The 64,256-nt window shown below is 46.4% G+C and overlaps 1 protein-coding gene, 1 long non-coding RNA gene and 1 other non-coding gene across 5 annotated transcripts; 2 read left to right on the top strand and 1 right to left on the bottom strand.

Moving 5' to 3' along the window:
• Positions 1-4,607: 4,607 nt before the first annotated feature.
• LOC123289765 (uncharacterized) lies at positions 4,608-25,159 on the bottom strand. Its single transcript, XR_011493004.1, has 3 exons — positions 25,037-25,159; positions 8,026-8,064; positions 4,608-6,967 (listed from the first exon to the last, which is right to left on the bottom strand). It is a non-coding gene; the product is annotated as an uncharacterized lncRNA (long non-coding RNA).
• LOC106839863 (protocadherin-8) lies at positions 23,723-28,693 on the top strand. Of its 3 annotated transcripts, XR_006533911.2 has the most exons (4): positions 23,734-26,271; positions 26,412-26,562; positions 26,732-26,939; positions 27,426-28,692. XR_006533911.2 is itself a non-coding variant. In XM_014854860.3 (3 exons), exons 1-3 carry the CDS (start codon positions 23,932-23,934, stop codon positions 27,797-27,799), a joined length of 2,922 nt encoding a protein of 973 aa, XP_014710346.1. In that variant the 5' UTR covers positions 23,723-23,931; the 3' UTR covers positions 27,800-28,693. The 3 variants fall into 3 exon arrangements, 2 of the variants coding, with proteins under 2 accessions (XP_014710346.1, XP_014710345.1); XM_014854860.3 differs by lacking the exon at positions 26,412-26,562 and having other exon boundaries at positions 23,723-26,271; positions 27,426-28,693; XM_014854859.3 differs by having other exon boundaries at positions 23,734-26,562; positions 27,426-28,691.
• Positions 28,694-47,958: 19,265 nt separating this feature from the next.
• On the top strand, positions 47,959-48,020 carry LOC123289986 (U7 small nuclear RNA). The gene has a single exon (XR_006534269.1). It is a non-coding gene; the product is annotated as a U7 small nuclear RNA (small nuclear RNA).
• The last annotated feature ends 16,236 nt before the right edge of the window (positions 48,021-64,256 follow it).

Genomic DNA, 64,256 nt, shown 5'->3' with positions numbered 1-64,256 from the left:
TGTCCTTTCTAATCTATGCCTCTTCTTATTTCTTTTCTGTGCAGTGTGTATACACCCACTCCTAACTCATTTTCAGCTTTTGGTCAATAATTCGCTCAAATATTTACGGAGTGTCTTCTATGCACAGGCACCAGGCAGCAGCAAATCAGAGCTTACAGTCAAACAGCCGGGGGCGGGGGAGCAGACATTAAACAACTATTTGTCCACTTAATGATTTAATTAAAATTTTCAGAAGTGATAGACGGGAAAGATGCTATGAGAACATGCAAGTGATGACCCTGCCCTGTCCAGAAGGTCGGGGAGGGCTTTCATGAAGAAGTAACCTTGAGTTGAGTAGAAATTAAGGAACAAAGTGGCTAGAGGAGGAGACAGGGAATCAGAGGGGCAGACCAAGAGGTGAAAAGGATGTGGCCATTGGAGGCCCTGAAATAAGGCTCTGGGTGTAGAGTGCAGAGAACAAGGGGCAAGTGCCACAAGATGATGATGGTGAGGTGGGCGGGGCTGGGTTTTGCACAGCCCAGCAGGCCATATTATGGATTTGGGGCTCTACCTGGAGTAATGAAATTTGAAAGATTCCCAGTCATCCATATCGCCAATTTCAAGGTCAGCTCTGTAACAGAAGAAAACACATCCACATATATTGAGACATAGCCCAAATCCTAACACCATTGACAATTTATAGGGAACTCCTCCAGCAGCTGCTGCTCTGAGGCTCTACTGTCCTGCCCAGGAATGTCCCCGGTTACATCATGTTAACTGAAACAGCGTTGCGGACAGCAGTCCTGCTAAACATGCTCAGTCTGGTCCCACCTTGGCCAGAGATGAGGCTCCTGCCTTCGTGCCAGCATCACCCCTCAGTGAGTCCAGACATCTGATGTACAGCATGATGATTATAGTGGATAATACTGTACTGAATACTGGAAATTTGCTAAGAGAGTAGATTTCAGGTGCTCTCATGACAAAAAAAAGTGGTAACTATGTGATGAGATGACAAGTTACTTAACTTCACTTAGTAATCATTTCACTGTGTATATGCATATCTAATCATCATGGTGTACACCTTAAATATATACAATTTTTGTTTTTTAACTAAATTTAGTGTTTTATAAAGAGGTTTAAGTCCTCTGCCTCCCATCTGTGGGCACATGCAAGGGCACTGGTGATGTTCATAAATGAGAGGCAGATGGGGCATTGGACAGAGTCTCACTGCGCAGACAATCATGGCTCCAAATGGAGCCTGCACTGGGCATCAGGCTGACAGCTGACAGTGGGCGGTCTTTCCGGGTACCAGTGAGATGACCTCAGGCTGCTTGGCTGCCAACCAGCAACCTGGAACAGGCCGCCTTGCTCGGGTGTTTTTTCAGTCTCACTTCTTTCCACTTGGTCCCATAGCCCCCTCTTCTCTCTAGCCCGTAGCATCCATGTCAGATGTCTTCCATTCACCCCTTCAGATCCACTCTCCATCCTCCTCCTGGCTCTGTGTTCCAGAAGTTTGACACATGTGGACTACATCAACGAGCTCCCTTGCCCTCCAGTTTCCAGTTGAAGTCAGCCCATGGGAAGCACTAGCAGGAGAGAAGAGAGTGAGTGGAGGCATTTATTACTTCCACCCTCTTGAGTGGGTCACCATTGACTGACCTTAACCTAAGGTCACGACTCTGCTAGGTGGACCTCTCCATACAGCTGCCCTCGCTGGTGCCAGTAACTGCTCCGTCCCCAGGTCCTCCAGGCCTGGAGTGGTATCTTCTCCTGGTGTTGCTAACCCCTTACACAGCACTATCCCTTCTTGCGCTCCCTATTCTCCACCCTCATCTTTGAAGGTAGTACCTTTATTAAACTCCCCAAGGGACGAATTTAAGGGTGTTAGGCTTCCTTCCCAGATCCTGACCCATACAGCACCTGACTCAGAGCGGAGAAATCTCAGCATTCTATGCCCATTTTTGCCCAATGACTGCTTTTTTCCTTTTTGGGCACATTTTGATTAGATTCCCTGGTGACTGACCTGTGCAGGCCTTCAAACGAGCTACAGGAATTTGGTAAGTGCAGAGTAAGGACAGAAACATGGACAAGGTTTTGCTCCTCCCCTATGTGATCTGCCTCCCCGCCCCTCCAGCCACCCTGGTCTCCTTGCTGTCCCCTGAACACACCAGGCACAACCCGCCACAGGCTCAATAATTCCTGTTCCTTCTGTCTGTGATAGTCTTCCCTGAGGAATCCATGCGGCTCACTCCCTCACCAGCTCCAGATCTTTTCCTCGAATATCACCTTTTCAATTAGACTTCCCTGCCCTCTCCATTTAAATTTGTCCCCACCCCAGCATTCCTGTCCCCCTTCCCTGCTTTATGCATCTCCATACCACTTGTCTCTTTCTAAGATACCCTCCAAGTATTTACTCTGTTTATTTCGCTCTCAAGTATATCCCCAGTGACCAGAACAGAACCTTTCATGCCGTCTGTTGAACAAATGAAATCCTGGTTCCAAAGGGAGTTACGTAGAAGGGACTCCAAACCAGTGACCATTTGGGTCCCCAAACTCCTGCTCAATCTCCAAGTGTAGCCACTTTCTGCCATCTCCCATCTGCAGTAAGTGTCCACGCCTCATCCACGACTTCCTGAAGAATGAAGATCGTAGGCTCTGCTAGGCGGCATGTCTAGTCACATCCCGTTTAGCTGCATTCATGGGGAACTGTTGTGCAGCACTTTCCTGTCTCCATTTCAGAAGTTGAATGATGCTCTGGAACAATAAAGCTTCCCTTCGTCCAGGAAGATGAGCCCATTGATCCCGGAGTAAGATATACACTTTGAGCAGATATGTCCATTCACATTCGATTCATTTTGAAAGCTCCTACTACATGCTCAATTCTGTGCCAGAAGCTGAGAAGGCCAAATGAATAAAATATAATCCTTTCCCTCCAGGTGCTCTGACATACCACGCTGGACTTCTACGAGCTGAAAAGATGAAAGACGTTCTCTTCTGTAGTGCAGAATCAACCCACTTGGCTTTGCCACCACCCGACAGTGAAATGTCATTAAACACATGAAAAAACTTCCCATACCCAGGAGAGCCAGGCCTTGACCCTGAATCTCCAGGCTCTGAGAAATCAGAGACATGGTCCATTCCAACGTCTGAGACCCCGAGAGAGAAAGCCCAAGGTCGAAGTGAGTTACTGCCACATCCTGGGACCTGCAACTACCGCAAACTCCTCAAGGCAGGAACAGAAACAAAAGCATTCTTCAAGCCCAGAGTCTGCAGAGTCCCTGGCAAGAAATATTTGTTAAGTGGATAAATGAATGAATGATAAAAAAATAAAGGAGCTAAAGATAATAGTGGATTAAAGTCACAGGTGGGTCCAATAGTATATACATATCGTCCATCTGCCCTAAAGTATAACATCTGCGGTCCCAGGGGCCCATGGATCTATTGAATGTCCCCTGAAACTGGTGGGCTGAAGGTCAGAGCCAAAGCTTCAACGTTAGGAGAAGCAGCCCAGCGGTAAAGATTAGGAACAGAGAACAGATCAGTGAATTTAGTTGAGGACTAGTGTTTGGGCCCTCAGGTGTCAGTTGAGCATTGATTATTCATTAGATAATGCAATTGCACTCAACAAAAGGCACAGCAAGAACCCTGGATGGTTTTAAATAGCAGAGTTGGCTATATGAACCCTTCGGGCTTGCATGCTCTGTGAGAAATTAAATGTCGTTTCCCAGGAATAATGCCCGGGCACAGCTTTTTAGGATAGCTATCAAATTGGCCCAAATACATCATTATTTTCACATGCTTTCTATTAAATTTCAGTAACTGTTTCCAAGAAGTTAGACGCCAAGAACCAGAATCAAGGATGCAGGCTCCAGGATGGCCAAGGGGTGAGATGCAGGTCGCCTGCAGGCCTTGTGCAGTGAATTAATTCTCTGAGTGCTGGGCCTGGAGGCCCCAGAGGACAGGGCCCCACTTAGGAACCTGCACAGGCCAGCTCCCAGCTGTTGCCTGATGTTTCTGCTGTTCAGATGCGCTGATGGATGCTCTTATTCCACTGCATCTCAAAAGTAGCACCTGGAACCTGGTTATAAAGCAACTTAATATGGAAATGACAATTTTATATGCAAAGCAGATGTGCGCTGCTTCTGCCATTTCTCGGGCATATGCAAAACGTACAGGGTGTCAAAACCTCAAAACCGCTCTTTAAAACACAGTACCTGTTCTAATTCTGTTCAAATTTCTAAAACGATGGTTGGCACAGTCTTCCTGCAATCGATCCCAGAGAGCTTCTATCAACCCCCTGATAGATGATTTCAGTCCTGAGTATTTCCAGAAAGAACGGTTCTTTTCTTTGAATAGTCTGCCAGCTGGTCTGAGAAAAGCAGGTGCAGATCTTTTAAAATACCATATGTACTCGTGTGCTTTCCCAGCTTCCCTCCCTCCCCCGGCCACAATTTTGAGAAGGGGTTGTTTTGGTGGTTTTATTTTTTTTCTTCTACACAAGTTTCCCCAAGACTACGATGGTCAAAAGCAACAGTCATAAAAACAATGAAAAGTGTTAATACTAGTGATTTTAATTTTAAAGGGGATCTTTAACACTTTCTATGTGAAGTGCTGCCCGTGTTTGAGGATATGTCTAACCCACGTGGACCCGCCAAGGCTGTTTTGGGGAAAGGAAGAGAAAACTTGACCTGTATTCACAGGAAGACTCGGCTGAGAAGGACACTGCTCAGTCAGCTTCCTGTGCTCCTCTGTTCTCCTTAGAATAACTGAGGCAAGGAGCTGGGTGGAGTATTTCTTTGTGGTCTCGCCAGCACCGCCATCCTGCCCTCACATTAGATTTTTCCATTTTGTGCCAGAATGAAAATAAAATCGCAAGCCCCTAGCTATCTTTGATACAAACCTAGAATAGCAACTAGAGGAATAAACAGCTCCAATGCCTCGCTCATTGCTCTTTCAGGTAGAATCCTATTACATTTAAAAGTATCCTTTGAAATTCTGATTAGCCCGAAGCCTTTGAAAGCAGATAGTTATGCAGCAGCCCATCTAACGCAAAATTCCCTAGCTATCTGACAGCTCCCCAGCCTTTTGACCCTACGTCCTCTGGAAGCCTCTGGCCTCCACAACCAGGTGGTTTGGCGTTCAGTGAGGTACAAGCCCCCCTGATGGGCACATGAAGTGGGGGCAAAGCGCAGAACCGGTCAGGTTAGGGGAATAATTATGCAAACTGATCTGAGAGAACAGAAAGCATCGATATAAATACAATCAGAGGGAGGGACACAGCCTTCATTTATTCACTCACCTTACAAACATTTACTGAGCATCTACTCTGCGCCAGGTATGCTGCTGGCTACTGAGAATGCAATGGTGAGAAAAGCAGACATAGCCCCTGCCCTCTGGAACTTAGAGTATGGTGGCGAGACAGATGTTAACAAATGATCTCAGAAACCACAAACAGCAGCTGCTGAGGCCAGGGTGACAAAGTGAGGTCCACAGGGTCCTGAGAGTGTGTGGCGAGGGCTTTGACTGGGCTGCGGAAGCCAGGGAAGGTTTCCAGAGGAAGCTTTGACCTGAGATGCAGAAGATGAAGACGTGAAGGAAGGGATCCAGAAGGGCCTTTGCAGTGGAAGTTGTCCTGGTCCTCAGTGCAATCCGACCTGCACAGACAGTGGGCACTGATTCAGCGGCCTCACTCAGGCAAATATCCGACCTGCGCAGGGCTGAGGGGCTCTCGTCTGTCATTTCAGATTTTCTGAGCATTTGCTCTGGGTAAGACACTGTGCTAGCCCTTTACGACCACTGCTACACCCATTCCTGACAGCCTCCCTGGCAAGTCGGCAGTGTTACCGTCTGCTGACCAAAACAGGTGGAAGACTGGATTTGGCTTGTGGACCTTCCTTTGCCAATTTCTGGTCCAGAATATGTTGACCTGAAACAAATTAACTGCCATTTATTCTACTAGCAAAACAGCAAAGAATTACATTTCGGGACATGCAGTCTACAGAGAGCCACAGGCAAGTCCCAGGAAACAAAGGAGAGAAACATTTCTTTAAGCAGTTGGGAGGGGCTGCTGTAAACCCAGAGTCCGCTGGAGGAGACTGGAAGTGCAGTGGCTTTTCCTTGGCTGAGTTACGGCAGTCTCTCATTGGGTGAGCTGTTGCTAGGCAAGAGGAATTTCTCCCTTCCTTCTTGCTGGGGCAGAAAGTAGTATCACTTCCTGTTGGAGATGCAGGTCCCTCTCTTCCTGTTGGGATCTGTCCTGTGTGCTTTACTGGCACACGCATGAGAGTTCTCTCTTCTGGCCTCCCAACTCCATTGTAAATGAGGTTTCTGGTTATTAGTTTTCACAAATGCATGTGTAGTGGCTGGAGTGAGAGCAGCCGTCTTGGACCACGAGGTGAAAGTATCTTCTGAGGATGGCCAAGAAACAAGCTAGAAGAAGCCTGAGTTCCTGTTGTCGCTAAGGTAGCTTAGTTGCCTAACTACCCAGTGAGCTAGGGAACTAAGGGTCAGAGAGGTTGAGCAACATGCCCAAGGCCAACCAGCAAGTGAGAGGCTGTACACCAGGATGTGAACTCAGATCCACGTGCTTCTAAGTCTGACTCATCATCCCGCCATGCATCAGCTCAGCTCAGGGATTTGGCATCCTCACCTCAGCTTCCCAGCGTGGTAGTTCATCACTCGAAGGCTAAGGCTTTCTTCTTTAGGTCTAATCAAAATCTCTCTTGTTTGAAAGTAGCCCATTCCTCTCCTCTTTCATGTAATACGGGCAACAGTTTGCCCACAACTGCCTCGTTAAACACACACACACACATACACCTTTAAATGCTTGAAGACAGAGTGTGGGCACAACACCACTCTGCTTTCTCTCCTCCAGGAGCGACAACCCCCGGCCTTCCATAAAGCAGCAGTCTGCCCCCAGAAACAAGCGCAGCATTGCCTGGAGCAGGAGAAGGGCGGCAAGGCTCCCAGCAAGCGGCCAGTCCAGCAGCTGCGGAGAAAGAGACATTTTTGGAGTCAGAGACAAGTTGCAGGGTTTGTCCATAGCCCTTTAATTTTCTATTACCCCGTGATTCTTTCCACTTCGGTGACACTCCCAGATGCTACGAACTGAGCTTTTGGATCTCCCCAAGGAATTCAGCAGTGTCAGATCCTTAGACACAAGACACTAAATCGTCGGAGGAATTACTAAAGGGCTCTCCCACCACTGGTTCCAGGGAGGGCTTCCCACTGACAGCCAAAAGAAAAAAAGAAAAAAGGTGCTAAAACTCAGCTCACTTGCATTTACACCTTGTAAACCTCATTTGCATGTGTCACAGCTAGGTTCCAGTGTGTGGAGCTGCAGAGACAGCCACCAAACGTTGCATCCTGCCAACCCCTGGGCCTGTCAGTCACACCGACCACAAGTCAGTTACACTGACTCTCCATGCCCCTCCCCACCTGCAGGGGACACAAAGATCAGTCGCAAAGTTTTATTTGTGGCCTCAGTTCATCGAGATGGGTGGAAAATTCCGGAGGTGTGCAGAATATAGGACACACCCCTGGAAAATGCGTGCTTCATTCCTTGCTAGAGCTTTAATCCTATGTTCTTCAACGGTCTCCTACTCTGGTGAGTTGGGCTTAACCACACATGAATGGTGTATTAGTCAGGATTAGGCTCCTTAGCAACTGACAGTAGCTTAAGCAAGGTAGAACTTTATTTTCCTCATGTAAATGAAATCCAGAGGACTCACAGGGCGGCTGTGTGAAAACTGGGAACTCAGGCTCTTAGCTTACTTCTCTGCCACTCTCAGTACATGACTTCTACCTCATGGTCCAATATGGCTGCTCTCACTCCAGCCACCACACATGCATCGTAGGCCAGGGCTGAGCAAAGTACTGCTCTCAAGCCAAATCCAGTCCTCCTCCTGTTTTGCTAAATAAGGTCTTATTTGGAACACAGCCATACCCATTTGTTTACATTTAGTCTGTAGCTGCTTTTGAAGTTCAGCAACAGAACTGGGTAGTCGTGACAGAGATCACATGGCCCACAGAGCTGAAAATACTTACTATCTGGTCCTTCACGGAAGAAGTTTGCCAACTCCTATTCTAGAAAGAAAAAGAAAGAAGGACAAATAAGGTCACAGCAATCCAGGCCATTTCCCAAAAATCACTCAGAACATTTCTGCTTCCGTCTCATTGCCAGAATTGAGCGTCATAGCCATATCCAGCTACAGGGAAGACTGAGAAATGTAGTCTTGATTCTAGACGGCCACGTGCCCAGCTAAAACTCCAGAGGTGTCTCACTAAGGAAGAAGACGAGAAGCGATTTGAGTCACCTTGCTGTCCAGGGACACTTTTGGTGCCTCAGACTCAGGGTCTGGACAGAGACAGGCTGACTGGCTTTCTCGGCCGCTACCCCAAGTCCACAGACTGCTTGGCCGCTGGGTGTTAGGTCCTAGACAAGGGGAGAAGGTGTGGAAAGAGGCCTGGGTGAAGCTGAGCCCCTCCCCCTACTGACTATGGCAGAGCCTGCCCCACAAGGACTCCTCGCCTCCTCTACTTTGAGCCACTGCTGGTTTCTGCTGGACGTTACACAGAGCCCCCCTCTGAGGCAGGCTCCCCGGACCAGTGCTATCACACCAGCCACAAGGGAGGAGCCAAAAGCAATAAAAAAGGGGATGAGTTGAGAGACAGAGGCAGAGACAAAGAGAGAGACGCAAGAAAGAGGCCTGAAGAAAGCTTTAAGGCAGGGATAAAACTTTCTTTACAAATATAGGTATGAAAGAACGATTCGTTGCTTTATTTTCCTCATTAAATCGAACTCTAAAACACCATCCTGCTGAACTGGTCAGAAATTCACTGTAGTCAGTATTGGGGTGCTCTCCCCAGATTCGAGCAAAGATCCCAGAGGCCTCTGCAGTGAATCCTCCCATCAATGAGCCACACCAGGCACCTGGGGACACCATACGGTCCCTTCAGGTGAGGCTGGGAGACCCGGAGAGTCGACTCCCTAGAAGCACACCCCCCCTCCTCCCAGCCTGGGCCCCTCCCCAGGGTATGGCCACCTGTTTCTTTCCTAACAGAGGGAAAGCTCCAACCACACCCCTGCTCACACCCCCAGACGTGTACCCCATTCTCTCCTCCTCTCTGGTTCTCAGAGTAGCTTTCATTTTTGGCCCAGAACAAACCTTGTAAGCAAGGAAACGCCAAGAGCCTGGCTACCTGTTGGAATGGGAAGTAGTAAGAAAAAGAGTAAAACTTCTATTTTATAGATAGAAATAGAGTTAGAGATGACCAGGCTTAACATCTGTGTTAATATCTGCCAAGTTAACCTCTGTGTATCTCCCCTACCCTGTATCCATTTGCATGTCTCTCTGAATCTTTTTAGGTCTTGACCCCAGGCTCATTTGCTCCTGTTGCAGGCGGCGGGGTAGGGTGAGCAGGTGGAATGATGACAGGTCTGAGAGAGAGGAGGACATCTTGAGCGCCCCCTGGAGGCAGGTCTGCAAAGAGCCTGAACTTGCTCTGATGATAAGCACACCTAAATTTCAGCCTATCCTAGAACAATCATTATGTCAAGGTCCTTGTTGTCAGCAGAAATTGATGATTGTTAAGTGGGAAATATCCAGATACTACTGATGAGTGGACTTGGACGGCAACCTGTGCAGAGTTCCTCAGAGCAGGATAAACAGAGCTAATATTCCGCCCATACGCACCAGGAAGGCTGTGCCCATTGTTAAAATACTGCCAAACTGGTTGGTAAAAATCCACTGCTGTGAACTCCCAAGTACCACCCTAGCCACTTGCCATGATCTCCTCAACTTCCCAAAATCCAGCAATTAAAGCGTCAATGCCTGGCTCAGTTGGAAGCCTTTAGATCCTGCTCCTCAGCTAAGGCCAATCCATTCTGACTGGTCAGGGCCCATGCCATACCTGTTGCTGAATATTTTGAAATCACCCTAGATGAGAATATTTTGAAGGAGGAGAAACGTGAGGCAAGGAGAGGGCTCACTTCTGGGGTCACCATGCACAGTTGTGCAGGCTGTTCACTGCACAAATTCTCCTAACTGAAGGAGCCAATGGGAACTGAATCCCAGCCTATGCTCTTGCCAAGCCATGTGCCCTGCCATGGGGCTGAATCTATCCAGAGGAAAGGCAGCCTTTTTCTAATGTACACAAAGGTGCCATGTGTTCTAGCAGGCAGCTCACTTCAGAAGCTTTATTTCAATCATCCAGGCCTGAGTGGAAGAGGCCTGACCTAGGATGGGGGCCATAGACTGAAAGTCAGAAATAGATACAAGAGACATTTTGGAGCATAACACATCTTACCAAAAAACCTGATTGGTTAGAGGTAATGAGGGAGAGTGAAAATATAAACTTGATTCCAATCTGGGAGACTGGAAGACAGTGTGCTACTGACAGAGAGAAGAAGGACCAGCTGGAGAAGTGATGGGAGGAATTTTGCTTCCTGCCCACTCTCTGGGAAATTATAGCTGGGTATCCAAACACAATGCCCAACCAAGAGACACAGAGAGGAGCTCAGGAAAGGGGTCATGGCTGGAGATGGGAGCTGGAGTCCCGCACATTTGAAACCCATCAGGGTCCTCTGAGAGAGGACAGAGGAGCTAAAAGAGCAGACGGCCCTCTGAGAGTGAGATGGTGGTGAAATCAGGGTGTAGCTCCGTATGATAGAAAACACACGGGGGTTTGCACCATCAGAATTGGATTTAAATTTTTCCTTGCCATTAACTGGCTAGGAGCCTTGGCAGACATTATTTAATTTCTCTGAGCCTCAGTTTCTTTGAAAATTGTGGTAGTAATACCTACTTTACAGAGCCATTGAGAGAATTAAATTAAGGACGTGAACTGCCTGCACAATGGCAAAGTGCTCAACGCCCGTGACCATTATTAGAAGTATTATTACTATTATTATCAGCAGAGGGTTGCGTTCTAAGTCTTAGGGAATACCAACAGAGCAAGACAGGACACATCCAGAACCAGCCAGGAGGTATCAGAAGGACATACGGTAAGCAACAAACTTCACAAGATGTGTCCTAGGGCTATGGTTTTTTCTCCTGGAGACAGAATTTAACATATGAATGTGATTTTGATAAATGACATATAATATGAGCTTGTCTACGAATGAACTAGAATCGCCTCTGAGCTGGGTTTGGCATCGGGAGAGCTGACGTCTGGGAAGGAGCGATGCCTTAAAGGCCCCAGTGAAGAAAGATTCAGTGAAACCCAGATGCTGAAGCTGCCTTGACCAGCCTGGAGTTGGGCAGGAGTGGTGGGAGGGGGCCAGCCCTTCCTCAGGGAGCTGGAATCAGGCTGGGGGCTCTCAGGGAAGAGGGACCAAATGTTGCCGGGTATGGAACCCAGAGCAGGCAGAACAGGCAGGATGGCATTCCAGTCTGGAACTGGCGCAACGCATCTAGGGCATCGCAACTTCCTAGAACTGCTGTCCAAGGTACAGGGCCTCCTGCCTTGGCCTGCCCAGTCTGGAACTGAATCTCCGACACTGGGTCTGCCCTGCTACCTCTCCTGACTCACATTTACTAAAATTAACCAGGAGTCTCCTGCTGTTGTGTGGGGGCAAGGAGTCAATATTGGGTCCCTGGTACAACTGAAGGAGATGCTATTTCATTCATTCGTTCATTCTACACATATTTATTGGTGGCTTCTCTATGCCAGGCACTAAGGAGAAAGCAGTGAATGACCTCCTCTCTAACCGATGTCCAGCCTCTAGCCCCTCCTGACCTCGGCTGAGCAGAGCTCTACTCTTCTCCCTTTACCACTGCCCCACCTCTTGGCTCAAAGATGCTGAAAACTTTCCCATGGACTTCAGATCTGGCCTCTCTTTTGCCTTCCAGCAGTTGCCCCAAGCCGCTTCCCTTCCCTCACTGTCCCCCCACCACCACCACACTTGTCTGTAAAACTCACTCCGTGTCCCTTTAGTTTAAGCCTCCCTGTCAGCTTACTGTATATAATGCTTTGCTGTTTGTAAAGGGCTTCTGCATTCTTTATGTCATGGAACCCTCACCTCAACTCTGAGATAGGTGGAGCCAGAATTATTCACTTCATTTAACAAATTTGGAAACAGAATGTTGAAACCAGGATACCAGCAAGACATCCTGTGTCTCTCCACATTCTCTAAATTCTCTCTTAAAATATCGTATTATTTTATGTATGACTTATACCTCGCCCACTTCAAGAAATGTGAATATTATATTGTATTCATCTCTAACAGGAGATATTTTAGTCTCTGGGTCTTTTGGATATTTGTGGTTATAAATGAGCTTGGGAAGTACACAATGGCCATTATTCCTGCCCTACACTTACTCTCAAGTCCAATGCTTGGCCTAAAATAGCCCTCTGCTTCTCACAGGAGTTCCCTGAGCCGTCTCCCCTTCTTAAGTGAGGTCCTAGAATCCAATCTCCTCTCCTGGGCATTTATCACTAAATTTATCACTAACCACATTACACTGAGGTTGTGCAATGGTGTGGCTGCCTTCCCCACTGACCATAATGTCCTAGAGGGCAGGAGCTTGTCCCCCAGTGCCCAGCACTGTGGATGGCACACACAATAAACTAAATTCTCCTCGTTAGATTCTTCCTCCATATTATACACGATCCCTTCTCTTCTGATTTCCCTGCAGAGGAACATTTATCCTCCAGGCCTCCCAGAGTGTCAATATTCATATTCAGGTTGTTCTCAGTATTTGTTCCACGGCCCTGAGTACTTCTGTCTCCGTGATTGATGCCCCTAAAAGGCAGATGGTTTAACCCAAGTGTGAAGCACTCAGCGGAGCGTAGTTCCACACTCTGAAAGTTGCTTGGTAAAATGTTTTTGATCCTGGGAGTTGGTTGATGGTGGTAAAAGTAAAAGCCATTAGGACTGTGATTAATGAAGATACTTTATGCAAGTTTTCCCCAAGCACGAGAGAGAGGACATGTAATCCCATTTCCAATACTCAATCTTTCACTCTTGGGGGATTTCCTCACTAATTAGTCTGGAGCTGTAATTTAGCCCATACTTTAAGGAATGTGTCACATGAGGACACTTCTAATTTATTTCTGACCTTCCCTGGATTTAGAGGCGGATATGCCTTTGACCAGCTTTTCTCCCAACTGCTATTTTCCTGCCGCAAAAAAAAAAAAGTAATAATTTGTCCAAGACCTGAGAAGAGGAAGCAAGCTCAGAGCCCATACCCTGGCTTTCAGCCTGTCTAACGGTTTTGTCCAGCTCTCCCACTGTTCCCTCAAGCCTGCCTTCTGATGACCCAGCAGAAGCAGCTTTACACTACATTACTAAGATTCTGAAATGGACAAAGAAATGTAAGCAGAAGTGAAGTGTGTCATATCTGGGTGGAAACTTGAAGAGCCAATGCACAATTGGCTGCATTTGCTCTTCCTTCTGCCACATCAAGGAGAAAGTCCCAGATGGTGGCTACTTCGTCAGTCTGGGTCCCCAGGTGAGGATAGCATACAGCACATCCCCCAGGCCAGCTGTGATGGGCAGGCAGAGTATGCAAAAAATATACTTGTTGTTTCAAGTCACTAAGATTTGGGGATTCTTTGTTACTGAAGCATAACCTGGCCCATCCTGACTGATACAATTCTCCTAAGTTGGAGAACTCCTACCGCAGACTTTGACGAGCTGCATTTTGCTGTTGCCCCCTGAATTTCCTCTTGGAGGCATACCTCCACAGTTGTCCTCAGTGAGCAGTTGTTCTGATCCTGGTAGATTCCATGGCTCCTTATCACTAGAATCATCCTCCAAAATATTCTACTTATGGCATTCCACTCCTGGAAAAAGCCACTCCACTTCTGCTTTTCCAGAAATCCAGCAAAAGCCTCTACTGGGGTTTGATGGAAAAGTGTGTAATCCATCACACATCCTATATTGTTCCCTCCTCCCAGCTCCCAGCCCTGAAGGATGCAGGGCCCGGCAGGGCCCCCTGGCCACTGAGGGAACAGGAGTCACCCAGTCGCCATGTTCTGGCAGCCTGTCACATTATTTTTCCCTGTGGGGGCTCTGATCCCTCCATCTAACCCTCTTCTCTGTCCTCTGAGACCATGGGCCTCTATACAAGGCTCCCCAGGCAAAGCAAAGCAAGATTAATGCCCTACAAATGGCCGGCCGTGCCCGAGAGGGCTCTCGGTTCAATGCGTGGAGCAGCCCATTCTTCCCCATCCCGGGTTCCCACACTGGACACCAAAGCGGGAGCTCGGAGCCAGGGCAGCAAGAATTCAACCTTCATTCATCCCCAAACACAAATGATCCGCCACACTCCCCTAATCTCCCTCTCGCCTAATCTCCCTGGCCCTCTCACCTCACCTCCTCAGCATCCTTCTGAAGGCACTCCAGGCCTTCTGGGACTGACAGGTGATTCACACTGCCCTTTGGACAGAGGAGCTGGAATCAAGAGAGGATTCAGAAAGTTTTGAGGGGGGAAATACTCATTTAAATATTGGCCACAGAGCCTCCTATCTCCTATTCTTGCTCCCACCGAGGGACCTCTTTCCCTGCTGGCCCTTATTAAAGCGCGATGTGTTGGAGCACTGCAGGCTGGATGATGGGCTAAAGCATCATAAATTAGCATTAATGCCGGTGGTTATTTGCATCCCAGTTCCCAGGACATCCAGGTAAAATCTTCCTAAGGGTTCGGCCTAAGAGCAAGACTTTGGGGACCTCCGGGGGCTGTCGAGAAATACATATAAGAATGATTCCATCTAAATTCCCTGAGAGGTTTCGTAGACCAAAGCACCTCTGAAGGACAAAAAGACAACTGTAAAATTACCTGAAAATAAATGCTTCTAAAGTGTTCAGAAATAATCCAGGGTGAGGGGAATGGGGAGGCCAATAACTAATCCATCAGCTCTTTTTTTGTTTTTATGCCACATCTAGACTTTTTTTTTTCCCAAGGCCTCAGCCTGTCACCATGCAGTTTATCAGCAGTCACTCCATCTCGATTCTGGGTGACGTGAGATCAATGGCCTAAAACTGCTCTCAGATCTACAGAGAAATTTATAACACCAGGCTCTGCCATGCCCTGGCTGGGCCGGGTCCCAGGCCTCTGAGGGTGAGGCTGCCATGCAGACTTCATTTCCATTTCAAAAGTGGATTGTGACCCACTTGGAGCAGGCGAGTTCAAGCCGTCTGATGCAAAGAATGGCCTGAGTCAGAAGTCTTCCGCACTTACAGAACAATGACTTTGAGGGAAGGAAAAAAAAAGACTGGTCAACGATTAAAATTCTTTCTGCCTTGAAAAGGCTCTAATTTCCTGCTTCAATTTCTTTTCAATCATGTGGGATTTATTAAAAACAAAACCCAAAATTTGCAGCAACATGTTTTAGGCTCTGAAAGCAATTCATCCATCGAATTTATCCAACTACAGAGTTCCTGCACATGGTTTAAGCAGACATTTGTGGTTCTTTTGCTCCTCACTGAAGGCTCCTTTGGTTATCTACACCTCTTTTTTCCACCACGTACTCGGTAATCAGTCCTAATTCTGCCTCAAAGTTCCCATGACCCATAAACAAGTTCCTAGGAGCCCAGGCCACATCCTACATCCCACACTTTCCAACCAAAGTGAAGTGGGCTCGGCGAGCCGAGGAGTTGAAAGACAGACTTCTTGGACTCTCAAGGTCTAGCAGTAGTGCTCCTTTATTCAGAGAATAGCATGGGGACAGGAGCCATGGGCAGTGAAGGGCTACAAGCATGGGGACAGGACCCATGGGCAGTGAAGGGCTGCAATGTGTTGAGGGTTGGGGCTAAATTTATAGGCATGGGTACATGACTTATTTTTACTAGACAAAGGAAAGATGATGTAAAAGTTAATTAAATGGTATGAGTGCAGGTGGGGTCTGGTTATGGCGTGGTTGTATAACTTTAGAGATGAATCACATAGATGGACAGGTAGGCCAGGACACATTGGGCTTCTCTCCCTGGGGCAGACTAGATCCACATCAAAAGGGCTCCAGGGAAATCCTTAATTCCTGCCCTCACATTGAATCTTCAGGCAATGAGGGGAGCACCGGCTCTCTGTCCACACCCCCAGGCCGTGGCCAGCTGCGGAACTGACGGCTTCCGCCCCACCACCGTTTCTCTTGGGCAGACGGCCAACGAAGACATACTGAAGTGACTCTAGACTTGCTCCTGGCTTTTCTGAACAAAAAGCCACCTGCTTTTTCTCCCCACCACTGCTGTGCTCCTGCACTGCCCTGGGAGCCAGACTTCAGAGAGAAGGCTCCCAAGAGGAACCGCGTTCTCCAGGGGACTGTGATGCCCAGGCTTCACCAAGCTGTTCCTTCCGCGCTGCTCACTTCAGCGCCCTCTGGCTAGAGGAGGAGACAGGACCGACACATCAGCAAACACAGTCCCTTGGCTGAACCCACAGACAGCAAGTGCTATCTCAACGCATGCCTCTCTGCCCGGAATCTCTTGGGATCCGGCCAGGTCACTAACTAGCTAGTCACTGTTCCCTAACCAGCCTCTTGAGAGAGTTGCCCTTCCCCTCTCTGCCAGATCAAAGTCCGCCAGTGTAAGCTTTTTGCTCCACTTCCCTTCCCGCCCTTCTTTCGCACTCCCTTTTCCCTGGTGAGTCTATTGATTTCAGGGGTGACATCCTCCAACAGCTCCCCATTGCCTTAAGAATAAAACTGGAACTCCTTAACATGGGGTATGAAGCACCTACCTGCTCGCCCTGGCTGTCTTCACCCCTATACCCCTACCCCAGCCCCTCATGGCGCCCTACACCCCAGCCCTCAGACCTTCATGGCCCTGAGCTTGCTGGTCGTCCTCCAGCAGGAAATGCCCTGTTCATCTCCACCCCTCCCTCTCTCCTTCTACTCCTAGCTTGTTTCTACTCATCTTTCAAAACTCAGCTCAGATGTCACCTCCCCCGGGTAGCTTTCCCTGAGCATGCCCACTCCCCAGCAAAATTGGGCCCCCTCCTCTGGGTTCATACAGGCATGCAGCACACACCTGCACCACCGCTCTTGACGTGTGGCACGGGTCCAGGTGTTCCACTCTCCCAAGGACTGTGGGCAGCAGCAGTGTGAGACTTCATCGCGGCACTCCTCACACACAAGGAGGATGCCGTCTCCTCTTCTACCTTCCCGGCCTCTGGGCTGGACGGAAGGCTCTATGATTCCTTTAATTCTTTCTTCTTAATAAACTTTTTATTTTAGAACAGTTTAAATTTACAAAAAGATTGCATGAAAGTACAGAGAGTTCCCATAAACTCCATACCCAGTGTCCCCTATTATTAACATCTTACATTATATGGCACATTTGTTACAATAAATGAACAATATTGACACATTGCTATTATCTAAAGTCCATTCTTCATTCAGATTTCCTTGGTTTTTCCCTAATGTCATTGTTTTTTTCTTGAGGAAGATTAGCCCTGAGCTAACATCTGTTGCCAGTCTTCCTCTTTTTGCTGAGGAAGACTGGCCCTGAGCTCACATCCATGTCCATCTTCCTCTACTTTATATGTGGGACGCCTGCCCCGCATGGCTTGACAAGCGGTGCACAGGTCTGCACCTGGGATCTGAACCAGCAAACCCTGGGCCAGGGAAGTGGAACATGCAAACTTAACCACTGCGTCACCAGGCAGATCCCCATAATGTCATTTTTTCTTCCAAGATACCACGTGACATTTAGTCATTGTGTCTCCTTAGGCTCCTCTTGACTGTGACAGTTTCTCAGACTTTCTTTGTTTCTGGTCACCTTGACGGTTTTGAGGAGTGCTGCTCAGGTATTTTGTAGATTCGAAGATTGTATTTGTATCTTGAAGATGGAAGATGTCTATCCTTCAATTTGCATTTGCTGTTTTTCTCATGATTAGACTGGGGTTTTGTGTTCTTGAGGTAAAGTGCCATTTTCATCACATCAAGGGTACACATTATCCACATGACCTGTCACTGTTGATGTTGACCTTGATCACCCGGCTGAGGTAGTGTCTGTCAGGTTTCTCCATGTAAAATTACTCTTTTCCCTCCTTTCCATACCATCCTCTTTGGAAGGAAGTCCCTATACACAACCCACACCAAGGGATGGGGAGTTATGCTCACCCTCCTAGAGGGGAGAATATGTACATAAATTGTTTGGTATTCTTCTTTTTTTTTTTTAAGTATACACTTTTTTTGGTGAGGAAGATTGGCCCTGAGCTAACATCTGTTGCCAATCTGCCTCCCTTTCTCCTCTCCAAAGCCCCAGCACATAGTTGTATATCCTAGCTATAGGTCATTCTAGTTCTTCTATATGGGACACTGCCACAGCATGGCTCGATGAGCGGTGCGTAGGTCAATGCCCAGGATCTGAACTGGGGAACCCCCAGCACCGCCAAAGCAGAGCGTGCAAACTTAAGCACTGGGCCTTGGGGCCAGCCCCTAGTATTCTTCTGATGGGGAGATTCGTCTCTTCTCTCCCATTTATTTATTCATTCCATCATACATTTATATCAGTATTGATCATTTGCTCTTTAATCTCTGTTCCCACAGCACCTACCACGTAATCTGGCACTTAGTGAGCTCTCAGCAGTGTTGGTTGAGAGACTGAGGGTGTACGGACTGACTTGTGTCCCCTCAAACTTCACAGGTTGAAGCCCTAAGACCTGGTACCACAGAATGTGAGTGTATTTCGAGACAGAGCCTTTGCGGAGGGAATGAAGGTTAAATGAGGTGATAAAGGTGGGGCCCTATTCCAATAAGACTGGTGTCCCTTTAAGAAGAGAAAGAGATGCCGGGGGCAAGCGCAGGGAGAGAGAGGGCGGCCATCAGCAGCCCAGGAGAGGGGCCTGAGGAGAGAGCAGCCCTCCCAGCACCTTGATCCTGGACCTCCGGTCCCCAGAGCTGCAAGAGAACACGTCGCCGCTGTTTAAAGCACGCAGTCTGCGGCATTTGGGGATGGTGGCCCTAGCAGACTAACAGAAAGCGGAAGCACAGGGGCCAACGTTTTTTACACACTGGTTCTGTGCGTAAGTCCCAGGAGGTCACTGGTGCTCCTAGGGTCCTAGGAGGGAAAGTCCTGTGGGACACTCCTGCTCCCCCAGAACCATGGGTTGCTGTCCATTAAATATTTGTTTCTGTGGTGGTTTCAGTCATGACACACGGCTTCTGCGGAAGTGGGTGGTAAAAATGTCTACTGAAAATTCTTCTTTGTCATCCTGTGATCTTAACCAGAGAGTAAAGAACCAAAAGATTTTGAAATGACATGAAGGTGGAAAGTTGCTTGAGCCTTCACACAGCCATTTTCTCCTTCCTTTGGGATCTATACACCTACCACCATATCTATTATTATTTCCAGGAGGAGAAAAAAAGGAATCAGAAGGATAATTGTAACTAAAGCAAAGAAGCAGATAGGAAAGGGAGAGGGTTTTTTCCTTTCTGAACAAATCACTCACCTATAAAATGAGAGGTTTAGATTATATGGCCTCTGATGTTTCTTCCCTGTGCTTTAAAAGGAAATGATAACTAATGTGTTCAGGGCTTCCTAAGCACTGGATAGGGTATCTTACGTGGTCCTCAAGACAACCTTACAAGGTACTATTTTTATCCCCATTCTGCAGATGAGGGAACTAAGATACAGAAAGACCAAGTAACTTGCCTAGGGTCACACAGCAAATCAGTGGTAATGTTCAGATTTGAACCCAAGCAGGATGATTGCAGAGCCTGTGTTCTGTTTCTTATCAGGTAAAGTGGGTATTCCAGGGTGAGCTGACGGACAGAACACACAAAAGGATGAGTGGCCCCAGATCTGGAAATGGTCCAGGGTTTGTGAACTTCTGGTACTGGGATCAATCTAAAATTAATGTTTAAATAACAATTCCCTTCACCCCCAAACTGTTTCATTGTCTGACTGCTGAGTTTGAATGAGAGCTATAGAAGATGCTGCTCTGTGGTTTGGTATTAAAGTTTAAAAGTCATTGTAGTGGTATTGACAGCCCAATAAGGGGGGCAGGGGCAGGGAACTTCTTAAAAAATAGAAAATAAGCATTTGGGTTATAGAAAAAACCTTGGTTGCATTTCTAGAGAGCAAACCCCAGTAAAACCCAGCAACTTAGGAATTCTAAGAGATTTCTCCAAAGTGTGCTTTCGTTAACAAGAATGAACTGGACGCCCCTGAAGAGCTGCCTCTGTTCTCTGCTTGGCCAAGCACTTGCTGCAAACTTCTCTGGAAGATTTATCAGATGGGGTGAGCCTGTAGGAGGAAAAACGATGGGCCCTGAGTTTTTGGCGTTTTTTTTTTTAAGTTAAAAGGTTAAAAAATAACCCCTCTCCTCATCCATCCTTAGAATTACACTTCCCAGCGAAGTCTAGTTCCCTTTCCTGGTAGATATAATCCTAATTAAAAATAAATTACATGCTGTATAGAACTTGAAATGGAAAAGATAATCCTATTACATATGAGAATATATCCTGATTTTCTTTCCCGCTAAACTGTGGGAGATATCAGATCAGGCTGAGCCCTCCATTGTCGCCGCTTTGAAAACTTTCCTAGGGCCCTAATCCGTCACGTGACGCCGGTGTCAATCTCGGGGTCTGCACGCGAGTTTCACAATGCGGGCATTAGGCTCGGTGACAGAAACCCAGCTTTGCGGAGCCCGCAACATTTGCATTCCGAGAAAACGCCGGCCATTGTGGGGCTGTGTTTGTTCTCAGAATTTCGAGACAGTTGCCGACGAAGTTGCTAAAACCGAGAGAAAGGGGCTCCTTTGAGCCTGCCCAGGCCTTTGGTATGATAACAAGTCGATTTGAGCAGCTTTTGTGGGGCCGGATCAGCGCCCGGGGAGGGCGAGCTCCCCTCCCTTCCTGCGGCCCCACCTCCCCGGATGGTCTGCCTCCCCGGGGAGTTGCTGTAGGCGCTGATGCGCTATTTTAAATCGTATTTCCATAATCTGGGGGCTGCAGGCGGCGGGGCCAGGAGCTCACTCTGCTCGCGTGCCTTCACACCTCTACGGCCGCCTCGGAAAGGCCTCGGCTCGCCCGCCGCGCAGCCGTGCTCGGCGCTCTGCTCCCCGGCTCTCCGCCCGGGCTCTGCGCTCCGCGCTCGGCACTTCCTGGCGCCGCCGCTGTCGTGGCCACTTCCGAGCGGTCGAGGAGCTGGCAGCGGACAAAACGCGTTGGACCTGCTGCTAGCCGCCCCACACCCCTCCCGCCTCTTGCCTTTTGCCAGCTCCCCTACTCTTCCCTTTGCCACCTCCGCAAGCACGTCTTCGTTTATTTCAGTCTTGAGAATGAGCATTGTGACGTGGAAGCGATTTGAGTAAAAACATTAGGTAGTTTCGATGTTCTGGCCTAACAAAAAAACCCAAATTTAAAAAACGCGCGGCTGGGCTCCCGCGGTCCAGCCTAGAACTGCGGGCGCGGGGGGCGCAGGCGTGGGGTCCGGCTCCCAGCCACTCACTCGCGCGTGGCCGGACTCTGGGCCAGTGTCTACTCACGGGAACAGCTGAAGACATCCTTTCTCTGCGACTCCGGACCCACTGCCCTCTCCCTCCTTGCCCTCTCCCCCGGTGCTCGGCTCAGCAGCAGCACCGCGGCGCGGACCTGACCTCCCCGGGTTGCGCGCGTGGCACCCGTGAGGCCGCTGTCCAACTACCGAGTTCTGAATCTGTTCGCGTCTGGGCCGACCAGGGAACAGGGGTGAGGAGGGAGGGCGGGACCACCGGAGCGCCAAAGGTCACCAGGAGGTCTCAGGCCGGAGTGGGTGTGTTGCAGGTCTCAGAAAGAAGACAGACAATTCTTTGGGCTGCACATACCCTCCAAGAAACGTCTCAGGCGGGAGCAGAGAGAGAGCAAGCTATTAAATGAAAGATGGGAGGGAGAAAAAAAGCGGAAGAGAAGCCTGAGAATTGGGCTCCTGTAGGGGGCGTAGCCTTTTCCACGTCCCAGCGCGGCTGCAGTTGCCCGGTCTCATCGCTTTTAGCACTCCCGGGGCTGCAAGGTGGAGGAGGCGGGAAAGGGAACCGAGAGGTACGACCGTTCTGAGAAAGCCCCCAACTACCCACCGCCCCACTCCCTCGATCTCATAAGAGCTTTTACTTATTGATGGCTGGAGCTGCATTTTTTGCTCTCTGGCAACTCTGAGCACCTCTTTCACCCTCGCTCACCCCCAGTACCCACTCAGCTCCCTTGCTCGTCTCCCTACTCTGGGGAGAACTCCTGCATCTCTTCTGTGAGGACCTCAGAACACATTCCCTCGGGTTTGAGGGAGAGGAAAACAAAGACAGCATGCTGACAGCAGGGCTAAAATCAGGATTCAGAATAATGTTTACTGAATGCAGTCTGCTTATCAAATCCATCACCTTTAAAAAAAAATCCTTCCATGTGTGACTTTTGTTGTTACCTCTCCTCCTTCCTTTGTATTTGCATAGCTTGCTCAATAAAGCTCTTCAGTAAGAATTCCTCTTGTTCCTCCTTGGAGCCCCGTCTCCCTGGTCTCCAGGGATGCTGAAGGGGGGATACCTGTGGGGACAGAGCGAAATGCCTGGCCAGCTCTGGGACCCACCCAGCCCAGAGTTTGGCAGTGCCGAAGCTCCACACTGTCGTAAGCAGATGGTTAAGTCCCCCCAAGTTCGTGCCAGGTTTCAACGTCATGCTGTGGTTTTGTTCTTCTGGGACGGGATGAGAGTAACTTCCCAGAGCGGCCCTATTAGAACAGAAAGAAAATCCTCTAAATAGGCGGAACAGGGCATCAGGAGGGGAAGTTCTCTAAACGCACTTTAATACGAGCAGGGTATTGTGTGGAATTCAGCGCCCATCACCGTTTAGCGGAGAGTTATGGCAGTGATTGGGGATGAATAGAGGAACATAATGGATACATGTGGCGTTTGCTCATTATATTCAAGTTAGCCCGACTCCTCTGTGGAAACTGTTCAACTTTCTCTCCCCTTAGCTTGTCACAGTGAAATAATACAGACATTGAGGCCTCCAATGGGATCGCCTGCCACGCCATTCTATTTCCACTGCTAACGAGGGCTTCATAAGCCTTTGATACAGTCTGATCTTTGAAACCTTTCCAAATCTCCTCAAGCCTAAGCTAAATCCTATTTGGAACTTTTTTTTTCTTTCCCTGCTAGCGCCCAGGGCTTAAGAAAGCCATTTGGACAGTGACATGCATACTAACACATCGCAGGGCTCTTTTCTGAAAGAGAAGTGGCAGCTCTGATCACTGGGGCTCACATGAGCAAAACACAATCGCGTACACAAATTTGAATAAAATCAATTTTCCTTTATCCTTCAGGTTCCTTAATCGAGAGGCTATCCGGGCGCCGTGGGAAGCAGGGAGAGAAGATGAACAGAGCAGAGTCTCCCTCGGCAGAGCAAGTCTGTGCAGAGAGGTCTGCGAGCGTTAAAAAGACTCCGAGATGCAAAACGCAGAGAGTGGGTGGGAGGTCCGGGCCGCTGGGGTGAACCCCCAGGGTGTTTGCTCTTAGTTCAAGCAACCGGTATGGGAGGGGCATAATTAACAAAACCATCCACTTCTTTTATTCCTGGCGACCTGTGCCAACTTCTCTACATGCAGGGCGCTGACAGGAAAAGGAAAAAAGCAAAAGGAGTTAAAGAAACAAAGGAGAGATTCCCTAATTTTCCTTCCTTGCTTTCCCCTCTAAGCCTTTCCACATTACAGGGATTGTTAGCGGCTGGTGTAGGAGCGGCGCAAGGGTGAGGGTGCCATTGGCTGCCCGGTTCGGGTGATTTGCATATCGGCGGCTATAAAGGAGGCGGCGGCGCGAGGCTGCGCAGCTCCAGCAAGGAGAAAGGAGAGAGAGTTGCCGTTTGAGGGCGGGTCCGCGCGTCCTTAGAGCCCGCCGGAGCCTCCGAGCTGCAGCCCCCAGATTTCTCCCTCACGGAGCTTGCAAAGATCGTGCTCCGAGGAGCCCGGGACTCTACGCCCGCACCAGCAAACCAGAGAGGAATCTTCCTCAGTCTTTTGGAACAGCACTTGGGGCTGGCGGCATGAGTCCAGCGAGGCGCGGGGGCAGCCCCTGCCTTTTCCCCTTGCAGCTCTTCAGCCTCTGCTGGGTGCTCTCAGTGGCCCAGTGCAAGACAGTGCGATACAGCACCTTTGAGGAGGACGCCCCTGGTACGGTCATCGGGACCCTGGCTGAGGACCTGCATATGAAAGTGTCCGGAGACACAAGCTTCCGCCTGATGAAGCAGTTCAACAGCTCGCTGCTCAGGGTACGCGAGGGCGATGGGCAGCTGACCGTCGGGGACGCGGGCCTGGACCGCGAGCGGCTGTGTGGCCAGGCCCCTCAGTGCGTGCTGGCCTTCGATGTGGTCAGCTTCTCGCAGGAGCAGTTCCGGCTCGTGCACGTGGAGGTGGAGGTGAGGGACGTCAATGACCACGCGCCGCGCTTTCCCCGGGCCCAGATCCCCGTGGAGGTGTCCGAGGGAGCAGCGGTGGGCACGCGCATTCCCCTGGAGGTGCCAGTGGACGAGGACGTGGGTGCCAACGGGCTGCAGAGCGTGCGCCTGTCCGAGCCACACAGCCCCTTCCGCGTGGAGCTGCAGACGCGCGCGGACGGCGCCCAGTGCGCTGACCTGGTGCTGCTGCAGGAGCTGGACCGCGAGAGCCAGGCCGCCTACAGCCTGGAGCTGGTGGCCCAGGACGGCGGCCGCCCGCCGCGCTCTGCTACAGCCGCCCTCAGCGTGCGCGTGCTGGACGCCAACGACCACAGCCCGGCATTCCCGCAGGGCGCTGTGGCCGAAGTGGAGCTGGCGGAGGACGCGCCCGTCGGCTCGCTACTGCTGGACCTGGACGCGGCCGACCCCGATGAGGGCCCCAACGGCGACGTAGTGTTCGCCTTCGGCGCCCGCACCCCGCCCGAGGCGCGCCGCCTCTTCCGCCTAGACCCGCGCTCGGGCCGCCTGACCCTGGCGGGACCCGTGGACTACGAGCGCCAGGACACCTACGAGCTGGACGTGCGGGCTCAGGACCGCGGCCCCGGGCCCCGCGCCGCCACCTGTAAGGTCATCGTGCGGATCCGCGACGTCAATGACAACGCGCCGGACATCTCCATCACCCCGCTGGCCGCCCCGGGTGCGCCTGCCACCTCACCTTTCGCAGCTGCTGCCGCCGCCGCTGCTCTCGGAGGGGCAGACGCGACCTCGACTACTGGGCCTGGGACACCAGAGGCCGGCGCCATCTCGCTGGTGCCAGAAGGGGCGGCGCGCGAGAGCCTGGTGGCGCTGGTCAGCACCTCGGACAGGGACTCGGGAGCCAACGGGCAGGTGCGCTGCGCCCTCTATGGGCACGAGCACTTCCGGCTGCAGCCGGCCTACGCGGGCAGCTACCTGGTTGTGACCGCGGCGTCCCTAGATCGCGAGCGCATCGCGGAGTACAACCTGACGCTGGTTGCTGAGGACCGCGGCGCGCCCCCGCTACGCACCGTGCGCCCCTACACAGTGCGCGTGAGCGACGAGAACGACAACGCGCCGATCTTCACGCGGCCGGTCTACGAAGTGTCTGTGCGTGAGAACAACCCCCCAGGCGCCTATTTGGCCACGGTGGCCGCCCGGGACCCGGACCTGGGCCGCAACGGCCAGGTCACCTACCAGCTGCTGGAGGCCGAGGTGGGCCGCGCAGGGGGTGCCGTGTCCACCTACGTGTCGGTGGACCCGGCTACTGGGGCCATCTACGCGCTGCGCAGCTTCGACTATGAGACGCTGCGCCAGCTTGACGTGCGCATCCAGGCAAGCGACGGCGGCTCCCCTCAGCTCTCCAGCAGCGCCCTGGTGCAAGTTCGGGTGCTGGACCAGAACGATCACTCACCGGTCCTGGTGCACCCAGCGCCAGCCAACGGCTCCCTAGAAGTGGCGGTCCCCGGGCGCACAGCAAGGGACACGGCCGTGGTGCGCGTGCAGGCGCGGGATGCGGACGAGGGGGCCAATGGGGAGCTGGCATTCGACCTGCTGCAGCAGGAGCCGCGAGAAGCCTTCGCCATCGGCCGCCGCACGGGGGAGATCGTGCTCACTGGCGACCTCTCGCAGGAGCCGCCGGGCCGCGTGTTCCGGGCGCTGCTGGTCATATCCGACGGCGGCCGGCCCCCGCTCTCCACCACCGCCACCGTCAGCTTCGTGGTGACAGCAGGCGGCGGGCACGGGCCGGTGGCGCCCGCCAGCGCGGGCAGCCCAGAGCGCTCTCGCCCGCCTGGCTCTCGGCTCGCGGCGTCCGGGCCGGCGCTACAATGGGACACGCCGCTGATCGTCATCATCGTGCTAGCAGGGAGCTGCACGCTGCTGCTGGCTGCCATCATCGCCATCGCCACCACCTGCAACCGCCGCAAGAAGGAGGTGCGCAAAGGGGGGGCCCGCCGGGAAGAGCGGCCCGGGGCGGCGGGCGGCGGAGCCTCGGCTCCCGGCTCCCCGGAGGAGGCCGCCCGGGGAGCCGGGCCCAGGCCCAACATGTTCGACGTGCTCACCTTCCCTGGCAGCGGCAAAGCGCCCTTTGGCAGCCCCGCGGCCGACGCGCCCCCGCCCGCGGTCGCCGCGGCCGAAGTCCCGGGCTCGGAGGGCGGCAGCGCCACCGGGGAAAGCTCCTGTCACTTCGAGGGGCAGCAGCGGCTCCGCGGCGCGCATGCCGAGGTGAGGCCTTCCTTCGGCAGGGCGCCCCCCTCCGTGCTCCGCGGACAGGCTGGGGGAAGAGACTGGAGGGGTCTGGGTGGGTGTGCGCGGGAGATGCCTAACCTGTGGCACTTTTTTTTGTTTGTCTCTCGTCCAACCCCCACCCTCCTCCCCCCATTCCCTGCTGCAGCCGTATGGTGCCTCCCCCGGCTTCGGAAAGGAGCCGGCGCCCCCCGTGGCGGTCTGGAAAGGACACTCTTTCAACACCATCTCCGGCCGAGAAGCGGAGAAGTTCAGCGGCAAAGACAGCGGCAAAGGGGACAGTGATTTCAACGACAGCGATTCGGACATTAGCGGGGACGCCCTGAAAAAGGATCTCATCAACCACATGCAGAGTGGTGAGGACTCTTTTTCCTGCCTAGTTCAGCATTCCTCCTCTCCCTCCCCTCATGCCTCTGCTTGCCCCATCTCCATCTCCGTTCCCAGACCCCTTCCTTCTTCCCCAACTCTTCTCAGTCCTGGAGGTCCGGATCCCAGCCCACCCGATAACAGTGAATTTCAAAATGCCAAGTCGAGGCTGCCACACCATTTGAGTAAAGCACACTTCCATCCTGTTGGGCAGAGGAAGGGGTGATGCTAAGTGAGGAGGGGAATTCTGCTTATCAAATTGTTTTGCTTCCAGCAAAAGAAGCTGAGCCCACTTGGTATTAAGTGGCTTTACAGGAAACAATGTCCCTTCAAATGGTTAATCACTGGCCTTCCTCTTCATGCACGCTTTCCTTTTCAGCCACCCTGACCCTGTCTGACATTGTGCAGATGGAGGCGGAGGTGTGTGGAATGTCAGTGATAATCATCATGCTCTCTCCCTTTCTCTTTAATGTCAGGACTGTGGGCGTGCACGGCTGAGTGTAAGATCCTGGGCCACTCCGACCGCTGCTGGAGCCCATCCTGCGGAGGGTCCAACACGCATCCCCCGCCTCACCCGCCAGCCCAGATGTCAACCTTCTGTAAGAGCACGTCCCTGCCTCGGGATCCTCTGCGCAGGGACAATTACTACCAGGCCCAGCTGCCCAAGACAGTGGGGCTGCAGAGCGTCTATGAGAAAGTGCTACACAGAGACTATGACAGGACAGTCACTCTGCTCTCCCCACCCCGTCCAGGGAGGCTCCCAGACTTACAGGAGATCGGGGTGCCCCTCTATCAGTCCCCCCCTGGCAGGTACCTGTCCCCAAAGAAGGAAGCCAATGAAAATGTGTAATCCCACGCTGCATGTCTTCACACATACACAGGTCACTCCGAGACGCCCCTAAGTTATTGACCGGTTTCAGTGTTGTATATATAAATATGCAAGATGTGCCTTAAAATGAAGTTGTTGGAAGCTATTTCCAATCACCTTGGTACTGTTTGGTATTTGCAAACAAAAATGTAGTTAATGTAATTTTTATGAAATGTGTGCAGTATTTAATTTTTCTTATCATGCTATTGACTTTAATTTCACTTGCAGCTTGCCATTTTCTTAGTGTTTTTAACCTGTACATTGTGTAATGTAATGTTTGTATATAATGAAATTTTGTTATATTTTTATATAATAAAAGCTAAAGTGGAAGTTGTTGCCAAAGGAACTGTCTGTAAGACAAAAAACAAAACGCGTTGGAATTACTTAACGGGAATTTATCTTTCACCTGAAACAACCTAGTGTTTGAGAAGTTTTGCCTTGCCAAGTATAACTTATATATCTTGAGTCTGTGGTAGGTTTCAAGTTCGATGTTATTTAATTACATTTGGTTTTCTGTAAACCATGTCACTTATAAGCACAGTAATAAAGGATTTGTCATGTGTTTGAAGAATCTGCTAATTGCTTTTCACGAAGTTGCAGTCAGACTTTCACAAATAATCTGAGTACCAGAATGAAACCTTGTTTCAAGTGCTAATTATTTGGGCATTATGAATGTTCACGGCAATATTAAACCTGTGGGATTTCAGGTGTTGAAAAGTCTCATCCAAGTATTAAAAATATTTGTTGATTTTGTAAAACATGCATCTCCGTATACATCAGGCACTCTGTAAAATTGCTGCCCTCGTTTATTCACTCAACAAATATCTATGGAGCATCTACCAAAAGGCGGAGGAACACTGTTTGGGCTGTTCATTCACTAATTGAACAAACATCTGTAAAGTTTTTACTAACTGCAGTAACTCCTCCGGGGGTCCTCCTGGGGTTCAAGGTTAAGATGACAGTCCCAAAGAACCCTTAGCATATTAGGGACATTAACATCAAAAAGAAGCTCTTGGCATATTAGGGATTTTAATATCAAAAAACCACTCAGATTTATGGGGGAAATGACGTGATGCTTGGGATTTACTTTAAAATATTCTAGAAGAAAACACAGGGGGGTACGTGAAACAAGACTGATGAAATATTGATCACTGTCAATGCTAGCATGGGTACGTATGTGTGTATGGGGGGGTAATGATACCAATTCATGTGTTTGTGCTTGAAAATCTATGTAATGGAAGGTTTTTTAAAAGACCTATGCCTATGTCTTATACGCTATGCATTCATTTCACTTGAAATTAAAATGGTAATAATAATGAGAACTAACATTTACAGAACAAGCTTTTACATGAGCAAAGCTCCTTACAAAGCACTCTGCGTGAATTAGCTCTTTTAATCCTCAAACTACCCCCATGAGATGGGAACTATGGTTATCTCCGTTTTACACATAAAGAAACTGGAGGACAGCGAGGTTAGGTAAAACACTCAAAGTCACACAGCTAATAAGTGGCCAGAATGAGATTCAAACCCAGATTATTCAAGGCAAGAAAATAAAACGAAGCAATGAAAGTCTTTTTTTTTTTTTTAACTTGAAAGAAACAAAGAGCTGAAAAAAAATCCCAATGCATTGCCTTTACTGCCTGATTATTGTTTAGCTCTTTACCTTTGTGAAGTACCTGTGTTCCTTTATTACTAATTACAGACTGTGAGGCACCGTAATGAATAGAGGAGCCCTCCAAGCTGCCTGTTGAAGTCATAATTGAAACCAGTGGTGGCTCCAAGCTGAACAGCAGGGTGGGCACACACAAGTGCTTCGCCACCCACGGCCTGTGCAAAGTGTGGCAGTTTCTGCAGGCAACTGAGCTGAACATACGCCTGACAAGCTCAGATGGCCCAGACCTCAGGTTCTGGAAGAAATAGTGGGATTTGGCCAGGTTACCAGACAGCTCCAGAACCCTGATGACCAGGCCACAGGAGAGAGACCCTGGGTAGAACCCCTTTCTAACATCTGAAGCTTTCTTGTCGAGCCAGTCCCATCAAATGCAGAGCAGAAGAATGAATAATTCCACACTGCAGTCCAAAAGCATCCAGTCTCTGAATGTGTTTGCCTGTTTTTGTCCTTCAAAAGTAAACATCTAGGGACCGGCCAGGTGGCATAGGGGTCAAGTTCATGCACTCTGCTTCGGTGGCCTGGGGTTGGCCAGCCCAGATGCTGGACATGGACCTCCACACCGTTTATCAAGCTGTGCTGTGGCAGGCATCCCACATGTAAAGTAGAAGAAGATGGGCATGGATGTTAGCTCAGGGCTAGTCTTCCTCAAAAAAAAAGAAAAGAAAAAGGAAAAAAATACCTTATTTTCACCCGTAACCTTTAAAAAAACCAAGCACATAATTCAGTCCTTAAAATTGTTTGTCTAAACAGAGAAAGGAAGGAGGCCCTTCTAAGGGCCAGCAGGAGGAACTCTCAGAAAAATAGGAGCTAGATGAAAGAGGCTTGCCACTTTTCTCAAAAAAAATGTTTATTCTCAAGCACATTTTTCAGAAAACATATTGTTTTGTTAAATTAAATGAGATAATATATATGCAGAATACTTAGCACAAGTCCTGTTTCTAGAAGTACCCACTACATTCTGTCCTACTTCCTCTTTCCTTTCCTTCCTCTGGAGCCAGCCTCCACTGGTAACTAGCAGGGCAGCTCCACCCACTAGGAAGACGAAACAGACTCTGGATGCTTGACCTTGTTCTGATGCCGGTTTGCTCTCTTCATTTCTGCCAGTACCACTCTGTAGACCAGAGCCTCATGTATAGTCAACACTCTACAAACAAGGATGGCTAATGCGAACACCATCAGCAAACTCACAGCCTGAGGTTTGTGATGGTACTACAAACACCTCTCTGGAGGCGGAGGCCAGCAAGCCCTGGGCACCTTGACAGCGAGCCCTGGCCATGGCAGGCCCTTGGGGAAGCAGGAGGTCACCTTGAAAGAGAAAGCTAAAGCCAGACTTTACCTATTTCACATTTTTATGTCTGGCCCCATTGACTCGAATGTCCTATGCTTCCTATAATAAAATATCCATCAAAGAAACCACTTCAGAAAATTAAAATGTAAGTGGTTTCAACATCTATTGAAAAATGCATTCTGAAATAGAGCAAAAACAGGATGCGTGTCTCCAAATACAAATATATATGCACATGAAGAGAAAAAATATATATATATATACAATCAGGATGAGTTCCATGCCATAATTAGCTAAGTATCTGGCTTATCTCACTTGGCAATATAAGTTTTTATCATCTAAAAATTCCAATTTAGAAAACCAGCATATTCACTTTAGTACTGAATTCAGTAACAACAGGATAATTGGGATGCTGTTAAGTTTTGAAAGCAAACTGAAGCAGTGAGACAATACTCGATGGGGCTCTGTGCTTCGCAACAACGCAGACGGGCTTTGAAAATGCTGTCTAGTTTTCAACAGCTATGCAAAAACTCAGGAGAGTATTTATTATTCCCTTTCTTCAGAGGGAAATAATCTGCAATGGACTTCACCAACAGGCTCAAAGTCACCTAATAAGAGAACAGCAGGTAGAAAGAGACACCAGGCTGTTTTAAAAGCCGTCACTTAAACCACCAGATTAAATGTGCTTTTTTAGCAGGGGGGAAAAATCTTCACTCATTATCAGAGTACAGAATTTCCTCCCACAAAACTTGTTAAAGAAATTTCAACATGTCAAAGTGAAGCCCTGCATCCTTTAATTCGGAATTAGGAAAATTCCGTTTGCCAACCCGGTATGACACTTGGCTATATCACAAACACCTTGTACTCGACATATCCAAATGAAAATCATACTCCCTTCTCTGCCACCACTACCCCCAAAACTACCCGTCTGGCAATTATTTTAAACTCAGTGAATGGGACTGAAGTTTTTAGACTAAATCCAAAATACAAAAGTCATTTTGAGACTCCACTATATTTCTTTGTTCTTTCTTTCTTTTTTGGTGAGGAAGACTGGCCCTGAGCTAATATCTATCGCCAATCTTCCTCTTTTTTTTTTTCTCCCTAAAGCCCCAGTACAGAGTTGTAAGTCCTTCCAGTTCCAGTAGGATGCCACAACAGCATGGCTTGACGAGCAGTGCATAGGTCCACGCCCAGGATCCAAACTGACAAGGACTGGGCCACCACAGCTGAGCACTATACCACAGGCCAGCCCCCTCCACCACATTTCTTACTTCCGCTCATCAAGGTCTGTTGATTCTACCTTCTAAATATCATTTAATTGTTCCTTCACTCCACTGTGACAGATATGATGCTCTGCCCACGTCCCCACTGATGACCTCTGAGCTCACCTCAGCTGCGGTGGACACTTCCAGTTTCACAATGACAGTCCCCATCTCAAGAACCTGTTTCTGCTGCTTGAGACTTGCCGAGGACTTGGGGCTCCACCAGCGTAGGGGCCACAGAAGCATGTTCAGCCTGTACACAGAGCGGTCTGGAAGTACTGGGGATTTAAGACCTGCAAAGGTAACTTCCAGCCAGCTAGGGACAGGCATTGATGGATAAACACCCCAGCTTTCCCGTTCCTTGGAGGCGCAATTTTGTCCTGTCTTCTAACGATTCCTCGGAAGGTCCAGTGAATTTGAGCTTCAGTCACCCACAGCAGCAACCCATTGGGTAACACCCCCTTCAGTGGCTTCCCTCCATCCCTGTCTCACTTTCTTCCCTCAGTCACCTGTGCTTCTTGGGATCATCTCTCAAACAAACTTCCGACACCCGAGTCCTTGTTTCAGCGCCTGTTTTTAGGGGGACTATCCAAATCAGGGTAGCTGCACAAGAACAGGAACAAGGTTGCCACGTTTTAGTGATGACTGCGTTCCAGGCACTGCACCAAGCACCTTACAGTTAATCCTCACAACCTAACGAGGTGAGTGTTCATTAAACCATCTTACCTACGCAGAAAGCGAGACTTGGAGAGGCAAGGCAAGTCGTCTTAGGCCACGCAGCTAAAATTAGGAAGAGCTGGGATTAAATTCAAGATCTGCCTGACACAGAAGAAGGCATACTGACTTGTTCAAACCCTCACTGCTCCTTTCCCGGTTCCAGCACAAATCTATCTGCTCTCCCTGGATTTACAACCTGTCCCGCTCCACTCTGTCCTCCACGCTGCAGCCGTGAAGACCTTTTCTAAAATCTAATCTTGTCACTCGTCTGATGAATGTCCTCCTGACTTCCCATGGCTGTTAGGATAAAGTCCGAAGTCCCTCTGTGGCTTCCCAGACCCTTCATGTTCTGGCCCCTGCCTCTCTCCCAAGACTCCATTCTGCAGCTGCCCTTCCTCCACCCCTCCCAACACACACGCACACCTGGCACTTCAGCCAAAAGGATCTACTCGTGTTTCCCCTCTCCATCCTGGTCCTCCTGCCTGGAATGACATTCTATTCCTCTCCCTCTTTCCCCACCCCACCCTTTCTCTTCTCTGGCCCTTTCTTCTTATCCTTCAAAATCGTTAAAGAATCACTCCTCCCCCGCCCACCCAGCCTCCAGCCAGACAGGGCAGGGCACCCCTCCTGTGTGCTCCCTCGGCACTTACCAAACAAAGTAATTCTTGCTGCACTTATCTATCTCCACACCCCGCCCATGAAATCAAGGACTGTCTACGCCTTTCATCTCTCTATCCCCAGCACCTGGTACACTGGCTGGTGCATAATAAAGTTTCCGTAGAAGCACTTGTTGAATGGAATGATTCACTGAGCCAAGCACAAAAGGTCATGGTTACCCTGCATAGCCAAGAGACTGCATCTACAAGTCACCTAGCTCCCCACAGCGGGGCTGTGCCAAATATGCCTCTGCATCAGACATGACCAATATGTTCAACATCTCATCCACCCCAGCTAGTCTAACAACTCCGGGAGTGCTCGGAGGAAGGAGAAGCAGCGTCAGCCCTGACCGCGTACAAGTCACCTTGCCTGTTGAAGGTCGAGCTCTCCCCATCTTCTAGTCTCAATGCACCAGCATCTCTTTAGACCCAACTCAAGAGATTCCCAAAAGTTTGTGCATACTCTATATCTAGAGATGTGACGTGGTCTAATCCATTTTGGTACCTGAAGTCACATGGCCCAAATAATCCAGATAGTTGTCAAATCTCCACTGTGTTCTAGGCAAAAACAGCAAACTATAAAGTTGATGAAAGCATCAAATCATTTCCAGTGCTAAATGTTGGTTATCAGTCTCTCATTTTACTGAGACTTTGTCTAGTTTGCCAAATTTTCCTCCTATTATTTCTAGGAAAGCAGCTGTTGAGGGATGAGGATTTGCTTCTAGTGAATGTCACTAGATCATCAGAGGAAGGCTGGACCATTGGAAGAGAAAGGTGGTGGGTGAGTGGGTGGGATGGAACCTCAATTTTATTCAGCAACTGACTTTCAGCCATCACTTAACCTCATTGTGATTCATTCTGCTTATCAGCCAAAAGGCTTTAATCATCGGCCTTACTGGAGGTCTGAGAAAAAACTAACAAAGATGCTGAAGTGCTGCAGGAATGCTAAGGACTGGGTCAGCCATCCTCCTGCACTAAAGAAATTCAATGTCACCACACTGTCCCTGGCATTCCTCCCTATGTATGTGGCGAAGCATCTCCCAGGCTATGTCTGGTAAAAATCACATTCCACATAATTATCTAGATATTTTCAGGTAGCCATATGGGACTCTTAAGTATCTTTATAAATCTTTCAATTCCTCACTTAATTCGGGCTGATTGTCTTAAGTCAAGTTTCTGAGAAGCGCAGCCTGAGATGGAGATTCTTGTGAAAATCGCTTATTGAGGAAGTGCTCCCAGGAGAAGGGGAGAGAAGCCAGCAGGAGAGGGCAGGGGAAGAAAGCTTAAGAAGGTGGTGATCTTATTTTCAACCTGGTCCCACTCGATCTGTGGAGCACAAATTGGTCCTCTCTTGAGGTAAGACCAGCCTTTTGTGCCCCATTGGTCATTGGCCTCTGGGTAGGAGAGAGTGTGCATTGCATTCCCTCCCGTAGCAAAGGGGCTTCTGTTAGGCTGAAGGTAACTCTCCTGGGAAGGGAGCCATCACCAGCCTTTCGCAGCCAGTCCTCAAAGCAGCTAGAAAGGAGCACCCAGGCTCAGTGGGTGCCCCTGAGTAGGGCACCAATAGCATCCACACTAGCTGTGAATCTCAAATCAGAATCACCTGGAGGTCTTGTCAAACCATAGAGTGCTGGGCCCAGCTTAGAAGTTTCTGATACAATAGGTTTGAGGTAGGTCCTGTAATTTGCATTTCTAACAAGTTCCCAGGTGATGCTAATGCTGCCGGTCCTACAACCGCCCTTTGAGAACCACTGCACTATAGAAATTATGGGCTGTTGAGCCGAGATATACCTTCTAACCTGCTGAGATTCTGTCAGGTTTTACCCAAGAGTATTTCCCGCTGTAGAATATAATCATCAACTAGTGTCTCCTTAATGTGTAAATCAATGCTTATCACAAAGAGCAGGAATAAAACCCCTGAGTAGAGAAGAAGCAAAATGGTGAATGCAAAGGTTAGAACTAAAAAGGCAGCCCTGTCTCATCTACCAAGACATCGTCTTCAACACCACGTTCCCTGCCTCCATTCCTCCCCACCCACCCTCTGCTACCACAGCACAGGGCGAGAGGTGCGGGAAGGGCTGAAGAGGGCATGGGGAGGTCGGCTGACAGCAGTCCCTTACTGCTCACAGATGGTTCTGCTCCCTCTAGAGGGCTATGCGCCGCTCTGAGTGCTACCGCTTGTCGGGGACCCGGCCCAACTGGGGCATGTCCAGAGAGGAAGGATTAGGAGATGAGAGAACTCAATGCAATAACGTTTCATGCAGGAGATTTGGTAAACAACGTATAACGTTGCAAGATACTCAAAACGGAGATGGGCTACCCTAAAAGGTGGTAAATCCTGGTCCCTGGAAACTTTCAAGCAAAGGTGTGACAATCAGCTGACAATGAGGGACGAGGGGATCTGGATTAGGGGTTGCTTCAGGCACCCATTAAGTTTCCTCCGAAGCCTTGTAGTTATTAGTTTACGCAAATTCCTGGCACACCTTTTCTTCCACTCTCCAGATGTTCTTAGCATTCTGTCCTGTTCTACCTGATTCTCAGATGATAGAAAGCTTAGCACTCTAGCTTGTGTTCCAGTTGACTTGGAAGAGCCCCTAAATTCCTTCCAGTTTTCTGAGAAGAGCTAGAATAATTCCTGCCTTCCTGGTTGGATGTTGAGCTGTTCTGAGAGACAAGATCTGTTATTTTCTCTTATTTTCTCCTTTTATGGTATAAAGCCCAACTCTTGCCCCTGTGAAATTGCCTTTGACTTGGTGTAAGGTATTTTCCAAGCCACTTTCTAAAATATACTGCTCACAGTGACAGCCCTCTGAGAGCAGATCGTGATGAGTGGCCCCATCTTACGGAGAGGGAAACTGACAGCAAAAGATGCTCAGAAGCAGGTGTCTTTCCAGTCCTTCCTTAGCCCTACCCCCTCACTCTTCTCTTTATTGCTTATGAAATAGAGATATTTATTCAACATAAGTCTCCAGACTTATGTTCATTTTAAATCATGTAAGAATTGAGTCACTGGGGTTGGTTTTGGCCGACCTCCCGCATTCACTCATCCCAGCTCCATGTTCTAGAATACAAAGGCACCGTGATTCATTCCTACTCTTCAGGTTCACTAATCAGAGAAGCCCATTGCTCTTGCCATGCGCTGAGTGATATAACGGAAATTTCTAGGTTGAGGGGCATTAGATTCAGATGCAGCTGAAAGAAAATTGTCAGGCAATCTGATTTACTATAGCTGTGGAGACGTGGGGAGAAAAAGAGCAAGACTGGGTTGTTTGTGCTCTCTCTTACTCCTGATGTGGACACAGACAACTGCCAATTTCCTTGACCAAGTCATCCGTGTGGGCATTGCTGGGCTCATGTAACTCCAGCCAGAGGAGGAGAAATGAACAGGCGGGAGCAGTGCACGGACAGCCAGTTTCTAAGGAGCATCAAAATTCCCATGAAATGCAACTAGACCCAGAAAATCATAGTTTCCAGAACTCCTCTCAGAAAGAGTCCTGTGGGGCCCAGCTCCGTGGCCAAGTGGTTAAAGTTCCACGCACTCCACTTCGGTGGCCCGGGTTCACGGGTTTGGATCCCAGGTGCGGACCTACTCCACTCACCAACCACACTGTGGAGGTGTCCCAGATACAAAAAAATAGAGGAAGATTGGCACAGATGCTAGCTGAGAGCTAACCTTCCTCAGCAAATAAAAAAAAAGAAGAAGAAGAAGAAGAAAAAGAAGAAAAAAGAATCTTGTGTGTGGTTGGCATATTGGGATGGGGGGACCTGGGGTGGGGAGATGAGGTCCACTGCTAAACTGCCTTCTAAGGAGCATCCGCCCATTAATTGTGTTGCTTTGTGTTTGCTGACTGAGGCAGGCAAGTTTGGGCGCTGACCTGCTGGGAGAAGGAGAGGGTGATTACCCTCCTCTGCCCTCTCCTCACTGCCTTTCTCCAAAATAAATGTGAAATGGATAAGGCTTAGGGCCTTAAGCCTTGTTTGTAATGTTTTATTTCTTTTATTTAAATAGATCTACAATGAATATGACAGAACATTAACAAGTGTCAATTCTGCTTGGCGAGGCACGTGAGTGTTATTTTTTCAACTACAATAAAAGAGCATGGCTCTAAAGGATCACTCATTTATGAGCTTGTCCAGGACTTCCATAGGTCTTTATCCCACGATATTACCACTGTGCCCCTCTCCCCCACCCCCACTTCTTATTCCCAGCTGAACACTGCTCTGGGCAGGATAAAGACCAACACATGAGTGATGCCTGTAGTCACAGACCTAAAGATAGGAGACGTGTACTCCCTGGTCAGGGAGAAGAGTATGAGGGTCTGGGGTACATGGATAATGCCTCTGGCAGCCCATCTCTCCTCCAGGAACCACCTCAGAGTCAGCGACATCACCCACAGCCAGCTATATAACGAGGAGAGAACAGCCCTTACAGGATGGTGTTCACACTACAATGGGCCTGGAACCAGGCCAGGATCAGTGGGGGCTCTAAAAGAGCTCTGACGATGTCGGATGAGCCATCCCCCGACACTGTACCTCTTTAGGAATATTGGCTTTATGATGTTCACACCCAGTCCAGTGTGGCCACACCACATGAGAAGACATGGTCTCCTTTGATTTTGAAAGACCTTATCCTTTCAAGCACCAAACATGTAGAGAAAAAACAGAAACGGAGAATTCCAATTGTGGCGTTTTGGAAGACCAGAGAGGGGACTGGCTTTTGATCTACTGGGTCCAAACGTAAAGGATTCTGGATGAGCTTGAGGTGACTGTTAGGAGGCAGAGTGTTAAAGTAACCATTCTCAAAGCGCGGTCACGAGACCCCTGGGAGTCCCCTCAAATCATTCAAAAGGTCCACAAGGGAAAAACTATTTTCATAATAACACTAAGATGTTATTTGCGCTTTCCATTGTGTTGAAATTTGCTCCAGTGACACAAAAGAAATGATGATTGATGCTGTTGGTGCCTTAGCATGAATCAAGGCAGGAGCACCAAACCACTAATCGTTGTATTCTTTGCACTTGAAGAAAAAAATGTCCTCAAGAATCACCTTGGAGAAGCAGTAATAATTATAACTTTTATGAAATCTCGACCATTGAGAGGAGTCTTTTTAATATTCTGTGTGACAAAACGGGAAGTACACATAGAACACCTTTGCTGCCACGAGCAGTAGGATGGTTGCCTCGAGGAACAGCACGAGTCTGATTGTTTGTGTCACCAGCTGAGCTGGCTGCCTTCTCCTGCAACACCATTTCAACTTGAAGAATGACTGGCAGACAACCCATGCTTATTCAGACCTGGGTATTCAGCAAACATCTCGAAAATGAACCAAGTCTCTCATTTTGAGGGAAACAAGTGACAGGCTTGTTCCAGTAATAGAATTTAAACTTGCAAGGGAAAATCAGAATTTTGGAAAACCCATGAGCTTGACAGCTATCCAATACTTAGAGACTTTTAGAATGAGATTGGTAGTGACATTAACAAATGTGAATGTTTCAAAATTTGGACGATCTCAGTATCATAACTCAGTATCGTATCATAACTCATATCTCATAACTCATATCACTGAGCATAACTCTGTGACTCAATATTTTCCAAGTGACCGATGTCAATGATACGGTTTCAGATGCCACACTGCAACCAGCCTTTAAGAAACTACCATTTGTAGAGTTTTGGTGTAGTATCAGAGAGGACCATAATTATTCAGAAAGGCTATTAAAATCCTCCTTCCTTTGCCAACTACATATCTGTATAATGCCAGATTTTCTTCATATGCTTCAGCCAAAACAATGTATTGCAATAATCTGAATACAGGAGCAATTATGAGAATCCAATTATCTTCTGTTAAGCAAGACATTAAAGAAATTTGCAAAAATGTAAAACAATGCCCCTTTCTCATAAATGTTTGTTTTGAAAATATAGTTATTCTTCATAATAATTGTTATTTTGTTAATATGTGTTGGGTTTATTATTATTTTAAGTTAATTAATATTTTTAAATTTCTCAGTTTTAATTTTTTCATACAGCAAATACAGATATAATCTAGATTAAAAAAAATGCTTTGGGGTTCTCAATATTTTTTAAGAGTGTAAAGAGCTCCTGAGACCAAAAATTTGAGAACCACTGAATTGGAACATTATGTGAAGATTGAATTAATATATGTAAAGTGCCTGGCTTAAAAAAAAAGTGCTCAGTTATAATATTACCAGCCTGTACATATTTACTATGTTCGGGCAGCGTTATAAGTATTCGTTTAATCCTCACAACACTTCTGTGAGATAAGTACCAGTATTACCTTTTTACACATGAGGAAATGAAGCACAGAGAGGTTCAGTAACATGCCCAAGGTTGAACAGTTAGCAAATGGTAGAGGGGGAATTTGAACCTAGGTAGGTTGACTACAGAAACTGGGCTCCTGATCCCTATATTATACTGTCAGTACATGCTGGTGTTGTTGTTGATAATGGTTGTAAATTAGATTTTATAGTTTCAGGCTACTCACTGTAATTATTTTCCTCTTGTTATCCCTAAACCTTTTATAAGATCTTATTTAATATTCCAAATTAGTCTCAAATGTGCTATGGGATATTAAGGGACTGGAATAAAGGGATGGGATTAATGCAGAAAGCAGTACCACCTCCTATTTCTGTGGTGGAAGCAATAAATTTGCAAAGAGCTCAGAAGAATCAGCTGAAAAGTCCCGCGGCCCCTCCTCGTGCAGAGACCCTCTTAGAGGGTTCATGCTGCATTTAAGTAAAACAACACGTTCCCTATATGTGGACCCCAACCCTCAAAGAAATGACAACCTATTTGAAGGGGATAAAACAAATATATGAAATAACAGCCAGAACAGATGACAGTATCTAATTAAGCACTAAATTCATATGAAGCCAGATTGAACCATTTTTTTAAAAACTTTCTCTTAGATGATTCAGAAAATTCTTTAGGGTCTTCAGTGCCTCTGGGTCATAATTAAGAACAGCAATTATTATTGTACTCCTGATGTCACAGAAGTCTGAATTGAATTCTTTCACATCTCAATTTGGCAAGCTTTTTTCCTCTACTGGTGATCCAGGCTGTGATTCTCAGTTCGCCCCTATACCCACAAGAAAGTGCTTTTTTCAGAATGTTTCACCGCGTTGCCATCAGCCACTAGCCCCACACTAAGGAAAGCCTTGTCTGTGCACCATTGGAATGACGTTGACGACTTTCATTACAACACATAAAGCACTGTGTGTGGGCAATGCCTGTCCGGCACCAGCACCCACAGCGGTTGGGCTTCTCTGAGCTATGGTCTATTTTTCTTTGATGCACATTGTGAATTTTGTGTCTGACTAGTTTCCTTTCCATTGTTTTTTTTAATTGATCAGATTTAGATTAGATTTATTTTTTCTTGCCAAGACGCTTCTTTTTTTTGAGATTGGCACCTGAGCTAACATCTGTTACCAATCTTCTTTTCCGTTTTTTTCTTCTTCTCCCCAAAGCCCCCCAGTACATAGTTGTATATTCTGGTTGTGAGTGCCTCTGGGTTGTGCTATGTGGGACGCCATCTCAGGACGGCCTGATGAGTAGTGCCGTGTCGGCGCCCAGGATCCAAACCAGGGAAACCCTGGGCCGCCAAAGCAGAGCATGCGACTTAACCACTTGGCACGGGGCCGGCTCCCTTTCTGTTTTGACATATAGATGTATAGACGTTTAGACCACGTTTGTGGCTAACCTGTTGCAGGTGGCCTTCTTGGTATATGTTTCTGTTCTGACCTCACTCATAGGGCCTTTTTAAGTTATTTGCTTTCTTCCTTTGTTCCTAACTACAATTTTGCTATCTTATATTCTAGTTATTCTAGTTATTCTTGAAAACTGGCTTAAATCCTTACAGGAATAAAGTGGGTTATAAATAACTGTTCTGTTATGTCACCAACTAGCAAAATGGCCTTGAGCAAGTCCTTCAAATCTCTGGGCTTCTTTTCTGTAAAATGCTCACCTCCAGGGAGCCTTCCAATCAACAGTCTGTGACTCTTAGGGGTGGATAATGGAGAGTTAGGGCTAACAGGATGCTTTAGGGCAAGGGTTACAAACTGAAATGCTCACGAAAGATGTGTTTGCTGGGGTCCTTCTTAGATGTTACCAACCCACAGATATCTGGAAATAGCAGAAGATAGAGAAGTGACTGTCACCGCCCTTCCCTCTGTCCTTCCCTGTGGCAAGGACATTCTCACAACTTGTTGAGCACCTACTCTGTTCAAAGCAGGATGCTGGGAGCTGAGATGGAGAACAAAATAAACAAGATCCGGTCTGCATTTGAGAAGCGTCGCAAGTCAGGGAGACAAACTCTTAGAAAGAGAACACAAGGAGGGAGGGGTGAGAAAGAGGAGAAGCGCGAAGTGAGGGCTGAGATTAAAGAGCGCGACTTCCTTTAGTTCATCAGAGCTAAAGCACATCCAGCCTGGAGTGGGGAAGTGCTGAGAGCTGGTGAGACCCTCCGTGGCTGCCCTGCGGCAAACACAGGGGAGCCCTGAGGGGAAGGAGGCAGCTCACCCTGCTGCAGGTGCCAGGGCTCCGCTCCTGTGAATCCATAATAATAATAACTTCACACGTGAGTTAACTTCTCTTTCCAGGCTCTGCCAAGTTTATGTGCCAGATGGTACTTGCTTCCTACGTCTGATTTATTGGAGGGCGGACCAGCTGTGCCTCAGCCCAGGGCAGGCTCACATCTGGCAGCCAGTTGGTAAAATGCTCTCCGTATGACACTCGTGCCCTTATGTCATATTCCCCAGAGCAATTCTCTTTCTGTCTGTCAAGGGTTTTTTTTTTAAATATGTTTTTCTCTTCTTGGCTTATTTCTAGGACTATCGTTGAATGTCTATGGGCAACAGAGCTGCTTAAATACCTTTATGTCAGAGAAGAGGCTCAACTGAGGTATATAAATAATGCTACCATCTTCTGTAGGAAAAATACTCATACATAAAGAAAAGAGGCAGACACACTTAACTCAAACCCAGGAGCCAACCTTCCCTTTGTCCTGTGTTTGTAGGACTCCAACTGTATTTGGGGAGGCAACTCGCTCCAGGAGGGACCACAGCCCCCACCCCCAAAGGATGTGAACTGATTGCTCCAAGGTCACCCTATTCCTTTTCTAGTAATTGGTTTGGGGATGTGCGGGTGACCCAGGACTGGCCAATGGCATGTAAGTGAAAGTCTGCCGGGGGCTTCTGGAAATAATTTTACTCTCTCTAAAACAAAGAGAGAGAGACACACACACACATAATCCAAGAGAAATAAAAAGATACATGCACGCAAAGACTTGTACTCTCAGGTTCATAGCAACTTTCCTTATAACAGCCAAAACTTGAAACAACTTAAATATTTACCAGCAGGTGAACTGATAGACAAATTGTGGTATATTCAACCAATGGGATGTTAATCGCAACAAAAAAGGATGAACTACCCATATATGCAAGACTGATGAATCTCAAAAGCATCGTGCTGAATCAGAGTCCACACTGCGTGCTCCATTTCGATGAAGATCTAGAAAAGATCAATTTAATCTATAGTAATAGAAAGCAGATCAGTGGTTATGGGGGGCTTGTCGGGGGATTGACTGGGAAGGGGTTCAAAGGAACTTTTTGGAGTGATGAAAATGTTCCGCATCTTGGAACAAGAAAAGACCCTGAATAGCCAAAACAATCCTGAGAAAAAAGAGCAAAGCTGGAGGGATCACACTCCCTGATTTCAAACGTGCTACAGAGCTACAGTAATCAAAACAGCACAGCACTGGCAGAAAAAGAGACACAGAGATCAATGAAACAGAATCGAGAGCCCAGAAATAAACCCACACATTTATGGACAGCTAATTTTTTACAAAGGAGCCAAGAATATACAATGGAAAAAGGAAAGTCTCTTCAGTGAACGGTGGTGGGAAAACTGGACAGCCACATGCAAAGAATGAGAGTAGACCATTACCTCACACCATGCACAAAAATCAACTCGAAATGGATTAAAGACTTGAATGTAAGACCTGAAACCATAAAACTAGAAGAAAGCATAGGCAGTACACTCTTTGACATCTGTCTTAGCAGTATCTTTTTTAATACGTCTCCTCAGGCAAGGGAAACAAAAGAAAAAATAAACAAATGGAACTAAAAAACTTCTGCACAGCAAAGGAAACCATCAACAAAATGAAAAGACAACCTACTGATTGAGAGAAGATATTACAAATCATCTATCTGAGAAGAGGTTAATATTCAAACTATATGAAGAGCTCCTACAACTCAACAACAAAAAACGAAAAAACCCAAGTACCGTGTGAAAACCAAGATGAAATAAGAATTAAGGGTGGCACCAAAGTTTGAGAAGTTGTGCAGTGCCCATCAGAAGCGCACATCCAATTAGTAAGTAACTGTAGTTATTTGCCAATGAAAAATATTCTTTCTTTCAGTGTATGTGTATTACTTTTTTCAAATGACTGCTAAGTTGTTAGGACATAAATGATTATTAAATTATTGGGCCTAACTACCCAATAAATAGAAATGTTAAGTATTTCTTTTCACCTGGTGGCATTGTGAAAAAATTTCTGAAACACTGAGGGGACCATGAAATGAGGAAGTTTGGGAACCTTTGCAATAAACTGAAGAACAAAAAGCCAACATACCAAGGAATGGCTAAGCAGAGAGAGGAAAGAGCCAGAGCCCTTGGTGGTATCACTGACTTGCCGCCCATTCAGACTCTGGAATAACTACATCCGGACTTTTTAATTATGTAAGCTACTTAAATGTCCTTGTTGTCTAAGCCACTATTGTAAGAAAAAAGGTCAAACACAAAATAGAAAGAATAACCTACATACTCCACATTCTGTTTCTCCTCCCTGGAAGTGAAGCGTGCAGCCTTGAGCTCCTTTTGTACGCATTTACATGCAAATAGTTGTAGTTTTTATGTGTGTTTGTAACATAACTATAGCAGTTTTATAACTTGATTTTTTTCATTTACGTCTTAGAGGTTTCCTGAAATTGTTGCTGTGTATTGCACTGTGTGAATATACCATTCCACTACTGATGGATATTGAGGAGATCCGATTTTTAAAATAAGCATCATTGAGGTAAATATCCTCATCAATGTCTCTTGTGCAACGTGCCAGGATACCTGCAGCCTAGATGCCTCAGAGTGACGATTCAAAGGATGTACAAAGTTTGCATTTTGGAAGATACCAATAGGCTGTACCTATTCATTCTTCCATCAGTGGTGAGAGGACTAGTTTCCCCAGCACCCTTTTGGAGAGGTCATGGTAGTTGACTCCCCAGATGATGAGGACAAGCCCAATCCCCTTTTCAGAGACGGGCTTAAGGACAGGCATGCATGGGACCCAGTTCCAGGCTAATAAAACGTGAAGGGAAATCTGCCTGAAGGAACTTCTGGAAAGGTTTCCTCACTTCTAAAAGGGTCATGAGAAATAGGAGATTCCCTCTTCCTTCAAAGCTTATCAGGACCGGGTGTGGTATCTGGAACAGCCTCAACTCTTTTCCACTGTAAGAGGATAAACGTTAGGATAAAGTCTGACCGAGCAAAGAGAAGGAACTTGGGCCCCTGATCTTATTACAAGCCACTGGAGGTCCCACATCTGGAGCTGGCTGCACCTCTAGACTTTTGGTTATTTTAGAGAAATTCACTAACTCCTCAGGGCAGCTTAAGTCATGTCTTCGTGTTCCCTGCAGCCAAAAGCTTCCATGTGCCATTATTGAATAGTTTCCTTTTTAAAAAATTTTTGTCAATCTTATGCATAAAAACTGACATCACATTCTTATTCTTATTTGTATTTCCCCTTTTATTAATAATGCTGAGTATTTTTCACATGCATAGTGACCTTTTTATTTTTTTTATTGTGAGTGGCTTAATCATATCTCTTGTTCATTTTCCTATGGAGTTGTCTGTTGATTTACGAGTTCTTTAAGTACTATGCATGTTAATCTTTTGTGCATTTTCTATCTTGCAAACATTTCCTCCCATAGAGAAGTTTTGGTTTGGTTTGTGGTAACGTAGTCCAATCCATCCGTGTTTTCTTTTCTGATTTTTGGTCTGTGTCTTACATCAGAAAGCCTTCTCCATTGCAAAGTGATAAAAAAATTACCCCATATTTTCTTTCAATATTTTATATGTAGATTTTATGATTAGCTTTTTAACACATCAGTAATTTACTTTCGTGATGGTGTAGGTTGAAATCTAACTTTATATTTTTTTAATGAATAGGTAATTTTCCCAACACCTTTCTGTTTTCCCACTAACTGAAATGCCACATTTATCATAAAGCAAAGTCCCATAAATTGATTCATCTGTTCCCGGATCCTGCATTCTATATTACTCATCTGTTTGTCAGTTTTTGCACCAACAGCACACTGTTTTAATTATTATACTTTGAGAACATATTTTGGTATCTGCTGGGCCAGATTTTCCCCTTTTACTCCTTAAAGTGTTTCTTAGTTATTCTCAAGATTTTTCCTCCCAAATTAATTTTAGAAGAAGTTTATCAAACGCTGGGATTTTTATTTGGATTGCACTGAATCTGCAGGCTGATTTGGGGAGAATTGTCTTTTTTACAATATCAAGTTATTCCGCTTAGGAAGATTGACTCTCCTTTTGTTCAAGGTTTTTGTTTTATAAGGTTCTCAGTATCATTTTATGGTTCTTTATGCATTCTCAATTTTGCCAGTTTCTTGTTAGGTTTATCATATCAGGATTCTTGGTATTTTGTGGGTTTTGTGACTATTGTCAATGTGATTTTGATCGTCGATCCTTTTCACTTGTTAATTGCTAGTTATTGCCATTAGGACTTATTTTCTAGTGATTTCTAGCTATTGCTGGTATATAGAAAAGCTATTCATTTGTGCAGGTTAATTTGACATCTGGTCACCTTACTTCTCGGTTCAGCTGACTTGCTTGCATTTCCTAGCTAGAAGGTTAAAGAAAATATTGCTCTTGATTCAGTTTAATGCATTTGACCTTGAATTTTTTTATCTGATACTAGTATTACCCCACTTGTCCTTTTTGTCAGCCTGGGAAATATTTTCCCTTTCCTTTATTTTTAACCTCAGCATGTGGTGCATGTGGATCATTTGTTTGATTTAGATCTAGTTTTTAAACAGAATTTTTAAAAATCACATCTCAGAGTATCTATCCATTCATTCAACCAATATTTATGGAGAGTCTCAGCAGTGAACAAAACCTGTATGGATCCGTGCCTTCGTGACACTGACATTCCAACTGCGCTTAACCCGCTCACACCCTCGTTGTGGTCCCTCTGAAGTTTGGGTTTATTCCTGTCAGCTTGCTTTATGCTTTCTCTTTCCAGTGTCTTGTTACGTATTTTCCCCACACTTGCTTTTTTATAACATTGGAGTTTTTTTCTCCTTTACTGGTCTGGAAATTATACATCTTATTTCTATGTCTCTAGTGATGCCATTAAAGTTTGACAAACAATTACGTTTTCTGTCAATTCTGTCTGGATTTAGTACTTGTAGCTTCTCCCCAACAATATGAGAATCTTGGGACACTGACAGTGTTTCCCTCTCGTGACTTAGTTATTCAGAATTTTAGTTCCAGGCTATTGTGGATATTTTTGTACTATGCCTCAATATTTATTCAGATTAATTATAACTTTTGCTGATGACTTTGCTCAACACTATTTTCCATATTCCATCTTCCTACTTCTTGAATTCATTTACATTTTTGCTGTAACATATTCCTCAGGAATTCTTTCAGAGAAGATCTGTGAATGGAAAACCTTCTGGGTCATTACACGTCCTAAATATTTCTTTATTTTGTCCTCACGCTGGAATGCTACTTTGAATGAATATAAAATTCTAGGTTAAAATTATCTTCCCTCAGAACTTTGAGGATTTTTCTGCCTTATCTTCTAGCATCTGTGTAGCTAGTGAGAAGTCTGATGCCGATCTGGTTTTCACTCTTTGGCAGGTGCATGCTACAGAACCTGGCTCAAATTAGCTTTAGCAAAGTGGGGAATTGATCAACTCATACCTGGGGAGTCCAGAGGTGGAGCTGGCCTCAAGCATGGCTGAATCCAGGGGTCTGAACAGTGTCATCAAGGTTCCTTTCCACGTCTTGTGGTTCTACCGGTCTCTGTTTCCTTCTGTAAGTTGGGCTTACTCCGTACTACTGTGATAAGCTGCCTCTATGCAAGAAAGATAACTACACACAACTGCTGCTAACAGCTGTAGCCACATAACCCATGTGAAAGAGACCTGCTTCCCCATTAACACATGAGAACATCCTAGAAAGGCCTCTGAGGGGGCCCCTTTGGGTCTCTCACCATCCTGAGCTAATCCCACGAGCCAGAGAATGGGACTCTCTGGCTGGTCAAGCCTGGGTCCTGGGCCTCTCCCTGGGGCCTGGGCAGGGCTGGGGGTGATGCTGTAATTTATAGTCCCATCTGAATGACATGGGGACAGAAAAGACCCTCCTTAAAACAAAAGAAAGGAAAAGTGGAGGCTCTTACTGGGAGAAAGGTCAAAGGAAACGCAAACAAGAAAGGCAAAACTATGCCTACCAAGTGTTACAGCTCTTTTAGAATTTGTCTAGCAGGTTTTTGGGTCCTTACTGGAAGACCCTTAGACTCCAAGAAGTACCCAAATACAAAATCCTTGGTATTTTGCGGGTTTCGTGACGATTGTTAATGTGATTTGGCTCTTTTATCCTTTTCACTTGCTAATTGCTAGTCATTGCCATTAGGACTTATTTTCTGGTTATTTCTATTTACCCCCATCCCCTACCCCACTGCAGAAAAAAAAAAAAAAATGGTACCTACCATTGTCCACTGTAGTAAATCAGGTTTCTTTTCTCCCTGGAAGCTTTTCAGATTTTCTTTAACTTTGTAATCTGTTCATTTCACTAGGATTTTCTGGTGTGCATTTTTTACATTAGTTCCCATGGCTTTCAGTGGTTCCTTTAAAATAAATGATTCTTGTCTCTCTTCAGCTTGAAAAAATATTTCTTCTATTATTTCCTTTCTGCCTTTGTCTCCATTCTCTGACTCTGGAATTCCGGTTCATTTGGTGTTTTCAGCCTTCCCAGATTGATCCTTTTTGTCTTTTAACTTTTCTCTGTGTTTTCCATCTCGGTGTATTTTTGCTCTATTGGCCTATTGTATTGCTCAGTCCCTTCACTGAATTTTCCATTTCCCATATTTTTAACTTTCTAGAATTATTTCTTGCTCTCTTGGTCTTTGTTTTTCAGAGCCTATTTCTGCTATTGTTTTAACGAGTGCACTTCCCTCACTGTTTGTTTTCTTTTTTTAATCTCTCTTCTGTTTCCTGAATTGTCCCTTTTTCCTCCAGAAGAACAGCAGTTCTTCCTATTAATCTTCCTACTTCTCTTTCAATCTGTTGATTTTCCTCAAATATCTGATACTCTTTGTTTGCCCTTTCATAGTCTGGTGGATGTGGGTAGCTGGCAGGTGTTTCTTCTGCGACTGTATTGATTGGTTTCCCCAAAAGGCCTTTCCCCTAAAAGAGCTCTTTGTGAAGGGGACATCCCAGTAGGGGAGCTTGGGCACGGGGCAGACAGGTGGGCTGAGGATGCCTCCCCAACTGCCAAAGTAAGGAGAACTCTAGCAATGAAGAACCTCAGTGACTTCCCCCTAGGAAGAAGGTCTTTCCGTCTTCTCTCCCCCTTATATCTCTTATGAAGTCTAGAACTTTCTCAAGGTCACCTGGTAATTTCACTCCCAGGCCCTCCAATCACCTAAGAAGTGCCCCCACCCCGTGGGGCACTTTCCCCTCCTGTGCTTTTTAGCCAAACTTGCTGTATGGCGAGAGGTTAGTGAGAGTTGCAATTAGCCCTTCTGGTCTGGACACAGTTCTCAACTCCATTGTCTGTACAGTTGCCCCAGGACCCTCTTCCTGCTCATTGTACTTGCTGAAGCTGGGCTCAGAATTTCCCTCATTCTACCCTTACTGTACAGTAGTTTTTCTCCTCGTTGGGCTTTGGATTGTGGTTTTCTTGGCTCTTTTCAATCCCATCCATTTGAGGAATTCTCTCAATTTCTGGTGTTAATCTCCTTGCACGGCATTAAGGGTATTGGAGAGAAAGAAAAGTAGCCTTCTATGTTCCGATCCATTCTCGTATGTGTTCCAAAGTATTCATTATACAATTCTTTTATATATTGACTTCCTGAGGAACACTAAGAGGGATCAGTTTGCCAGAATTTGACTTATATACAGGGGAGATGTGAACAAACTTTTTTTTATTGCTTTTAATATGTAGTGAGTGCCAGAGACTATACCAGTCACTTTATAGACATTTCCCCGTTTAACATAAACTAATTCTTATAAAAAATCTCTGTGAGCCAGAGGTGAGGCTGAAATGAGAGAGATGAAGAAACCAATGATACCTAGAGTAATTCCGTAACTTGCCCAAAGTTATATGACCAGTAAGCCATAAGATAAGCCCCAAACCCAGATCTCTCCAGTCTCAGGACCTGAGAATACCAAATGCTATCAATCACATACTCAAGCAAATGGCCAGATAATTCTATGATAATATTATTCTGCCATCTTGAGTGTTGATTGAATTAAGTGAGCCGATATATACCTGTTATACTCTAATTTAATTTTTTGCATAGAACTTCATCGAGTCTACAAAAAAAGACCTTCCAGTTCTCAATTATCCAACATGTAGAAATGTTGGAAAGTGCAGAGTGTTGGGAATTAAAAGCAGATTAAGTTCTTTCCTCCTCAGGGATTTTGCATCTTTGAGTGCATGCCGTCCTCACTCTGCTTGAAATATTGTTTAGCGCGTTCTGATTGGTTCCTTCAAACTCCACGAAGAAGTCATCTCCCCAGAGTGGTCCTCTTGCAACTGCATCTACGATAGATCCTCTCCTCCTCAACCCATCTTTTCTAACTCAACACTCTGCTTCCTCTCTTAACACAACTTGTAATTATTTTGTTTATTTGTTTTGTTTTTGTCTGTCTTCCCCACTAAATTGTAGGCTCCAGGAGAGAAACATACATTTCTTATGTCAGCCCCTATTTGTAAAACTATTAGTTAAACCATAGTTGTTATTAAGAAGTAAAGTGAAATAATTTTCCCTGAGCCAACAAGCAGTGAATTGGTTAAGATCAGGAAAAGAAGAGAGATGTAAAAGCAAGGAACCTGGAAAATCTATAAAATCATTTTATAAACAAGCAAGAGTTACATGTCGTACCAGAGATGCCCATTTGTCCACCTTCTGTACATTTCTCTACTCTCTGTACATTCGCTTCCCCAGCCTCCTGCTGAGACCCCAGCCATATGTGGTTAGTCTAAAAGTGGTCACCTGATTGGACCAAATTGGCCATCTTTAGGCCAATCTAATGGTCAATCACAGTCACTTATCTGGGGAATTTGGCATTGGGCCCCTGGGATTCTTGCTACATCAGGAAGAGGTAGATACGCTTGGCGCAGGTCTGAATTAAGAAAACCAGTCAGCTGAAGAGAGAAAAGCGAATCAAGCTGGCAAAAGGAAGCAGAGCCCCTGAAGCCCCAGAGGGTAGCTGACACGGCTCCTGCTGGCTTTTCAGTTCCTGGACTCAGCCTCCTGGGAGCCCCTCCGGCCATGTCTGCTCCTGGATTCTGTGAGACAAATTTTCCTTTTTGCCTAAGCCAGCTTGAGCAAATTGTGACCAAATGGTCCCTAATGAAGACAAGTATAAAGTGATTGTTATTCCTCACCTCCTCTGCTTGTGTGTGTGTGTGTGTGTGTGTGTTGAGGGATGGGTTATCTAACCTCATTTCAAAGGCCTCCTGTGTGTCACATGGAGGATAAAATTCTCTCTTACAGTCAGGTCCCGTCTTAGGCACAAGCAGTGTAAGCTATAGGGCCTGATTTCTGAGACTCCCCAAGGTCCTCTGCCCTCCCCCAAACTCCTCCCTGAGTGAAGCCTTGTCTCCCTGAAAACTTGTAGCACATCTACAACACAGCAGGGTCCTTATAAGCAGAGACTGGCCCCGTTCATATTTGAGTCTTCACTGTATTAGGACCATACTGGAGGAGGACCTGACACAGGCTCTGCCGGAATAAATGCATCCAGTGGAAAAACGTTGGCAAAAGGAGAAGGCGAAGGCACCACACTCAGACATCATCAGCTTCACCATCTCGAGCGTGGTTTTTCCAATCATAGGTGAGCTGTAAGATGACAGTTACAAAGAACTGAGAAATCCTGAACAAGACGACAGACTCTACATCAGCCATTGCAGGTTCCATTTACTTTTACACGCATTAATGCCACCTGGCCAGATTCATTCAAGCAAAGAGGAGTAGAAAGGTTTGCATGTTCTGGAGAATTGAAGGGCATAGAAGGGGAAAAAAAGAAAAAAAAATTGCCAGGCGGAGAGGTGGAGCTGTCTGAATCTCTCCTGCTTTCTCTTCTCCCCACCCTTGCTCTATTTCATAAGTTTTATTGCCATCCTGACATTATCTAAATTACGATTTGAAATTCACTCAAGCAGACTAACTTGCAGTTGCATTTGTAAAATTTGAAAAAGCAAATTTAATTTCTTTCTTCAGAAAAAAAAGCTGCAGTGTTATAAATACAACTAAGGGACGGTTCATGTGCACCCAGTGACTGGAACAAGCAGATGCATGGTTTTAATATCCATCTTCATGAGCCCGTGGGTTAGCATCCCAACAGTACCCTACAGGATTCCATATGATCTTTTCAAAGCGCTTCACTAATGAGCTGCCATCATCTGTGCAAACAGCCCTGTGAGAAGGGGGAAGTTGTCGCTGTTATGTTTAGAAATGAGAAGATCGAGGTCTGAGGAAGAGAAATGAGTTTTCCCAACTGCACAGCACACCCATGGCTGGGCTTAAAGCTCTGCGCTCCCTACGCTTGATCCCTTGAGCCAGTGCCTACTTGAAATGAAACTCCCACAGGCAATTAATTCTCAGATTCTAACATGGCTGTGGGGTAGAATGGAGGTAGAAATTCCACAAAGGCAGATAGACTTAAAGCGTGTGTTATACAACATCCGTGCACATATACAAATTAAATTTTTTTTCACACAGCCTCTGGACAAAGATTTTTAAGAAAAAGCATGACAGTCTCAGGAAGAGTGTTCTTCTAATAAACATGAGTGGGGCCCTATTCCACATGGATGTAGAGCCCAAGGAGTATTTCTGTATGCTATTCTTGCTCTAGCACAGGGTGTCAATCTAATTGGAATTGTTTAGATCCTCATCTAGAATCTTCCAACAAATAGCCCATTGCCTAATTGGCCCCTTGAGTTAGCAAATGGTTGCTATTTTGATGACTGAGTTTTCCTATCTGTAACGACTTTTGCTCCTTTCAGTTCACCATTTGCCAATTTATTGGGCAAAGAACACTGCTGGATATTGGGCAAGGCAAGGAAAGAGAGAGGAGTTAAAGAAGAAAAATAAATAACATGCAGTCTGTTCCCTCCAGGATCGTAAAGTCTATTTGTGTAAATAACTAACTTAATTATAAGGCAAATGGAATTAGATACTATAAAAGAGATAAGGATATCAGAAGGCAGAGGAGGAAGCAATGAATGTTATAACAGGATGGCAAGGGGCAGGGGAAGGCAAATTATGAGGCTTCGGGAAGCAGGCAGCATTTGAGCTGGGCCATAAAGAATGAATAAAATGTCAAAGAGATGAAGAAGAAAAGGTCATTCTTATTTGAATCACTGTATTTGGAGACCTCTTTGCTACATCAGCTTAGCCTTACCCTAACTAATAAAAATGCCCTCATTTTACAAATGAGGAAACATAGAAGCTTGGAGAAGCCAAGTGCCTTAGCCAGCATCATGCTACCAATCTGCGGCAGAACCAGAACCAGACAAGAAAATTTAGGCCGGGATATTCCACTGCTTCAAAGGATGTGATGATGATGGTGATGGTCATGATGGAGAGTCTTTGTTTTTGATAAGCTGACATTTAGAGGTTTTGTTTTTGTATCTCCTATTCTTCACATTTTTCTACTTTTTAATGTAAAGTCACAAAACAGAGTATCCACGTAACCACTTTAATCAATTCTCTATGGGTGATAAGTTCCCTGAAACTTAATTAGCAAAGTTGTTTCCCAGACTAAGAATATCTTACAGCATCATCTAAAAGTCACCTCAGAAAGATAGAACAATTCATTAAAAATCACTAATGTCTGCAGGGTTGAAAGATGCAAAGTGTTCATTTGGAGAATGAGAAATCAACGCACATTGGTGCTTGCTGTCTGGGTTTGTCACGCTCTGTGTACGTGGGATGACTCACGTTGCTGGGGCCCATGTTTAATTAACATGCTTATTCTGTGATGGTACTTCCATTCTAACAAATTAAATGTTTAAACAGCCAGTGCAAACATTTAGATCTGAGTCAAAATTGTTTGCACTCTGCCAGTTTAGGCATTTAATTTATTATAATCCTTTCCATAATACATGCCTTGAAAGTCATTTTTTGCACTGAAAAATATTGTTAGTATTTCAACTGACGATATTGAATCTGAGACTCTCAGAATGTGATGTGAGAACTAATTTGGACTGCAGACAGGGGCGATAAACGAGATCATAAATGAATCTTCATCTGTCCTGACTTCCTCAACTGACCCGGTGATATCAATGACAGGCGCCAACTCAGGGCCTGACTTTGGCCCCATGAGTCTCTGCTCTTGTAGAGAGATGCTACGACAAGGTGAGACGGATCTTGCAAGGCTCTCAAACATTTCATCTTAAGAGCCCTTTCCTGGATCCTGACCTTTCCTCCCTGCAGATATTTTTTCAGAATATACGATTTTTCTAGCTTTCAAGACCTTCCTCTTTCCTGGGGCTAAAGAAAGTGAAAAGGCACTGGAATGAAAGAAAAGCTCCACTGAAGCAATGCTGACCGTGCTGATGAAGACCTCAGGCCAGCAGCCAAAGAACCTAAACAGGATGGTCCAGAACAATGACCCTCCTGTGGCTCCAGGTGACCACAAGGTGGCACTGAAGGCCTTCTTCGACCTGCCCATTGCCCCCCCTCCTCCCCTACCCCACCCCAAACCCAGATCCAGGATACCCTGCCTCCTCCCTGCCTTCTCCCAGGGAAACAGAAGAGTGAACCAAGACCTAAAGAGCTGACGCATTTACATGTTAGATAAGGATATCTTTCTGTTTCATTGTGAATGAGATGGAAACTGGAAAATGGTTGGAAATTCCCTCAACAGCTCTTGCTTGAAGAAAATGGAGCACTCTGTTGAGACCGAGAGGAAAATATCAAAGAGAAGTAGATGCTGGTCAGGCAAACTCATTAAATCTCAGCTTCCTCATCCACAGAATGAGAGGGTTGGCCCTCTCATGCCTGAGGTTTCTTCCAAAGATCGTTCCAGACAAAGAGTAGAATAGATCAAACTCATGGAGTGAGGGAGAGGGTGGGTGTCAGGGGACAGCAATCAGTGAGTTGTCGGTGCCAACCAAGGTCACCAGAAACTGAAAACCTGAATTCACTCACTCTCTGGCTCTTCAGGCTTCCATTTCCTCCTTGGAAATCTTTCAAGGTCTTCCGCAGAACATTCCAGATTGTTCATACCTGGAGATCGAATTATCCAGACTCAAGCTCTGTCAGATTTCATCATGAGGCTATATCTACCCCAAAATTGGCTGCTGGAAGAACAGAGGAAATAGTTTAATTCAGCCAATTTGTTACTTCTAAAACCAATTAACTCAGATCAATCCAGCTTTGCTTGTTTTTCCAAATAGTTTGGATTGTTTAAACACACAAGAGGGTTTTCTCCTAGAGCCCGCTCCAAGAACTTCCCATTCAAAAGAGCTCTGAGAAATGAGAATGGCTGCCTGCCCCCTCATCACGTGTTTACTGTGTAAACGCCGGGAGGGTTAATTGAGAACTAAAAGACAAAAATCCTTTCTCGGTGAACATTATGTTGAGGCGTTTTTAAACGTTTTTAATGTCTAAGGGTTGTGATCAAATGGGCAATAGCTTTCTAAAACCACTTTTTACAAAATTAATCTTGATAATAATTGGCATTCATTAAGTCCTTACTGTGTGCCAGGCAGTGTGTTAAGTACATTAGTATACATATTGCCCCGTCAATTCTCATTACAACCCTACAAAGAAGGAACAGAAGTTTCCCCCATTTTATAGATGTAGAAACTGAGGTTTAGGGGGATGAGGTCACCTGCCCAAGGTCATGCAGCTGGAAAGCATGTATGCATGTTTGATGGCAAAGTCCCAGCTCTTCAAGGCAGTTTAATCCAGTTCCAATTCTGTTTTCAGTTTTCTCATAATCCTCAAGGATGAGCCCTCTTTTTTCTGGGACGTGGGGAATTCACTTCATTTAATATTTATAAAATGAGACCAACTCATTAAACTTTGCAGGGAGAAGCCCAGGATTATGGTGGAAAGGATACAAGGGGTCACTTAGAGTCCCTGTCGGTCTCCATGCTGTCTATATCAAGTGGCTGCTGGTCCCGGGCTCTGCTTCAAATTTGCCGCTGAAGGAGACTCCACACTCTTGGAGTTAAGGAATCTACGCTGGCTTAGTCCATTCGGGCTGCTGTAACAAAATAACATAGGTTGCATGGCTTATAAACAACAAACATTTCTTTCTCCCTGTAGTGCACGCTGTGAGGTCCAAGATCATGGTGCCAGTAGATTCAGGATCCTCCTCTGGATTTCAGACTGCCTACTTTTTACTGTGTCCTAACATGGCAGAAAGGGGGAGAGAGCTCTCTGGGGTCTCTTCTCTAAGAGCACTAATCTCATTCATGAGGGTTCCACCAACATGACCTAAGCAGAGGGCCCCCCCTCCAAATACCATCACATTGGGCATTAGGATTTCAATGCGAATTTTGGAGGGACGCAAACATTCCAACCACAGCACCCCCCCAAGGGCATCAGCTACCATTTAAGTGCCTTCCCTCTTGTCTTAATGCTCAGTTGACACAGAGAACAGGCAACGACCACATTCTTTCTGATATTGAACTTGAGGACTATCAAGAAAATATACAATTCTTGAGCCAGAGATGATATGAAGCCGTCCTCCAGCCCTGTCCTCTGCCTCCAGAGAGAGGTTGCATAACTAAAAGCAAAATCACAAATCACAAAATATTAGTGATAATCGCTAACTTTTCTGAGTACTCACTAGAGTGCAAAGAGCTTTACCGCATTAACGCCTTTCTCGGTGTGGGAGACCGAGGCCTCGAGAGATGAAGCGTCCTTCCCAAAGCTGTACAACGAGAGTCGTGAGGCTGGGATTCTAATCCACTGTGCTCTTTTTTTAAATTTGTTAAATTGAATTTGTGAAATCCCTGCTCCCTCTCCCTGGGCTGGGCTGACGCAGAAAGACACGGGAGGCACTTGCAACAGTAGAATTGTGGGCAAATTGCTGAAATGGAGACCACACAGGTTCCTGAGAAAACTGGCAGTGTCTCCGCAGGTAAGTCCCCTCTCCTGTCTGAGCCTCAGTTTCCTCATCCTCAAAATTCTTTAAGGACCCTTTTTTAAACTCTGAAATCCTAGGATTTAGGTTCCAGAAGGATAGTTGAGTTGAGGCAGGCAAGTAGTAAGTTGGGAAACCAGTGGACCAGCTGGTGACCATAGCTTTCCTGTCCATTCTGTGGGAACTCTGTCCCAGCCAGGAGCCTTTCCTTCCATCCTCCATATTCTGCATTCTGCGTTAGACCGCTGTTTTATCTCCAGCATGTTAGGATTACACATTTATATTTCACCAGTTATCTCTTCTATTAACCCGGGCACTCTGAGAAATGACTTGTCATGAATAACGTGAACTGGGTTTTTCAGTTTAGACAGAAAGGAAGATACGGAATTGAAGGATCCGTGTTATCTAATGCATTTTCAAAGAGATTTGTTTGGAGAGAGCGCTTGTTAGAAATACCTAAGCAGGGAGCATCAAATCTTTGACAAAATATATATTAGAAATATTGCTTAGAGGACTTTTAGGGATTAAAGTCTCCCAGCATGCATTGCTTCAAATTTTCTGACAAAATTTTAGCAGCAACCATATTAGAATCTCATAACCATATTCATAAATGCCAACGGCCAAATCACAAATGCCATCCGTATTGGGTGTGGACTTGAGGGTATTTTTGGTCAAAGAGGTACTTTTGGCCTTATTGTTTAGTTTGCCTGCTTGCTTACTTGTATAAAGACAAGCACAGAATTTTAGAGATGGGCGGTACCAGATAGATTACTCCCACCCCTTTGTTTTATCCATGAGGAAATTGGACCCGGGTGCAGGAGTGTCTCCCAGGTCACACACAAAACACACAGCCAGGACTCAGCAGCTGTTTGACTCCCAGTCCCTCGCTTTCCCCATTATGCCAGCTGTCATGTTCCACAAAAGGAGAGAACCAGAAAAAAAGGAACAGCAGAGAATAGCGTCATTAGTCGAGTCATCTCTGAGCCTAGAATGGAGGTTCCATCCATGATGCTCGTCAGAGCCCTAGCAAAGGGTAAATAGATCTGATACAGGGAACCTCTGCAGACCAGGGGGAGCAGCTGGGGGCACCGAGCTGGCAACTGACACCCCAGGGGCAGAGACCAAGCCAGGCGACTCACTTGAGAGCAGAGGTTTATATGGAACACGCATCTTATTGCAAAGATGACTGCCCCTTGACAGGCAATGCAGTGGAAAAAGGATGGGATGTGGGGTCACGGGAGCCTTGTGTGTGAACCCCAGCTCTTCCTCCCACTGCCTGTGACCTTGAGCAGCTATCTCACTTCATCCCTCTGCACCTCAGGACTCCATCTGCTTCCCTGTGTGCCATACAACACTGTGAACGTGTACATTTTAAGATTGTGGCTTACACTGGTAAGTTTTTATAATGCAGTCAGCAACCGGCCAACCAACCGTGACTTGCCTTCTTTCCAAGGACACAAGCGGCAAACTCTGACTCAGGGAAACAGGGCCTGGGCTTGGATTCCTCCAATCAGAGGTGGCCACAAGTTATGTAGTGCTGCCCTGGACCCCCAGCCCCCGCTTTCTGTTTCACCAACCAGCTGCTCTGTCTATGTTTGTTTAAGTTAGTTCAAACACCATCCAAGCCAGGGAAAAACACTGCTGCTATTGTAAGGGAGGCCCACGACCTGCAGAGAGCAGGCACGAAATAGCCCTGCCTGGCGGCTACGCCCTGTACATGGAGGAGTGGGCCTGCGGGGCTACCCACCCCCTGTGGGCTGAAAGGAGCCTGCCAGGCCACTGGGTGTAGGAGGCAGGCAAAAGACGCTGGCTGCCCTTCCTGAAGGCACACCACCCTCCAAGACCCTGCCAGAAGGTCAAGTTACCATAGAGCACCGGAAGGGAGCCCAAGGCCTTTTAGGGACACGCCTGCTACCATTGTGACTATGTCACGTATTGGATCAACTACGGAAACCAGAGCCTTCAATGGCAGAGCCTACCTAGCTGAGGACAGACAAGGAGGAAGAAAAAAAGGCCAAGGGGAACACAAAGCCCAGAGGCAAGACCCAGAAACTTCGCAGACTAGGTGGCCCAGGTTTGTTGTGTTAAAAGATAAACTGAAGCATATTAAAAATTTTAAGAGTTTATTTGAGCAAAAATCGATTCGAATCGGGCAGCATCCACTCTTGCAGATAGAAAGAAGCTCCCAAGAGCTGTACACAATGAAAGCCTTTTACAGGCAGAAGGGAGCAGGAACAAGGATGTTATACTAGGCAAAAAAGTGGGTTGATTGTGGCAAGGTCACTTTCCTTTAGGGGATGGCAGGGGTCTGTCAGGAAGATGACCTCATTGATGCTGACCAGGTGATTCCTGATTGACAGGTTTAAGATTCCATTTCTGGGAGAACTGAAACTGTAATTAATTTAAGTCTCCATTTGGTGACGTGGGGCTCAGCACAAGCACTCCATTTTGGGCCTGTTGATTTGTTTTTAACAATTATGGAAAGATCATTTCTCTGATGGTGGAAAACCTGCAGTCCAGTCACTAAACAAACAAACCTGTATATTGGTTTACCTCCTGAGCCTTGGTTTACCTCCCCGGGCCTCAGTTTACCTCCTCAGACCCCAATTTACCTCCCTGGGTCTCAGTTCTTCTCATATATAAAAGACAAGCCTTCAATTACACAATCTCTTGGTTATCTTTCGGTTCTAACATCAGAAGCCTCCCTGATTCTAAGTGGAAAGAAATACACAAACAGTAAGTAAACTAAATAATAAGTTATCATGAAATATTAATCAATTGTGCTTTTCTTTTTGTGACTTTTTTCTTGATCAAGTCAGAGGCATTCATGTGGCCTCAGGGAGAATTAGGAATGCCTTAGTGAGAATGCAAAAGGAAAGAAATATCTTTTTACTTTCAAAATAAGCTGTTAGAGCTCAAAGGGAAGGCCTGAGGGAAGCTGGAATTTTTGTCATAACAACAGATTGAAAGAAGAGAAGCTGTGGCCACTGGATGGGGGTTCCTGGACTGGGATAGGAATCAAGACCCAGGCTCGGATGCCCCATGGGGTTGAGAGGACACCAGACCTGGTGGGAAGGGAGGGTACTCCTTGGAAAGGAGCAGTCATCATGAGCAGGGACCAAACCCAGACAGTCTCATGGAAGCCAAGCCATTCTTGACTCCTATCTTCACTCACACTCCACATTTACGCCAGCAAGAAATCCTGTTCTACCTGCAAAATGTATCCAGATTCTGACCACTCCTCACCACCTCCACTGCTACCAGCCTGGTCCCAGCCACCAGCATCTCTCCCTTGGTTTATTATAGACCTCCATACTTCCATCCTTGCTCCCTTCAATCTAGTCTCAACACAGCAGTTGCAGCCATGCCTAATGTAAGTCAGATCAAGTGACTCCTCTGGTCAAACCCACCAACGACTCTTCATCCCATGCAGGGTCAAATCAAACCCCTTAAGAGAGCCTCCAGGCCCCACCATAAGGAGGCTTCTGTACCTCTGTGACATCCTGTCCTCCTTGCTGCTCCCTGAACGTGCCCAACACACTCTCACCAAGGGCCTTCGCACTAGCCCTTCTCTCTGGATGCTCCTCAGATAGCCTCATGGCCGCCTGCCTCACTGCCTTCAACCTCTGCTCCAGCTCACCTCCTCACCCTATTGCCAACTGCCACCTAGACACTCCTGATTCGTCTTGCCCTGCTCTACTTTCCCTCTTTACGAAGCACTGATCACCTTCTAACACAATACACAATTTAAGAATTTATAAAGTGTATTACTCGTTGTCCATCTCCCACAGTGGAATGTAAGTTCCATGAGGACAAGGATCTTTGTTTTATTCACTGATGTATCTCAGGTGCCTAAAAGAGAACTGAGAAGGCTCTCAATAAATATTTGCTGGATCAGTGAAGACCATCCCCACCACTGGAACAATGTTTTTGTGGTCCAGGCTGAAGAGCCCAAAAGTCACTGTTGGGTAAAATCCTTCACTCAACAGTTGCCCATGGACTGTCCAGCAGGATGAGGCCCCTCTGGACCCTGAGGCCTTTCTGAGCCTCATCCAAACTTCCCCTTTATGAATACTTCCCCTTTAACTGCTCAGGAGGCTGTGGTAGTGAGGAATGGAGGAATTGCACAGTGGCAACGCCCACCCCAATGCTCAAGTTCTGACAGCCCTTTTGTCCTATTTTATGCAGCAAACTTTACTGGATGTGAAACCAATAGTGCTCAAGGCTGTGGAGGAATCTTTAAATGAGTTCACACCAGAGTATGTAAAGAACTCTTATAAACCAACAAGAAAAATACAGAAAACCCAATAGAAAAATGAGCAAATGCCTTCTACAGACACTTCAAAAAAGATGACATCCAAAGGGGCAATAAACCCAGTAAAGGTGCTCATTAGTCACAAGGAAATTGCTAACTAAAACTACAGTGAGATACCACTATACACAACCAGGGTGACAAAAATACAAAGTAGGAAATTAGCAAGAGTTGACAAGGAAGCAGAGCAACTTTCATACACTGCTGGTGGGAGTGTGATTGGTGTGATTACTTGGAAGCCATTCAGCAGTATCCTCTAAAACTCTACGGACATGTGCCCTATGACCCAGCAATTCCATTCCTATGTATATACCCATCAAAAGTGCATCCATATGTTCACCAACAGACACGAACTAGAATGTTCAAGCAACACTATTTGTAATAGCAGAAAAACTGGAAACTACCTAAACACCTATCAACAGTAGACTGAATAAATAAATGATGGCTTATTTGTGCAATAGAATACAAAAATCATGCCTTCCACTACACACACATACATGATGACTCTCACGGAAGTCAAAGGAGCACATACAGTATGATTTTATGAGTAAATTACGAAAGCAGGTGAAATTAATCTGTGGTGGTAAAAGTCAGAATGGTGGTTACCCTGGTGGGGGTAGTAAGTGGAAGGGAGCATGAGGGGGGTTCTAGGGTGCTGGCTATACTGTTTCATGATTTGCAGATTGGTTATAGACATGTGTTATGTTTGTGAAAATCCATTGAGGCAATACTCATTTGCTGTGAACATTTTTTGTAAGTATATTCTACTTCAATACAAGTTTTTAAAAAATTAGTTACATGTGGCACCTTCCTTCTAACAAGGGAGACAGACATGACCCACTCCCCCTGTTGTGAGGTGGAACAAAGTAGGTGAAAAACAGAGATGGAAGTGATGTGCCATGAAGGCCAAGAGGGGAAGGATTGGTTCTGACTTGGAGGGGAGGCAGTTCGCAGAGGAAGCTGGGGCTTTAGAAAAAAAGTAGAATGGATGAGTGGGGAACAATCCAGGCAGAGCTGTGTGAATAGAGGCCAAAAACACAACACAAAGCATGACTCATGCGAGGACTGAGCTGAGAGGTGAGAAGCTGGAGCGTGGAGTGGGGAGGAGAGAGAAAGCAGGCTTCGTGAAGCCCCCTCCCTTTCCTATTTCATCCCTGAGACTCAACCCCCACCCCAGTGGTATGCTAACTTTCCTCTAACTGAATTACAGAAGTACGTTTGTTCATAAGATTTGAAAAAAGCATTACGTGGCCAAAGAAATTGAGAAAACACCATATGCTAAATCTCACTTGGAGATTCATAATATACTTTAGCACATTAAAAGCCTGCACCTACTATAGTCATGAAACCTGTTGAATTCAATGCTTCCCAAATTTAGCTGACTATAGAATCTTTTCCTTTTTTATTGAATGCTTATTAAGATGCTGCCCCCAGGTCACCTAGTGAGTTGGTTAGGGTAATGAGAGCTGCTATAACAAAGAAACCCCCAAATTTCAGTGGCTTCCTGAATAAAAGTGTATTCCTTACTCACATGGTCTACTTGTACAATGCAGGTGTTCCTGGTCAGTTGGTGCCCTTCCATATGGTGATTCAGGGCCCAGGTTACTTCCATTTTGTGGCTTAACCTTGCCTAGGATTCAAAATCCTCAGCATCTGAATCAACAGACAGAGAAGACAGAATGGGAAAGCAGGCTCATCTCTTGACTGCCTTAACATTGATGAGAGTCAGTCCTGTGGTCCCACCTAGACGCAAAGGGGCTTGAGAAAGTTGTCTCCGACTGGGCAGCTATTCTATGGTATTAAAGGCACAGCACAAATTTTGGTGGGCTATCTCTGCCACATTGAATAACTAAATATATTCCTAAACCATCAGGGGTTTTTTTTTATCATCATCCCTTTAATCATGCCATTCTTTTTACTTAGAAAGCCCTTTCACCTCCCACAAATCCTCTTTCTCCAATTAACAAATTCCTACTCACCTCTGGAGGTCAGTTAAAATGTCGCTTGCTCCATGAGCTCTTCCCTGAACTTGACCCCATTTCTCTTCTCTGTGTGCCAATAAGACTTTGGACAGTGGTCATCAAAACCTTGTGTGTCTATTTCCAACCATAAAGGGAGCCCCATATGGACAGGGTCTACACCTCAGCCACCGTCATAGCCCTTTGTCAAGAACTGTGTTTGGTAAACAGTAAGAGCTCAATAAATAGAGAAGGAAAGGAGGAAGAAGGAGGGGAGGGAGGAACCATGGCATATGAAGAAATATAGTGGGAAGAAGTAGGCACCTTCGATCTGTTACTCTGTAATTAAAAAGGGCAAAGGGGCTCTTTATTAAGAGTTTTGTCCCCTTAGGAGTCCAGGAGTTAAGCATATGACACTGGAGGCAATTTATGTTCTCCTTTTTCTCTAAGTGTTGGTTTCTTGTTTGTTTAGTTTTGGAATTTTCTTCCTTTTGTTTTTTTTTTTGTTGAGGTATACTTGACATACAACATTATGTTAGGTTCAGGTGTACAACATAACGATTCAACATTTGTAGATATTGTGAAATGATCACCACAAATCGAGTTAACATCCATCGCCATTCATAGTCACAAAATTTTTTTTCTTGTGATGAGAACTTTTAAGATCTACTCCCCTAGCAACTTCAAATATAAAATACAGCATTATTAACTATGGTCCCTGAGTGTCTTTTATAGATGACCTTTAACAGCATGCAAATCAGCGCCCCTTCACTCTCAATCTCAAGATTGAAACTAATGTAAACAATTATTAAAGTTCCTATCTGGAAGATGCCTGGGTTCTTGTTTTGGTCTGAATGTACTCAGCCTGAACTCAATGATGTGTAATTTAAAAGAACATAATTAAAATAATTTTTTAAAATCTGGACAGGATTTTAAAAATCTTTCAAAATGCTATATAAAAAAACTTTCAAAATGCAATCTCAGAATCTTTTTATTGATATTCTCAGGATAAAGTATTATGCTCAGAGAGATGTATCAGTCTTGCTTCCTCACATACCCAGGTGTGGGTACTGGAGAAGTTTTACCTGCCTCAGCCCAGGGTGATGTGGCAGTTGGCTGCCCTCACACCACCCCTTCCCCCAGCAGCC

Source organism: Equus asinus, chromosome 11, assembly GCF_041296235.1.
Source record: "Equus asinus isolate D_3611 breed Donkey chromosome 11, EquAss-T2T_v2, whole genome shotgun sequence".
NCBI classification, from domain to species: domain Eukaryota; kingdom Metazoa; phylum Chordata; class Mammalia; order Perissodactyla; family Equidae; genus Equus; species Equus asinus.
The sequence above is the reverse complement of the archived record's forward strand: the minus strand, read 5'-3'. Positions and strand labels throughout refer to the sequence as shown.

Excerpts from the sequence above, each read along its gene's own strand:
- LOC106839863 (XM_014854859.3), top strand. The coding sequence starts at position 23,932 with ATGAGTCCAGCGAGGCGCGGGGGCAGCCCCTGCCTTTTCCCCTTGCAG. Across the intron at positions 26,563-26,731 it reads TCCGCGGCGCGCATGCCGAG|CCGTATGGTGCCTCCCCCGG; the intron begins GTGAGGCCTTCC and ends TCCCTGCTGCAG. Across the intron at positions 26,940-27,425 it reads CATCAACCACATGCAGAGTG|GACTGTGGGCGTGCACGGCT; the intron begins GTGAGGACTCTT and ends CTTTAATGTCAG.